The 62,136-nt window shown below is 37.4% G+C and overlaps 5 protein-coding genes across 6 annotated transcripts in view; all 5 read left to right on the forward strand.

Annotated features, from left to right (window-relative positions):
• The window catches only part of LOC100712309 (solute carrier family 12 member 3-like), a 16,427-nt gene extending 6,417 nt beyond the window's left edge, over window positions 1-10,010 (forward strand). The window contains exons 10-28 of the mRNA XM_025905640.1: window positions 812-942; window positions 1,031-1,115; window positions 1,274-1,431; window positions 2,266-2,373; window positions 2,701-2,824; window positions 3,024-3,125; window positions 4,091-4,246; window positions 4,388-4,487; window positions 4,662-4,773; window positions 4,956-5,090; window positions 5,478-5,584; window positions 5,743-5,825; window positions 5,970-6,038; window positions 6,772-6,876; window positions 7,272-7,383; window positions 7,712-7,798; window positions 8,077-8,212; window positions 8,305-8,372; window positions 9,586-10,010. Coding sequence (XP_025761425.1) covers window positions 812-942; window positions 1,031-1,115; window positions 1,274-1,431; window positions 2,266-2,373; window positions 2,701-2,824; window positions 3,024-3,125; window positions 4,091-4,246; window positions 4,388-4,487; window positions 4,662-4,773; window positions 4,956-5,090; window positions 5,478-5,584; window positions 5,743-5,825; window positions 5,970-6,038; window positions 6,772-6,876; window positions 7,272-7,383; window positions 7,712-7,798; window positions 8,077-8,212; window positions 8,305-8,372; window positions 9,586-9,724 — 2,117 coding nt within the window. The 3' untranslated portion in view covers window positions 9,725-10,010. The remainder of the gene's footprint in view (window positions 1-811; window positions 943-1,030; window positions 1,116-1,273; window positions 1,432-2,265; window positions 2,374-2,700; window positions 2,825-3,023; window positions 3,126-4,090; window positions 4,247-4,387; window positions 4,488-4,661; window positions 4,774-4,955; window positions 5,091-5,477; window positions 5,585-5,742; window positions 5,826-5,969; window positions 6,039-6,771; window positions 6,877-7,271; window positions 7,384-7,711; window positions 7,799-8,076; window positions 8,213-8,304; window positions 8,373-9,585) is intronic.
• Window positions 10,011-20,358: 10,348 nt separating this feature from the next.
• Window positions 20,359-25,227, forward strand: LOC100712041 (C-type mannose receptor 2). 2 transcript variants are annotated; one of them, XM_019354155.1, is made up of 5 exons: window positions 20,359-20,412; window positions 23,151-23,265; window positions 23,468-23,839; window positions 23,959-24,315; window positions 24,861-25,227. In XM_019354155.1, the coding sequence occupies exons 2-5, from the start codon at window positions 23,232-23,234 to the stop codon at window positions 25,205-25,207; spliced, it is 1,110 nt and encodes a 369-aa protein (XP_019209700.1). In that variant the 5' UTR covers window positions 20,359-20,412; window positions 23,151-23,231; the 3' UTR covers window positions 25,208-25,227. The 2 variants fall into 2 exon arrangements, with proteins under 2 accessions (XP_019209700.1, XP_019209701.1); XM_019354156.1 differs by lacking the exon at window positions 20,359-20,412 and having other exon boundaries at window positions 23,017-23,265.
• Window positions 25,228-31,906: 6,679 nt separating this feature from the next.
• LOC100711776 (lymphocyte antigen 75) lies at window positions 31,907-35,264 on the forward strand. Its single transcript, XM_025905666.1, has 5 exons — window positions 31,907-32,989; window positions 33,405-33,445; window positions 33,548-33,919; window positions 34,062-34,418; window positions 34,867-35,264. Coding segments are annotated over exons 1-5 (1,119 nt in total). The 5' UTR covers window positions 31,907-32,987; the 3' UTR covers window positions 35,214-35,264.
• Window positions 35,265-37,639: 2,375 nt separating this feature from the next.
• On the forward strand, window positions 37,640-47,675 carry LOC109198762 (secretory phospholipase A2 receptor-like). The gene is made up of 5 exons (XM_019354112.2): window positions 37,640-37,784; window positions 45,543-45,583; window positions 46,059-46,430; window positions 46,569-46,931; window positions 47,235-47,675. The coding sequence occupies exons 1-5, from the start codon at window positions 37,672-37,674 to the stop codon at window positions 47,588-47,590; spliced, it is 1,245 nt and encodes a 414-aa protein (XP_019209657.2). The 5' UTR covers window positions 37,640-37,671; the 3' UTR covers window positions 47,591-47,675.
• Window positions 47,676-59,180: 11,505 nt separating this feature from the next.
• LOC112845358 (snaclec agglucetin subunit beta-1-like) lies at window positions 59,181-60,149 on the forward strand. Its single transcript, XM_025904775.1, has 2 exons — window positions 59,181-59,400; window positions 59,699-60,149. Exons 1-2 carry the CDS (start codon window positions 59,181-59,183, stop codon window positions 60,052-60,054), a joined length of 576 nt encoding a protein of 191 aa, XP_025760560.1. The 3' UTR covers window positions 60,055-60,149.
• Window positions 60,150-62,136: the final 1,987 nt, after the last annotated feature.

Below are 62,136 nucleotides of genomic sequence, written 5' to 3' on the forward strand. Positions count from 1 at the left end.
TTTAGAATATTCAATGTTTTTGATGCAGTCCTTCATCTTAGGGCAACAGAATGGTGATGACAGTTGGCCTCCTAGGGGTGTTTCAGTCCTTCGTTAGCCCAGAGATAAGACACATAATTTGGATTAAGGAAGGCAATTGCAGTCTGTGGTGTACAAATCTCCTGATGTTCCAGTAAATGTCTTCAAACACACTGGGGTGGCACTGCATACTATGTAAGCCTGTTTCCGCCACTAAAAACAAGAAAAAAGGATCTTTAACTCGAAATTTCGAGAAAGATAACTTTTTTTGAGGCGGAAATGGACTTCCATACCATACTGCAACAAAATAATCATTTCAAACATACTGCGAAGGTAAAACAAATTTCTCCAAGCTAAAACAAACAACCAAAAATGTGTCAGTGGCTTGTATGCATTCCATATGCAAATAAGATACCTAAAGTGAAGCAGGAGCTGAAGGTCAGATACTCAGAACCCAGTGTTCAGTGTTCACCCTGAACACTACAAGCAGTCATTGTGTGCAAGGGAGATGCAACAACGTTGTATTGTACTTGTACCAGTATTGTACTTACCATAGCTTTGTCTAAAACCTATGGTGACCCAAAATAACAAATGATGTATACATTGAACTGAAATGTAAATTACTTTTAACAAAAGTCTAAATTGTGCATTTGATTCACATTTGAATTGTTGAATTTCAAATAACTTAAAGACAAAATGTGTCTTTGCCCTAAACATCATTGAGGCCACTGTATGTGTTTTTTCATTTGTCAAGTCTAATAATACTTTAACTAATATCTGGCATGTTTTACAGGTGACATATTTATAGAAAACCTGACACCAAACTGGAGAGGTCCTACTGGCAGTTTTTTCGCTCAGTTTTCAATTTTCTTCCCTGCTGTCACCGGGATCCTGTATGGAGCCAACATCACTGGAGATCTCAAAGTAGACAAACACAAACAAGACAAATACTTCTTTCATCAAAGTCACTAACAAGGGATATTTGACTGATTAAAATGACTTCCTGTTGCAGGACCCTTCTTCTGCTATCCCCAAAGGTACTCTCATGGCCATTTTTTGGACTACTCTCAGCTACATTATGGTTGCTGTTACTTCTGGTAAATAGTTTTTGTTTTCTTCTTTGCTTCTGATATGTCTGGAATTTGATGTAGACAGAATAAATGGACTTTTTTCAAAGTAAAAGTATATTTCATGTGAGAAAAAGGTTAGACAGAAAGAATTTTTAACTCTGCTCTGAAAATAACATTGGCTGCAGGTGCATGTGTAGTGCGGGATGCTTCTGGAAATACAAGTGACATAATGACAGGAAACAGCACTGATGGCTGTGTGGGACTGGCATGTAAATATGGCTGGAACTTCACACAGTGCACTGAGTCACAGTCTTGTCAATATGGTCTGGCAAACAATGTACAGGTACTGGTTAATTAATACACTAATGTTATTTATTTTCATTGCAATATGAAGATATGTAATGTGTCCCAGCTTCCACTAGTCCGCATTATCCAGAGATACATCATTTCATTCCACTGCTTTGCTGAATACACTTAGTTCTGTGTCTATGTGCAATCCATTGTTTCACGCAACTTTTCCAAATTTTGCATAATCTCTAAAAGTCATTAAACTATCACTCTTGTGCATTTGTATAAGTAAAATCAGATTTAAGTCTGTAGGTTTGAATACCAATCTCACCTTTAAGAAATACATAAACAATGTTACCTAGAATTTGTACTACAATATTTGGAATACTGCAAGGATCCTTTTCAAAACTGAATTTTCACAAGGTGAACATATAACAGCAGTTTCAGGCCCTAGAATATATGCTGGAACAGCTTTTCCTCTACCAACCAGTGGAGATATTCACCTCACACTTAAAGACAATAGGCAATTTACAGATTTATGTTAATTATTTACTACAATTTGAAATAACATTATATCGTTTTCTAATTTGGCGCCTACTCTAATTCAATTTTCAATTCAGTTCTATTTTATTTATATAGCGCCAAATCGCAAGAGTTACCTCAAGGTGCTTTATATTGTAAGGTAGATCCTACAATAATACACGAATTGTTTTGCATTTTAATTCCCCCATAGTTTGTTTTTTTCCTTTGGGAGTCACACTGGAAGACTGGTTTTACAACACGTTGTAAAACCAGTCTTTTATTACAGCTTTTTTGTCTGATAATATTTTGTGCTGGTATTAAATATGTTAAGTTGAATGCACAATTTAATTTTGAGTATTCTCAACAGGTTATGGCCGAGCTTTCTGGTTTCTACTACCTCATCACTGCTGGTGTTTTTGCAGCCAGCTTGTCTTCTGCTCTCGGATATCTTGTTTCTGCCCCTAAGATTTTTCAGGTGAGAACCACCAGATACATCTTGCTACTTTTCTGATCATCTCAGTTGTCCTTTTATATTGCTACAAAATATAAATCACTTATTTATATAAAAAAGCCAAGTTCATGTACCAGATAGAAACTGCCACATTTTGTATTTATATTGCATTTCTAGACAGATAGTCTTAACTAGTTATTAAGATTTTTTGGGTTATGAACAATGACAAACCAATTACCAAGTAAAAATTTCTACATCTTAACGAAAATAAACAGCAAAACAATGCATGTGATGGATGCATATCTAAATGTGAAGTCTAAAATTATGTTTATATTTTGTCTCATCTGACAGTGTCTGTGCAAAGACAATATATACCCTTACATTGGAGTCTTTGCAAAGGGTTATGGCAAAAACGATGAACCACTCAGGGCCTATCTACTCACCTACTTCATTGCTATTGCCTTCATTCTAATTGGTGGGTGTGACCCAGTACTGTCTCCTACTTGAAACATTGATTCAAATTTTACTATACAAAATTCACAACTTTACAAAAGTGTTATAATTATTATTATTATTATTGTTGTTGTTGTTATTGTTATTGTTGTTGTTATTATTCATTTTTTGGGTAATGCATTTTGTTTTAATTTATTTTTTCTTCTTCTTTATATTTACAGCTGAGCTAAATACTATTTCAGCCATTATCTCCAACTTCTTCCTATGTTCCTTTGGTCTTATCAACATAAGCTGCTTTCATGCTGCAATCACCAACTCCCCTGGTAAGTTATATACTCAACCACTGGACTGCATAAGAGTAGGCACAAGTTCCAAGTTGGAATTTGAATCTAGAATCTGAACTCAGATTTCTCACTCAGAAATTTGGAGCAGCTCCAACAACCTGGAGTTAGCAACCCGAGATGGCAGCATGATCATAAACGTGTATTTGTGACTCACTAAATAAGCCACATGCCCATTGACCAAGCTCTATCCATGAATCTGTTCCAGTGAAGCTTTATTGCCTGATGTGGTAGAACCCAGCCTCTATCAGTCTTGCTTATAATTTGTTCCTGTCCTGTAATTATTTTTTCAGTCCATCCAGTTCAGCCATTGGTAGGATTTTTCAATATCAGCCTTTTCTGTCAGTGGTAGTGCAGGGGCCTGTCCTTCCATGATGGTTCTGCTTTTACTCCTCTTTGTCTTTTGGGGGTTTCTGCTGCCTGAGGAATTAACTTAGCACATGATTAGTTATGGCCAATGTGTGTGCGTCATATTTCATAAGCTATTTTTGTGTTTCCAAAGACAAACAGGCACTGAAAAAATAGAGTTAAAATACTTATCAATATCACACCTGTCAAGGGACAAAAGATTCAGAGGGATTAAAATCAGGCAAGGGTAAATTAATGTTTAAAAGAACGTAAACATGGTGGCCTTTTGTTGCATATAAAAATCTGGTAACTCTCTCGCAACCCCCGGATCTATGCCTAAATTCATAAAGCACTAGCACAGGGAGGACGATGCATCAGATGTAAAATGTTGCTTGGTCAATTTCTTTAGTGTTGTATCAGTAATAAACATGTTTTAAAGTCATAAAGGTAATGTCTAATGATATGTGCTATTGGTGTTTAGGACTGGGCCGATATTTTAAATTAGATGTCATACTGAACAGAGCTGTAGCCATCTAAGATCAGAACTTCTGTATTATGCTCGCCTATAACTGTTCTTTTCTTCTTGTGACCTCTTACAGGATGGAGGCCATCATTCCCTTACTATAACAAATGGATAGCTTTGTATGGAGCAGTGGTATGTGTAGTACTGATGTTCTTTTTTACCTGGTGGACTGCTTTAATCACCTTTGGTGTCATCGCCGTCCTGTTTGGTTACATTATCTACAAGAAACCAAGTGAGTCAATATCAAACATGAATTGGAAGTTAATATTGCTTTGATTAGAATCGTGTCTTAGGTTGGCAAGTGAAATAAACCAGAAATTGTATTCAACTTTTTTTTTCTATTTGCATATTGTTTTTTTTATTACATAAACAGAAATAAACTGGGGCTCTTCAGTACAGGCAAGTTCATACAACGTGGCTTTGTCATACTCTATGTCTCTTACTGGAGTGGAGGACCATGTCAAGAATTTTAGGTGAGGAGCTAAAACACCATCGTGTACAATTTTGTCTGAATTCTGTACAAGAACAACATGTCCTAGTCAATGTGTTGCCCTTCCTTAAAAACAAACAAACAAACAAAAAACCTTGCACATATGTCAAAACACGTGAAAATGCTTCTGTCAGCTTTGAAACTGTCCTTTTATTAGACCACAGTGCCTTGTCATGACTGGACCCCCAAATCAGCGACCTGCACTGGTGGATTTTGTTGGTGCCTTTACTAAGAATGCAAGCCTTATGATCTGTGGAGACATTATGATGGTAAGTCAACCAGCTAGCATGTTTCATTAAGTTAAATAAGTGAAATGATTAATATCTTTTATTTATATATTTATATCCAATCCTCAAAAGTTCTTAGGCTGCCTTTTTGTCAGACTTTTGTTTCTCTTTGTTTGTACTGGTTTGTTTTTTCCTGGCAATATTGATTTCCATATTTTTTTCAGGAACCAGACAGGCAGACCCAGCATCAGGATGCTACAGATCAGTCGGTTAAATGGCTGAACAAGAGGAAGGCATGCTCATTTTATACTCAGTTTACTGCTAACACCCTCAGAGAAGGAGTTCGATACTTGCTGCAGGTACAGCCTCCTTTTGAGAAAAAATTGGTGCTTGCTAGTTAAAAGAAACTGTAAATTAATATATGGCTTTTGACTCACAAATGATACTGTGCCATCCTTACATTTTTTGATAATGCTAAATAGCTTAGACTCACTGTGTGAGGGGTCCCTCATTTAACTCTAGGAGAAGACACAATTCACTTTGGAGATGCACCGAGGATGGCATATGATTTCAAACTCTACTTTTAGTTTTTTCTAGCACCATGTACTTTTTTTGTGTGTTTTATGTTTTAAGTATGAAGTGTTTCATATTTTTGTTCTAAGGGTGTTTTCAAACAGTCTAGGAATGTTTTAGAATTCTATTATCTAACAGAATTTTAATTTTTTTTTTTCCTTAATTAATCCAAGGCTTCTGGTCTTGGCAAGTTGAAGCCCAACACACTGGTCCTTGGTTTCAAGTCAAATTGGAGGGAAAGTTCTCCTGAAAGCATTGGAGATTATATCCACACAATATAGTAAGCATTATTGATGGAATACTTTAAACAGAGAAAAATAAGAAGAAAAATTAATACCTGTGCTCATTATTTATAATATAGGTGAATTACTAAAATTAGCATTACTTAGCAAAAACAAGCTTTTGGGGACTTACCCATTCTCTCTTATTGTTCTCCAGCGATACATTTGACTCCAAATTCTGTTTGTGTATCCTGAGGATGATGGATGGGCTGGACGTCTCTGATGAGTCTGATTTTAAAGGTCTGCTTAGAATTTTCTAACCGTGTCTTCCCATGTCAACATGTCACATTGAAAAAAAATAGTATACATATATATATATATATATATATATATAAATATGTGTGTGTAGTCTTAAGGACATTTTTTATTTATTTTTTCCTTTAGTGAACCAGGGATTTGAGCCTGATGAGTCAGTTGAATGTGATGACCATCAGCTTCCTGAGAGTGAGTCAGGTAAGCACTGCGAGTGCAAACACACAGACTGACTGAATTCATGAAATCACAAGTCAAAATCTGGAAATATTAAGCACTTTAGGGTCAACTGAATGAAAACAAAAACAAACTGAACATAATATGACATTTTTGTTTTGTCCCTATTCAAACAAGGAGTTAATTCTGTCATTCCACATCTGACCCCTACACATATTAAAATGTTCTATTGTCTTCCCTTGAAATTACACACACACACACACACACACACACACAGAGAGAGAGAGAGAGAGAGAGAGAGAGAGGGAGAGAGAGAGAGAGTTGACTAGAAAAACTTGATTAGTTCAGCCATATTGGTTCTTGCAACATGGACAAAATATTTACTTTATGCCCATTTAACCAAATGTAACCATAAATCATTCTGAGATTTTTGTCACTTCTCTCAGTGGAAACATGCAGTTTCATTGAAGATAAATATGATGATATTGATAATCTGTACAGTATGGGACTTTAGACTGTATAGGATCAAATAATTTTTTATTACTTCACAGATATTTAGAAGAATATGAAAAGGTAAAAACAGTGCACAACTGCTTTTGAAGTGCTCCTATGTAGAAGCTTGAGATTGCATTGCGATGCTGCTTGCTAACACCATGGTGATCCTTTGTCTGTATAAAGCACATGGGATTGCACCATTGCTTCTTAAGTACTCATGCATTGCAACTATAATAATTATAATGACTACACCTTTTTGCAGCTGATGGCATTTCTGATAACAGCCACAGGGATCAAATCAAGACAGTGTTTCAGACTGCCCAAGGAAAGAAGACCATTGATGTCTACTGGATAGCTGACGATGGAGGTGAGCCTAAAAAGGAAGTGATACCTGACCAAACAAACATTGGCAAGTGTGCAATATTAAATTGATATAAAAGCATGTGGACTGAGCATCTGGTCAGAATCCTGAGCCAGCAGTTGAACTACTTTGCTCATCTGAGTAATGGTAGATGATTCCAGTTAAGACACAGGATACCGTGGAGAGACAACGTAGGTCAGCTGATCTAGGAACAGTCATCACCCAAGGATCCATTTAGCTAATAGGATGCATGACTGGATGGATGTGTGGGATAAAAGTTGCAATTTTAGAAGTGTCAGTTTTGGTTTTAGTTGAAAAAGAATATTCAATTATTACATTTTCAATAAAATCTAAAGCGATTTAACTGCTTTCCATTGCGATCTTGCCCTTCTTCTGTCTAGGACTGACTTTACTGGTGCCCTACCTGCTCACCAGGAGAAAACGCTGGCACAGCTGTAAGATCAGGGTTTTTATTGTGGAAAACGAACAAGACATAGAGGAACGCCGTAATGAGTAGGTTGTTTAACCTCTGTAATATTATTGTCTTTGAAATCCTTCATTTGTTCTTTTTTCATCTAATCTTCATTGTTGAAAGAAATACTGATCAAATTAACCTAATTTTCCTTTATAATACAATTTAATTAAGTAAAACTCTATATTTTAGATGTACAACATACATTCACATTTAAAATGATTTCTATGACAGAAAAAGTGCATTATCCCGCATGCTGTTCAGACTGGAGTGAAATCTTTCACGAATGATTTAGGATACATAACAAGATGTTTGATTTTCAGAAACTGAAGTGCTTTAAAGTTTTTGCTTTTTTTGTTTTACTTTCAGAATGATCAACCTGATGAAGAGATTTCGTATCAAAGTTAATGATGTTATTGTCATGACAGACAGCGAGAAGAGTCCTCAAACGAAAAAGTATGCTAGGACAGCTTTACATCATTTAATTATAAGACACAACATACACTAACAAAATCCTTAGAGTCCATCCAAAGCATTTAACTATTTCATATAGACACACACACACACACAGACACACACACACACACACACACACAGACACACAGACACACATATATATGTATATATATATATATATATATATATATATATACATATATAAAGTTGTGTGTGTATATGGGTGTGCTTTTCTTTCTTTAACATCAAGCTGACATGTATCTTGTCCTGCTTTGCAGTATGGATAGGTTTTTGGACAGTGTCGCCCCCTTTAGACTACACGATGAACAACAGGAAGGTGTTTCTGTTCAGGAGCTAAGACAGAAAGACCCATGGAAAATATCAGACAAAGAGTTTGAGGCCTTGAGACTTAAGGTGTGTGTATTTGTCAGTTACGACTGAAATACAAACAAATGAAATGCTTTTGATCATCCACCAACTAATTTTTTTAATCCTTTTATTTACAGTCTGAGAGAAAAGTAAGACTGAATGAAATCATCCGGAAGAATTCACAACATACCGCTCTTGTGCTTGTGTAAGTCTGTTTATATTACCGGTTAAGTTCAAAGCATTTTTGGGTATTTTCATGAGGCTTTTGCTTTTTTGATGCAACTTTGTTAAAATAGTCCCTTAATATAAAATTCAGTTTGAATAACAGTGTAATGTAATGCATAATATAAAGTAGCAAAACACAGATATGGGTAAATCAAAGCAGGTAGCAAGGTAACACACACACACGTATAATTTCAAGGCAAGACAATAAAATTTAGCACTGTTAAAGCACAGCAAAAAGTTTAGTAAATTCAGTCTTCTATGATGAAATGGTACCTGAATGTAATCATCTGTAGTTCTGGTACCCTTAATTCAATTAAGGTATTTGGCAATTAGACTCCAATTGTCCCTCAAAGTGGAAAGAAATCCTAGTAGTGATAGGGATTAGGTCAGGACACGCAGAGTCTAGATGCTGTTAAAGAGAGAGGCATGAATAACAAAGGAGAAGTGGAGATAGGGAGGAGATGGATTGCTCAATGGTGTCTGAAAGGGAGAATGAGAGCTGAGCAGTGAGATCTAAAGTATGCAAAGGGAGGGAGATTGGCCTAAAGAAGGCAGAGAGAAAGACAGGAGTAGACCAGTGATGTTGAGCCAGAGAGCGTGGGAAAGTGGAAGAAATGTAAAGCTCACATTAGCCACCAAAAACATGGGAAACAGACAGATATGTGACTACAGATCTTCCTCATTCCTTATTCTTACTCATAACCTTTATTACAATACTGAATGTGTTGCTAGTATTAGTTTATGCATTATAAGAATTTTCCATTAAATTATGTCAGAGTGCTGATTTTCAATTGACATCACATTACACATCTAAACCAGAAGATGGTGCCAGAGCTTCTGTATCATCAGTTTTCCTTCTTTATGTTCAGACTTTTATTTCTGTTTGACCTAAATTTCCTAGGTTATCATTAGACCTACTTCATTATTTTGATGTGACACATAAAACGCCAACTAGGCCATATTTCAATTAAAATGTGATTCACTAAAAAGAAAAAAAAAGAGGGGAGAAGGAAGAAGTCTCTCAAACCATGTCCATGACTTCTGTACAGGCACAATAGTTTTTATTTTCTTTTTTTTAATATGTATATATATATATATATATATATATATATATATATATATATATATATATATATATATATATATACGATGGCATAATTTTTAATCTTTTTTTTTAAACTTATTTCCAATAGGAGTCTCCCTGTGCCACACAGCGACTGCCCCAGTGCTCTGTACATGGCTTGGCTGGACACACTGACCTGTGGCCTTCACTGCCCTGTAGTGCTCATACGAGGAAACCAGGAGAATGTCCTCACTTTCTACCTCCAGTAAATCCTGTCTTTTTGTAATGTATGAGTCCTGACAGGAAAAAGAATAAATCACACAAGATTAATAAGTAAACAATAAAAATTGTGTAAACCATGTGCAGTTGTTAGCAATAGAGGGTTGACAAATCTAAAGAATAAGAAAGAGTTATAAAGAATTTAGAATCAAGAATCTTCACACATTGAAGACAATATCAGTGTGGTTATTTACTAGGGGTGCAACCATACACAAAATTCACGGTTCGGTTCGGTTCAATACTTTGGTGTCACGGTTTGATATTTTTTCGCTAAAAAAAAATGTTCATGCCTTTTTAATTTGTCATTTATTAAAATTATAAATATATATTTTAACTCAAAAGTACAGTTTTTAAATTTAATGTTGCTGAAACAACAAAATAATAATAATAAAAAAATCTATCTGATCGAGAAATCGCTCATCTTTGGAAAAGAGAGTTTATTACAGAGAAATGGCTCTTTCCAAAATAAAAGCTATACTATACCCTTCTTCTGGGGTATACTCTCAGCAGCATATTAAACATATCAGGTCCCCATAAGGAGAATCATGTGCTAACGGCTGTCTAAATGACTCGGGTAAAGTTTGTAGCATGCGTGCTTGTTGTTTTTGTCTGCTTCCACTTGTCTTTGCACTAGGATGATGTCGGCGTAAATGTGCAGTAATATTCGTTGTGTTCCCACTAGTGCTGTCAGCGTTAATCTCGTTAAAATGACATTAACGCCATAACGTGGCAAATCTCCGTTAACGAGTTACAGCGGATCGCCCGTGCGTGGGGCTGGACGGTGTCAACACGTTAACAAGCTAACTCCGCTAACGCACTAGTTCCCACCAATTGAGCATTTCGTGGCACATCCAACATACTGTTTTACTTTTGTCCATGACGTTACCATCAGGGTCATACTTCACATGAAAACCAAAATAGTTCCAAACGCCAGATCTGAATGAGGGTGGGGGAGGTTCAATTTCGGGTAGCATTGAGGCAGTTGCCATGTTGCAACGAGCTTAACTTCTGTCTTGCTAGCTTGCGCTGCGCTCAGTGGATCTGCACTGGACAGTGCAGCCTAGGCGGAGTAGTCGAACACAGATCCACTGAGCGCTCAACACAGACAGCATCGTCAGAAGAAAAGTTGATAAAATAAATAACAAAATTTGTATTGTTCAATAAATATGCGTACCGAACCGAAAGCACTGTATAGAAAGGTTCAATATCAATACGAGTATTGTTGCACCCCAAATATTTACATTATTCTGATGAGTCACAAATTATTCTGCGCGACATTCAACCATCAAAACTCCTTTTTTTGTTCAGGAATGCAAATGTGACATCTTAATCATAAAATGCTTTACTTTACTGCATTGCTTTTTTCTGTTTTCATAAAACAGTAAATTTCATAGATAACAAGACTCCAAGACTGTGCACACTCTGACAATTTTTTTCTTAAAATGGTATTTGGATGTTTGTTTTCTTTTAACTTATTATTCTCAAAATGATTCATGTAATCATTATTAAATACAAATAAACAAACAAAAAACATATATTTGTGTACCCTCTTTTTTGTTATTGAATACACTGCTGGTTTTATCAGAAGTCTTTACAGTTACACAAAGATTACCAGTTTGAAAACATTGCTATCCCAGCTGAGACAATCATCAGGTTGAGTGTTCCTAATACTTTACATTTTGTACATGAACTGTATTAAAGACACAAACTGTAATATAAAGTGCAATACCAATCAGAATATGGTTCTTAAATGTACCACCAGATAATGCCAGAGTAAAAAATATTTTCACTTGCAAGCTCTAATAAATGCTGCACTGTGGATAAGGATATGTCATATGTGGATATGTCATTTACATGACAGGGTATAAGGTAATCAGTTTCTTTTCCTCATAATTTAGAAATAAATATAAGTGATGCCAAATATTGAGTATCAAACATTCACAAATGTATCACTCACATTACTTTTGGATCCGTAATTGTCATTAGCAAAGTGCCTGTAGCCTGCATGATGCTAAACAATCACACAATCTAAGATTTTATTTAAAGATAAAGATAAAGATAGACAAGAGGGAGAACAAATGATGAAACTTATGATCCAACCACATGACTAGCCATCAGAAAAACATTTTTAAAATGTAATTCTAAGATCCCTGCCCAGAAGAGAAAAAAGAAAGCTTATAGCATTGCATTTCTCTTCTTACCTGCATAACTAACAGCTGACTGTCCAAAGCTTATGACCTATTCTGAGAAAAGGATACTAGGAAATCGACAACATGCTTCATGCTAGAGATAAGCGAGATAAAAGAATTTTGTTGTACAATAGTAAAACAAAACTGGAAACTGGAAATATATATATAACTTAAAAAAAAGTTTAAATTTTAGTTAAATTTTAGTAAAAATTACATTTTAGTATAAAATGTATACACACACAGATGGTTTTATATATATATATATATATATATATATATATATATATATATATATATATATATATATATATGTAGGGCTTAGCTGAAGATAGTTTTTTAAAAGGAGCATATTTCTAAACATTTTTCCTGCGATGGTCGACAGGAATGATGACATGACAGTCACACTCAAAGACTCATATGTCTTTTCTGCTGTGTACACAATGAAGTGTCAATGATGTTATTATCACAAATCTGCAAACAAAAGTCCTTATATCCTTCAATCACTAAGAGTATTCACCTGCTAGCTATTAGATACACCAGTAATGTTGTAGTCTTTAATTAAAGGTGGTCTGTATCTCTTTGTCGAATAAGACTCCACATAGTCACCTACCTTGCTGATACTCTGCCAGCATGTGTGTGCAATTACAAGTGACTTACCAGAGCACGGTAACTTTATGAGAATGAAGGGTGCAAAACTGTTGTTATGCAGAGTCACATGAATTGTAATACAAAATATCCCCCCAAAATGTATTACATTTATTCATTATATATCACTAACAAGGAAATATTATTCAAATATGCTAAACAGCAAAACCTCAATCACCTGTTTATTGCTGCTCTTTCTAGTGTTATGATTAAAAAGCAATATGCGTACTTCATAATGTATGAGCTGATTTTCATAGTATTTCATCAGTTTATATTGACACAAGACTAATTTGTCATAGCTTAGTTTCTCATAGGTCACACAATGTTTGGTATCTTTAGAAAGACAAGTTTTGTGGAATGACCTTGTTTTTGGTTGGGTTTTTGTGTGTGTGCATTTCAAATGGTGCTCGATAAAGTTCTCATTAAATGAAATTAATCAGAACAGAACAGATCAGGCGAGGGGGGTCTGGTACTATTTTTAGTATTGTCATTGTGAAAACAGAGGAGATTCTTCCTGAACATTATTGATGCTGAAAACATTGTTCGCTCATGAACAGTGAACAATTCTGATTAAACAATGTGTGCTGAGTCACAGTCAGCTGTTAAAAGAATGGGATTACGCAATTATAGAGTGACCAGTATTTTTTTCTTTACCTGGGAAATGTTTGATGGACGTTCATATTTTTTTAATGTTAAAGACAGGCATACTAACGTATTATTGTTCTCTTTTATTGCACTTTTTTTCATTGGTTTTTTGGGCACTTTTAAATAAAAAAGCTCTGTAAAACAATCACTTTGAACTTTTCTAAATCTGTTCAGTTAATGGTGGTTTCCAGTGCACCCACATATCATTCTGCTTTCTCCAAACTTTGCTGCCACCTATAACATGCCTCACAGTTACTGTGTTGTGCAAGAGAGCTTTATTTTCTCAGAGAACAGCTACCAGATAACAAAAAATGGACTTTAGAGAGGGAAAAATGCAAAGCAAACAGTCTACCTTCTAAGTATAAAGTTAGAATGTAATAATATATTATCACAGGTATGTTTCATTTAATTACTGATTTCAAAGTGCACAACAAAGAGTTTTTTTTAATGACACTCTCTGCAGTGTGTGTGTGTGGTTGAGGGTGATGCAATAAAGGGGAGGGGATGTCTACCATACCTGATTCATTGACAGTATAAATTCCAAGTTATGAAAGGAACACAGAGAGATTTTTTTTTAAATTTCTAGTTCATTCACCAGGAAAATAGACAAACAACTGTAAGTTAACTGTATGTTTATTTGCATTATATTATTATATTATAAGGTTTTAGATGCCAGTGGTTTACGGATAACAGTTTTTATTATGCCTATGTCTGCTGATGATATACCTCTTGTAACATCTAATTGAACGGAACTTAAAGTATATATAAATATATTTAAGATTAAGAAAATTTATTAATTAATTAATTAAATAATTAAGAAAAATAATTTTTTAAATATATCCAGTTTATTATATTGTAATAGGGCTACAACTACAAAAAACAAACAAAGTTTTTTTAGTTGAAAATAGCTAAATGTAAAGTGAAAGTAAATCTGTAAACAGATTACTTTGTGTGAGAAGATGATTTTTGTAAGTGTGTAAGCATAGTTAGAACTAGTGATGGCCCGCTTGAAGCTGACGCTCCGGTGCGCTTGTCAAAAAATCAACACTGCTTCAGAAGCACTGTGTCAAAGCTTGATTCGTTTGGCCAGAGTCACGTGATCAGTGACGTCCGAAGCTTCGTTTAGAACCTAACTGCTTCGGTATCTGATTCACTGGTTTATAAGGAAGTGAATCATTCGCGGGATCTGTGGAGTTTTTTGATGGTGACAGATAGCAAACCACTGATATTTCTACTGAGAGATATAGAGCCAGAGAGGAACAGAGGAGGTTCTGTTGTGTGGGAGTATTTTGAGTTGATTTTGGTCAATCCGGTGGGTTTTCCAGATTAGTGTTCTGGCTGTTTGCTTTTGTTTTGTGCGTGTTTATTTGATCTGACAACGGGGGAAACTTAAAATGTCAAAAATCTGCTTTTCATAATATAAATATCATTAAATAACTTTGGAAACACTTCCATTTGAGTCTTTACATTTAATGTTATAAAAAATAATTATAAACTGTTAGTCTGCAAAATGTGCAGCAATTTAATTTATTTATTCTCTTTAGCTGATAGCTTGTAGGGGACTGTATAACTGCATCTCTACCAGTTTCTGTGCACTCCAGCCTCTTCTGTTCCATGTGAAGGGATTTTCATTAAGGCAGGAGAAATTATCTCTACGAAAAGAAACAGGTTCGGCCATCGCACAATGGAACACATTTTAATCTTAAAGAAAAATGAAAAAGGGTTACTTTAAATGCATCGTGTTTTTAATTTACAAGTTCATAAGCATTTTCCCTTTCCAGTTCACAATCAATTCTGCCCCCAGGTAAAAAATATCTATACGAAAATGTCCCTAATATAATATTATTTATAAATATACCCGTCCGGCGATTAACTGCATAAGTGCATGGAGGCAGGACCTCACAGCAGAAGCATACTTCATAATGTGTTGTACATTATTATATGTTTATTATATGTAACGTGGTATTTTTCAATTATTGTATTTACCAACATCAATAAGTCACCAGTAAAGAAAGACCACACCATGGTGCATGTTTAAACAGGGAAAGTTTACTTATTAAAGAAATAAACAACATTCTTTTCACCCCTCCAAAATGCACGTTTAAAGCAACACAACGGTGGGCGGTGGCCCAATATCAGACAGAATTCCCCTCTGTAGAGTGGGCAGTCATAATGAAGCGGTTCGTTTTATTTTGTGGATTCAAGCTGCTCCTCATATTTTTGGCCACCAGATGTCACCAGAGAGGACTGTGTTGAAAAGCTGCGAGTAATGAACCGTTTTTCAATACAAGCTTCAGTGCTTTAGAAAGCTTCATTTGGCCATCACTAGTTAGAGCGTTATTGTGCAAACTGATTTCAATTCTGTGAGCAATCAGAAATCGGCTTTTTGCACTTTCTAGTGAAGAGCCTCCCAGGCAATGTTCCCTCTAAGCTGCGCACGTGCGCAATTGCGCACTGTTGGCACGGTCTCTGCGCAGAGAAAATCTGCGTTGCGCACACAAAAAAAATTCTAACCTGAATTGAAATTAAAGTAAATATGTGCCAACACCGGTGTTTTAGCTAGCAAAGCGTCGTGGCTGATGTGGAGTGAAGCCACGTTAATGACAACGTGTACAACCATTGGAGATGTGAGCAGGACAGATGAAGAATTGACGGAAAAAGTGTGGACTTTATACCAGTTTTTAAATTGTGTTGATAGGCCACGTAAAACCAGAGTTATGATATAAAAAAAATGCAATGTTTGGTTTTCTTCCTGAATACTATCATTGTTCATATTTACTGTGGGAAGAAACGGTAAAAACAGGGTTTTATACGGAAAACGCTGGAAAGCACTCTCCGCCTGTGAGCAAAGACGAAACCAAAACACTCCACCCTTTCCCATTGGTCGAAAAATGTACCATGTCGACCAATCAAAACACGGCATTTAGTTGTTAAGAAACGGGAGGAAGTTTTAGGAGTGACGATGGTGTTTTGAGACGTGAAAGATTTGCAACGTTTAGCGCAAATCTTGTGTAGTTAGTGTGTAGTGTAGTCAGTAGTTTTGTTGTGTGTGTCAGAACAATGAGGCGACTGCTGAATGTTACAGATGTTACAGGAGTGATACATCTCCTGTTGTCAGGTCTGCAGGTATCAGGCTGTTGTTCTCCTTTATCTCATAGTGGACAGAAATTATTTTTTGGAGTGGCATCAGATTTGATGCAGAACAGCTGATTGTTCTGTAAATATTTTGAAATGTTTGTTTAAAAAAACCCGCCTTGGCTGCATTTTTAGGTAAAGAGCTGCAAAAAACTTTGTTGTCAGAGTTTTTTGGGGGTTTTTTGTTTTTTTTTTAATAGAAAGAAAGTTGTGTTTTCAAAATTGGAGTTCAAGTTATTTTTACTTCCAATAGTGTTAACATACTACACAGTTCATGAACAAGATTTTTTTTTTTTTTTTAATTTTCATTGTAAGTGGGCTAAAGCAGTTAATTAAAAATAGTCTAACAGAAATGTAAATGCTGCAATTTTATTATTTTAATAAACATGTAACTTGGATGGATTTGACGCTGGCGTGACCACAGTGGACACGTCTGATGTCGCTCACAGTGGTCCACGAGATCGCTCAGGGAGTTTGTGTGTTCGCTCAGACACATGAAAAATTAGAGGGAACATTGCTCCCAGGTACTCTTTAAATCATTTTGATGCCAACATAGGACAAGATGGTAGCCTCCAAATTCATCAAGTTATCACCATCTCAGGCGAATGTTCAGGGTTTGTGAACCTGCCAATTTTTTCTTCCACTTTTAAATTGAGGTTTTAAACTTTTCCCCCTCTCTTTAAGTTGTTAAATCCCTGATTATACTTCCAACTGGCTAATATAAAACCTGTTAACAATAAACAAAGTAGATAAATACATGAATAGGGAGACAAAGAAGATGTCAGTTGCATCTAGCAGCCATTAGAGGAATTAGAAACTTCTACTAGATTAGTTATTGACCATAATATTTTTCGCTGGAACTGGAACAATACATAAGACTGGAGTGACTCCAAGATGGATCAGCAGATATCTTCCTTCTATAGCACCATAGACCTGGTGCCACAGATGCAGCATTATGCTGGTATGCTTCCCTGCCAGCAGGCAAGGAGCCGACCTTCTGTGGAGGCTCTCCGCAAAGCGTTTGAGGTGAGTTTTTCATCTCTGGGAAAAACACTTTGGCATCTTTTACCTTTACAGTCTGTCAGTATTCCAAAACCTTGGACTTTATGCTAAGTTTTAAAATATTAAATAAAAATAAAGAAATTACATTTCACATATTAAGTTCCTCAATAAACTGATTCGCAAGGCCAGTAATGTTGTGGGGATGGAGCTGGACTCCCTTAAGGTGGTGTCGGAGAGGTGGATGTTGTCCAAGATAAGGGCAATCATGGATAATACCTCCCACCCACTCCATAACGTGTTGGCTAGTCACAGGAGTACATTCAGTGAGAGACTGAGATTACCAAAAAGCACCAAGGAACGACACAGGAAGTCATTCCTGCCCGTTGTCATCTCCCTGTACATAAATCCCTCAGTCAGAACGTAGTCATCGTTGTCTAAGGAGCTTGGAAAGAAAAGCGTCTGGACTTCTTTAAGTTGCTTGACCTCTCGGATGAGAGGTGAAACGTCTTCAAGCAACTTAAAGTCCAGATGTTTTTCTTTCCAAGCTCCTTAGACAACATAATAAAACAAATCAAAACATTGGGTCACTGACCCAGGACCGTGACAAAATCTATATTCATCATACTTCCCTGTTACCCAACTTACTTATGGGGATGTTGTGTTTTTCTAATTTCATGTTTTTCATATTTCCTACGATACTACAGTCACATGTCATATTGTTTAAAGTTTAAATACAGTGTTTGTCAAACAGAGAGATGGTGAAATTGTTGGTTTATTGGTCAATAAAATCCTGGCATGTTACAAGTGACTTGCAAAGTGACTACTGCCATCATCTGTTCAGGTTCTGATGGCTCCTCTCAGGAGGGAGAAAACTACAGGTCTTCCCTGTAGTAAATGAATTGGTTCTTATGTAACACTTTTTTACTCTATCTCAGCACTCAAAGTGTTTTATGCAACTTGACTCATTCACACATTTCTAGCAAGGTGGTTTCTATCCAAGATTAACACACATCTATACTCGGATGGATGAATTGGAGAGCAACTTGGGGTTAGTGTCTTGTTCAAGGATATTTGGCATGTTCTGAGTTTGTGGTGTTTATCCATTTCTGAATTATTGTTATACATTTGTTCTAGTTCCTCATTGTTTAGTCTGCTAGTTTAGTTTATTCTTGTTTCAGGTTTTAGTCTTTGGTCTTAATTTCCCTTTGTGCCCTGTTCATCTTAGTCTTGTCTCTGTGTGTGCCTTACCCTCTTTATGCGGTCTGTCTCCATATTTACCTTTTCTCTGTCAGTTTGTTTCTCAGTTTCTGTCTGTGTTTATGCTTGCTGTTTTATTTTGTTCCTTGTGGGCTATTTTGAGTTTTACTTCCTTTCTCTCATTTCTGTTATGTTCTCCCCAGCTGTCTCCACTTCTCCTAATTATCCTCCTGTGCATATATTGTCTTTCCAGTTCGAGCCCCGACTTGGACAGTCGTTGTGTCGTTGTGACCTTGGGCAAGACACTTCACCCGTTGCCTACTGGTGGTGGTCAGAGGGCCCGGTGGCGCCATTGTCCGGCAGCCTCACCTCTGTCAGTGCGCCCCAGGGTGGCTGTGGCTACAATGTAGCTTGCCATCACCAGTGTGTGAATGGGTGGATGAGTGGATGTGTAAAGCACTTTAGGGTCCTTAGGGACTAGTAAAGCACTATACAAATACAGTCCATTTACAATTTTTTACCATTTACATCTGGTAGCCAAAAATATAAAGAGCAACTTGAATCTACAAATCAAAATGAACTGTTTCATTGTTATTCTCTCCAGAGAGCTGTTCAGGTGTGGGGACCTGCCCACCCCCAGTAGTTTTCATATGTACCTATTTTCAGTGATATCAACTTTAATAGCAGATAGAAATATAATTCATTCCTTCCTCTCATTTTTGCCACATAGTAACCTGTGTTTGACAACAGCATAACAAAACTCAAAATGCTGTTTTTGGTGTGCTGCTCCAATATTTTTAGTGGCCCCCATATGACCTATGAAAAAAGTCTGGAGGCAGCCCCAGAGTTTTTGCCAGCATAAGTTTAATATCATGTGACAGGTCTGTGTGATATTGAGCTACAGTTGTGATGCATATACTACGTTGTTTAGTTTGTTTTTGGGACTCTCCATCAATTGGTCTTAGAACTGAAGAAGCTTCTCGGGTGAGAGCGGAAACGTCTTCAAGAAACTCAAAGACGTCCAGTTGATTTTCTTTCCAAATTCCTTTGACCATGACCTGATAACTGAAAGCCTTCACAGACACCCCTGGGCATACATTTTCGATGGGCACTAGCCAATTTGTTTTTTGGAGATAAGGCTATTTTTTTTCCCTCTTCAGGAATCAGACATATCTTAATAAAAAAAAAAGGTAACCTCTAAAATATCGTTAATTAAAAGGAAAATGAAGCTACCAGAATTTTCTTGCGTTATTTAGGATTAAAAGAATAATGTTTATTCGAGGTTTTCCTGGTGATTTCCTCATCTTTTTTCCTTCTTTCAGCACCTCTCAGAGTACCATGGTGCCACCCTCAGATGGGTGTTGAAAAAATAACAGAGCCCTGAGAGGTTTTATAAGGAAGTTCTTTTGGGATGTGTCCAGTTAGAAAATGAATGATTTTTTCATTTGTCAAAAACAAAAAATAAAAAAATAAAAATAAATAAAACAATAATGCAGGTAAAACTGAACTACTTACTTGTTTCAGTGGTTGTGAGGTGCAGCAGGCCCCAGAGGAAAAACTGGCTCCTCTATTTAGATTCAATCAGACTTTTAGTTTAGAAAACCCATTGTGATTGTGAGCTGCTAACCTTTTTTTTCCCATCATGCCTGTTTCATTCATTTTGGAAGTACCAGTGTTATGGATTATTGACTTTTCCATATCATGCAGATTCCTCCCATCACTGGATGACGCTGTCAATGACATGGAAAACTATTTTAATATTCAAAACCTGACCTTATCGAAAACAGTTCATTTTTTCAGTCTGTATTATTGGTTCCTTGAGAGTCACCAGGTAGAGAATGAACTGCAGACAGATGTAACCAGGTGTAAGTTTTAACACTTCTAATGTTACTTCATGTTATTTCATGTTTGTGTGTGTGTGTGTGTGTGTGTGTGTGTGTGTATTTCTTGTTTAAAAATGTATTTTAATTTTGATTTTTCAGGTGAACAAAAATCAAACTGATGATGTCAACATCTGCTGTATCAAATGTGATATACTAGGCATTAAGGAGTCTAGTAGATAATTATCTCTTGAAATAGTTGTAATCACATTGCTCAATTATTTTTTTTTATTATTTATCATTTATTTAAAAAATTTCCAGACTTAACACAAAAAGTGATTGTTGGCAAAACTGATGTTTTTTTTTTCTAGCATTGAAAGATGACACAAAATATCAGAGCAATTCACACAAACTTAAAACTGAAATTCTAATATTAAGATAAAACACCACCTTTTATATCAGGGGTTGGCAACCCTGGGCACGTGTGCCACAGCTGGCACGCGAAGGGTTAACTCATGGCACGACCATAGCTGGTCTGGCAATCGGGCATACCGGGCATTTGCCTGGTGGGTCAATGGTGATTTTTCGTTTCTATAGGCTGATGGTTTTTGTTGTTTTGTTGTTGTTTTTATTGTTGTTGTTGTTTTTATAACGGCATTAACAATGAAAGGTGGTAGATTGGCCAGATGCTGGCCAATGTATAAAAATAACTCAGTTGTTTGGTGGTGGCTATGGCGGAGCTTCCACAAAGTCCAGCAGGTGGATGATGGAAGGGGAGGCAGGAGGAGGTGAGGCCTGAGGCAGCCGCTGGTCCGAGTGTCAGGTGAACTGAACTTCAGGTAAGAAGTTATGACCTGCAGTCTATCTGGGTCAGATATAAGCTAAGTTTAGGTGGAGTTTAAAACTCATACTGCGTACTAGCTAGCATGGCGGAGTTTCTATACAGCTGGGTGGGTGCTGTGATGTTACTGATAGTGAACTTTATTTTATTCATAAGGTTAATTATTAGAGTTGCCAGCCGTCCCGTAAAAAACGGAATCGTTGCGTATTCAGAGAAAATATCATGCGTTTCATATTGAGCCGAAAAGGAACACAGTTTGTCCCGTACTTCAGCTAGAATGGGAAAAGACACAAAGCTGGAGTTATTCTGTGTCTTTGCTGCACAGCTGCCTCTTCTTCTCTCATTCTCTCCCCTCCCTCTCCTGTTGCTACTTCAATCATGAAACTGATCAATGATCAGCTGATCGGCTTTTCTGACGCAAGTCCATCTGTTTGTCCGTCTCCCACTTTGCGCCAGAAAGAGGAAACTAGCGGATGTCATGCTAAACAACAGCAGCACGTTTAAGCTTGATCAGCTGTTGTTAATAATAATAATAATTAATTTCTAGTATCAGCTGATGTTTGCTGGAGCCATAGCTGTAAAAGCTGGGCCGATTTTTTGTCCCAGTCCAGCCCTGGGCATGACACGCAGTGAGTTAATCTGAGAGGGTGCATTAAAAAATTAATGGCCGGGCCAGCGGTGCACATCGCAAATTAGCTCACATAGACACATTAGTTGTGCTGCTTCTTAATTAAAGTATCTTTGCTAACATTCGCAACTATCAGATTCAAGTTGTAATTGGCCAAAAATAACTTACCGGTGAGAGAGACGTTGCTAGCTGGCAGTTTTTTGAAGCGATGTTGAAATTTCAACATTATGACACTTCAAATGCTTCAGGAGCTGTCCGCTCAGCGCAGCATCAGCACCGCAGAAATACATCAATACATCAATACATCCGTAGACTGAAGACAGAATTCACAATGGGTTTTTGAGACTTTCAGGTGTATGGACCAATGTTTTCTTTTCTGATCAAACCAGAAAGCTTTAATGAGTGACTGGGTTTGTTGGATTAACTGGACACAGAGAACATCGAAATTCAGCTGATTTAAATGAAAACTCTGTGGGGGTCAAAGTTTGCAGAACTACGAACGCAGCTGGAATCCACAGCTGTGCGTGTTCATGGAGCTTGCATCGTCCCCTGCTGGACATCACTACCTGACAGGTTTAACTGTCTTCAGAACATTGCAGAGGCCTTATTGACAGTATTTGGCTCTACATATCTGTGTGAGCAGATTTTGTCTCACATGAAGAGTGTCCTCAGGTAGCCGTCTGAATGCTGGACACTCGGAGACCTGTGTCTCTGAGTGGGAGACCAGAGATCACATTAACATGTGTGTCTCTGTATTAACAAACATGCTATATTGGCCCAGTTTATTTTTCTTATGATTGTTGTGAGGAGACCATAAATAGCATTTGCATTTTCTGTTGTACAGTTCATTTGCTGTTCTTGTTATGGATAAAAAGTGTCTTTTTTTTGTTTCAAAATAGCTGATAACTATTCGCTGATAACTGCCAACATCTGCAAACAAATATAATTCTATAAAGTTATTCTATATAGTGTGTAACTGTAAACATAGAGTGTTATTAAATGCTAATGCAACCATATGGCACATTGACTTCTGAGGAAATTTTAGATGGCACTCATCAGAAAGGTTTCTGACCCTTGTTCTATAGGGTCACAGAGCCAATCTCCTGAACTGTTCAATGCTTCATTATAAAAGGCTATGTTTTTACCAATCATGGTAACTCTTACTGATAACATTAAATTGAAGTTTAAGTTATTCCGCATTTCATGGACATCATGAATGAAATGCGGAATAACTTAAACTTCAATTTGGCATGAATTATAACCTGCTTTATTTCTCAATATTTGTTTGACACATTTCCAACCATCTTAACACAGACATACAATGTGCACTGAAGTGCTGTTGAAGTCATTGTTCCATGGTGAAATTTAGTATCTGCCTCACCAGACAGATTAAAAATGCAGCGGAGTCTGTTTCTGCTTGTTCTGTTGGGTAAGTGAACCAGGTTTACTTGTTGTTTTCATCCAAAAATCCTATAGTTTAACATGGATTCAAAAATTATTGAAAAAAACAATAACAAAATCATTTATGTTTTCATTTTGTAAACTTAAATATTTTTTATGTGACAATTAGATTATTGCTTTTATGGACAGGTATTATTTCTAAAGTATTATTTCTTTTTCTCTTTTTTTAGGTCAGAGTTTCTTCTTCACATGCTATCTGTATGAGTACAGATTTATCACTGAAAACAAGACCTGGCATGAAGCACAGAAATACTGCAGAGAGAATTATACAGACCTGGCCAAAGTGTTTAATATGACAGACATGGAGAGCCTCTATAACCTCACAAAGAATCAAAGAGAAGCCTGGATTGGACTGTACAACAACACAGATGGAAAAATGTCATGGCACTGGTCGCTGCCAGGAGTGGAATACATTGAAAATAATAGCAACTGGAATCTGTCTGAAATACACAGTAATGAAGGCCAGGGGAACTGTGGGAGAGACAGGGACAAGTGGGGAAATGCTTCATGTGCCCATGGGATGTGGTTCATTTGTTATGATGGTGAGAAAATGCAGATAGTAATAACACTACCAGAGAAAGAATGACATAAATTTCTTGATAAGGTCTATATTTTGATATTTCTTTTTATTATATATCATTTATTTCTGTTTTATTCACAGAAAAAAAGAAAGGTAATAAAACCTTATATTTGATTAAGGATAAGGCAAACTGGACTCGGGCTCAGAACTACTGCAGATATAATCACACTGACTTGGCCAGTGGAACTGATCAGGTAGATGGCAATGAAATGAAGGACCTGAAAATATCCCACGGTGAACGGATGAGTGTGTGGATCGGTCTGTTCAGAGACAGCTGGAGGTGGTCAGATGGGAGTGATTTCTCTTTCAGATACTGGGATATGCAGTTATTCAATGATACACAAAGCAACAAGACATGTGCTATGACTCTGTTAAACAGATCAGGAAAATGGAGCTCTGATGAATGTGGCAAAGAAAAACCCTTCTTCTGTTATGATGGTGAGTTTTTATCACAAAATGTCTCTTCTGCTGTAGCACAGAAATCACTGGGATGATTAGATTCGAATATTATATATAGGGAGAGAGAGAGAGAGAGAGAGAGTTTAAGTGCGCATGCTTTTATTTTTTCTTTGAGAGGTGAATATTTTAAGTTGAAAGGTTGATCAATTTAAATAGCTGTGCTACAAATATGGAAGCCTCAACAAGTTCAGAATCATTCCTCTGCAGTCATAGACAAAAATCACAGATGCTTAATTGTTTAAAGAAAATTTAAAAATTCAAGAATGGTGACAATGAAACAAATCAACCAGTTAAACAGATATTGAATGAGGTAACGCACTGCATTCCCTTCCTCCAGTGAGGTCTACGGGTGAATCTGCTGTATGATATGATTGATTCTAAACTCTTTTTTTGTAAATGCTGGAACTGGAAAAACAATCTCACACAACCGAAACAATGACATTCACACCCCTCCTCGTCTTTGTATCAGTATTTATCTTGTTTATGTGTCCAATGATCTTCTTATTTATTTGTTTGCTTAAAAGATAAAGTGATCCTGGTCAAAGAAAACAAGACCTGGGAGGAGGCCTTGTACTATTGCAGAGACAAATATCTTGACCTTCTTTCCATCACCAACCTTGAAGACCAGCAGTGGGTCCAGGAAAAGGCCAAGAATGCTTCAACTCCTTTTGTCTGGCTGGGGCTGCGCTACACCTGCACTCTGGGTTTCTGGTTCTGGGTCACTGATGAGGTGGTTGAATATAAAAACTGGGACTCTGATGGAACGACCGATGGCTGTGACATGTCTGCAGCCATGGAGAGTCGAGGAAAACATAAATGGTTCAGTAAACTTGATAATAATCTGTTTAACTTCTTCTGTTATAAAAATTAAAAGCACTCTGCTCAGTGGTAACTGGCTTGTTGTTCATTTACTGCTGTTTACTGTTATTCTTTTCATTTCCCGCTTTTTAATTATTTACTCAACTTGTTTTTGGTGTGCAGTGAAATTTTGATTCATAAAAGGATTCTGGGAAATATAATCCACTGTGAAATGCTCCTCACAGTGGATTTTTGTACTTTGGCTGTACTTTGTATTTTATTTACTGTATTTTCTCCCATTACACCAGTAAGGTGGTAATTTTCCATATGTGATGTCAAAATGTGGTGATGGTTCTATAATGTATCAAATTATGTATGATGTTTTGTAGAATCAAATTAACAAATTCTCAGTTGAATAAACTGTTAAACCACAAGATTATTTATCTGGTTATTTATTGCTTTTCTCATGATTGTCTGGAAACAATATCGTAGGATCAACCACACCAAATGAACCCTGTATGCCTTTGGGTTATATAACAAACAGTTACAATAAACATTAAAAATTGGTCAGTTTGCAGAATTTAATTACTAACATAGTTACAATAGTCAATTACATCAATCAAATTAACTGGATTAAAGTAGGAGCCTTGAGGCAGCAATGAGGTAAAGAAAAACCAGGTGTTTAGTCAACAAAATTGAAAAATACACAAAACAAAATAAAATGATGTTGTCCAAATGTGAGATGTAGTTCCACCAACAGCCTCTGATGTTAACTGGCAGTCTTTTATATACTGCTGCTAACTGACCATGCTACATTGTATACGGTCACATACACAACTAAATGGAAAAAAAGAGATCTAAAGGACTCTCGATAGTCAAAAATTGTAAAAGATCTTTCAGAGGTATGCAGCACTTTTGAAATTGCTAAGATATTGTGGCGTGACAACAGAACCATGAAACGTTTTGTTGCAAATAGCAAACAGGGTCACTAGAAACGTATTGAGAAAAAAAAAAGATGCAAATTAACTGCCAAAGATTTGAGAAGAATCAAAAGTGAAGCTACCAGGAACCCATTATCCTCCAGTGCTGCCATATTCCAGAAATGCAACCTACCCAGTGTCCAGAAGTACAACGTGTTCAGTACTTAGAGACATGGCCAGGATAAGGAGGGCTGAAACCACCACTGAACAAAACACAGTTGGAATTTCAAGACTGGGCCAAGAAGTATCTGAAGACAGATTTTTTAAAAAGGTTGGATGCCGATGTTCACATTTTATCAAAAAGATGAAGACAGAGAGGATGAAAGAGGAGCTGTCCGCTCTGAATGACCATCACAGGTAGGGGATTATGATACCAGCTATCAGCCACCGCTTAAGACTCTCTTAAGACTACCATGACCTCAGTGACTAAGAACCTACACAAACAGGTGATGATAATGTCCACAATGAAACTTTATTTTCTTTATTATTTATGTGATAACTAAATAAAAAAGGAATAAACAAATTAACAAAACATCAGTAGCCTTAGATATAACACAAAATTGGAATAAAGTATTCAGGATAAACTTAAGTCATACTTGTATAGAGCTCAGTGGGGGTTGAATGTGAAACTTTTTCTGTATTTCTCCATGAATATGACTCAAGCCATCTTCCAAGTTCCACACAAGGTTTAAAGAAAGATAAAAAGAAGCCAGTTAAATGGCAAAAAGCATCCTACCATCCAAAACATTTCAGAATGAGACTCTCTTGTATTGCTCACTGGACACTAAACTGTGAACTGTTTTCTTTCCTGTTTCTTTTATGTTAAGCAAATTACCTCTCTCAAACTTGATGGTGGAGCTCAGTGGACCTCTGTGGCAGTGGCAGATGACTACAGTCTCTCAATTTTATTTAAATCCTGACTTGTGCAACATTTTTGCTTGTTTGTTGTTTTGTTTTTTAAAGAGCAGTCTTCATAAACATTTTGGTGAGTGATAGAATGAACAATGCTCTGCCCGATCTAAAATGTGTTGCATGTTTAAGATAAGATCAACTGCTTTTCATGATATACATAATGGGCTTGATGCAAGAGTCAAGGCGAGCCCACAAGGTATTAAATTGCAGCTGGTCAGTTCATGAGGTTAGACCTCTCCAATCTGACCAGTTATAGAATATGTATAATTAACTGAAAATGGCAGCCTTACAAAAACACAATCTGATTTAAATGACTTACTGGTGAGCTGCTCAGCCAGTTGGAAATATCAATTTCATAAACAGATGTAGATTATTAAGGATTAAGACCTTTTACTAGTGAAAGTATAAATGTGATTTTACATGTAAGTGATGTACATAATGTTTACTTGTCTACTGAAAAAACAGCAATTATAAACATTACTTATTATTACCAAAAAACTACAAAGTGGCATTTTTTTCTGTGATTTGTAGTTATCTGTAAACTTGTGTCTGTGGGCTGAAACAAATATTTGTGAAATAGCAGCAGTGTGTTACTAATTACATGAATTGAGACGTTGTATTGTAGAGAGCAGAATCATAACTGAAGTTAATGTGATGGAATTTTCCGTTAATAAACTCTGCAGCGCGATCAGCTGTGGCCAAGCTTTTTGTTATTTTTTTAATTACTTCTTGCAGGAGAGCTAACACACATCAAGCATCACAGTTCTACAGTCATCAGAGCTTTGTCCTTGGGACACCCCAGCTCCTCTTTTATACCTTCACACACACACAACTCCTGTACCTTACAGTTTCTTTCCCACCTGCGCTGTTGCTGGGCAGAGAGCGATTCCCATTAGCCTCCCTGGGAGTTTCATACAGTCAGCAGATAACATAACTGAGCAGGTCATATTGACACATGCGTCCTTCACCTAAGAAATAAAAGGATATGCGAAACTCTACAGTGAATTTCTAACCACCTAAATCTAAATGTGAGAATAAACTAGAATTTTTCTTCATCACATTAATTAATTAAATGAATAAGTAAATTAATTAGTAAAAAGTATATTTGTAAATTAAATCATATCTAAATGACAGAAAAGACTGTGACACAGTGTCATACATACAAAATACGGTCCTGTGGAGGCAAGTCGAGTAACTGAAAGTGAGATGGGGTTTTTTTGGGCTGAAGGCAGGTATTGTCTGTTTGTTTGTTCATTTATTTCAAACACGTAAATAATATACAGGTACATTTAGTAAAGAAAATATATAGAGAAAAAAATACTATACAAAATAAAGTCAATAAATTTCAATATTGCTTCTGTTTTGATTCATTTACATGTCAAAAGGCAGTGGGAAGAAGTATACACTTATTGTCTTATCTGTGTGTTTATTCACCACTCTGCTTTCAGTCATGAGTTATTATTCATCTCTGGCTCTCTTCCACAGTTTGTTTTTTTTGTCCGCACTTCCTCCCATCATTCCTCTCTGTGAGAACTGTACGTTAGCAATATACAGGGAGTGCAGAATAATTAGGCAAATGAGTATTTTGTCCACATCATCCTCTTCATGCATGTTGTCTTACTCCAAGCTGTATAGGCTCGAAAGCCTACTACCAATTAAGCATATTAGGTGATGTGCATCTCTGTAATGAGAAGGGGTGTGGTCTAATGACATCAACACCCTATATCAGGTGTGCATAATTATTAGGCAACTTCCTTTCCTTTGGCAAAATGGGTCAAAAGAAGGACTTGACAGGCTCAGAAAAGTCAAAAATAGTGAGATATCTTGCAGAGGGATGCAGCAGTCTTAAAATTGCAAAGCTTCTGAAGCGTGATCATCGAACAATCAAGCGTTTCATTCAAAATAGTCAACAGGGTCGCAAGAAACGTGTGGAAAAACCAAGGCACAAAATAACTGCCCATGAACTGAGAAAAGTCAAGCGTGCAGCTGCCAAGATGCCACTTGCCACCAGTTTGGCCATATTTCAGAGCTGCAACATCACTGGAGTGCCCAAAAGCACAAGGTGTGCAATACTCAGAGACATGGCCAAGGTAAGAAAGGCTGAAAGACGACCACCACTGAACAAGACACACAAGCTGAAACGTCAAGACTGGGCCAAGAAATATCTCAAGACTGATTTTTCTAAGGTTTTATGGACTGATGAAATGAGAGTGAGTCTTGATGGGCCAGATGGATGGGCCCGTGGCTGGATTGGTAAAGGGCAGAGAGCTCCAGTCCCACTCAGACGCCAGCAAGGTGGAGGTGGAGTACTGGTTTGGGCTGGTATCATCAAAGATGAGCTTGTGGGGCCTTTTCGGGTTGAGGATGGAGTCAAGCTCAACTCCCAGTCCTACTGCCAGTTTCTGGAAGACACCTTCTTCAAGCAGTGGTACAGGAAGAAGTCTGTATCCTTCAAGAAAAACATGATTTTCATGCAGGACAATGCTCCATCACACGCGTCCAAGTACTCCACAGCGTGGCTGGCAAGAAAGGGTATAAAAGAAGAAAAACTAATGACATGGCCTCCTTGTTCACCTGATCTGAACCCCATTGAGAACCTGTGGTCCATCATCAAATGTGAGATTTACAAGGAGGGAAAACAGTACACCTCTCTGAACAGTGTCTGGGAGGCTGTGGTTGCTGCTGCACGCAATGTTGATGGTGAACAGATCAAAACACTGACAGGATCCATGGATGGCAGGCTTTTGAGTGTCCTTGCAAAGAAAGGTGGCTATATTGGTCGCTGATTTGTTTTTGTTTTGTTTTTGAATGTCAGAAATGTATATTTGTGAATGTGGAGATGTTATATTGGTTTCACTGGTGAAAATAAATAATTGAAATGGGTATATATTTGTATATTTGTTAAGTTGCCTAATAATTATGCACAGTAATAGTCACCTGCACACACAGATATCCCCCTAAAATAGCTAAAACTAAAAACAAACTTAAAACTACTTCCAAAAACATTCAGCTTTGATATTAATGTGTTTTTTGGGTTCATTGAGAACATGGTTGTTGTTCAATAATAAAATTATTCCTCAAAAATACAACTTGCCTAATAATTCTGCACTCCCTGTAGACATTTTTAAACTGTTTTTTCTTGGAGTTCTCTGTGTATTTCTGTAGGGTCTTTACCTCACAATATGAAGTGTCTTGAGGTCATTGTTGTTGTTATTTGGCCTTAGATTTTTTAAAAAAGCACACATAAAAAACTGCATTGAAGTGATGAGCCAAATCTGGTAGAAGGGAGCAGTGGGACTTAAATAGATCATACCCAACTATCTGCAATGAACTGTGTATTAAGTTACCTGAGAAAATTACATACTTTATCTTTAATGTTTGACTGGTGGACCAAAGTCGCTTTCAGCATCCACATACTTTTCATTTCTCAGTTAATGGCTGATGTATTAATGTAAACCAGGCAGAGTGACTAGCAACTTCACTTCTGCTTTCAATAAACAAACACATGACACAGTCTGCTTCTGTTTGCCCTCCTCCTCCTCCTACCAAAGCATTATTCATACTGACTTTGACCTTGAAAATAATTCACTGCAAGAATATAATATAATAATAATAATAACAAATCTTATTTCTTTTCAAAGTGTTGCATAATTAATGTAATCTAAAGAAAACAAATAGATGACTGTCATTATTTTGGAAAGTTACACTTTATTTGGATACCTTTAAAAACAAAAATCTATACTTTTATCTACTAAAAACCTTAAATACGACCTTTAATACAAGACAACAAACCTGGCATGAAGCCCAGACCAGAGAAAGATATACAGATCTAATGAACGTGTTTGTTTTTCTTGTGTCCTATTTTAAACCCTTGCATTAGGTAAATGACCTAATGTTCTGTCATTGTGGAAATAAGAGAACAAGGGAAAAAATATTGAGTTGATAATACAGAAGTTCTCATGCTTACAGCATACACACCATAATCAAGATTAAATGACCGACTTTCAACAATGCTGTCTTTATTTGGACTATGGTTTGCATATTTCCTACCACATACCATTCACTTTTGATGCACGTTTTATTTGTTGATTGTTCATGTGCAGTGGTGACATGGTGGTTAGCACTGTTGCCGCACAGCGAAAAAGACCTGAGTTCAATTCCCCCACTAGGCTGCGGTCTTTCAAATAGTAGATATACATGGTAGCATTTTAAAGTGAAAACTTGTGATTTTAAAAGTCAGTTTTTTCCTTCTGCCAACATAAACACTGAACAAATTTAATTATATACTATACTCAAGAGAATAAAATGAGATACTGCAGGAATCAGCATGGCCAAAGTGTTGACATAAAAACAGTTAACAGTTATTACAAGTGCATGAAAATGACACATTCTGCTCTCGGTAACTCGGTGGTTCATTTTTGTTTTTTTCCCCATTGCATTATATAATTTACCTCTAAACTATCTAAATGATTATCACATTTTCATACAAGTAAAAACAAAAAAGGTCAATTACAGATTGTGAGAAACACAACACTCAACTCAACCTGCACATTTCAGAATGACACTTCATGGTTTTTTCTCTGGGTAATCATCTTCTTTTTTTCCTATTTCCACTGCATCATGTAAATGAGTGTAACATAACCTTTACAGAAAATCTCTCCATCTGTGCATCACCATGGGAGTAAGAGATATTTGAAATGTCTGTATTTTAATATTCAAATTCTGACCTGAGCAAAAAGACGTCTCTGTGTTAGTATAAGAAGCAATATTTGTGACAGTCCTCCTGAGTGCATCCAGAAGACATATCAAAGTGAAAGAAGAAGAGAAGAATTAACCACATGTAAGTATAAAATCTTTCACGCCATTACATGCTCATGATTGAATGCAGAGGTGCAATTTAAAGATGTATTTATAGCACGTTTATTATCATTTTCATCATTACAGGAAATCAAAGGTGGGTAAAAATGATTTTTGGCTAACCGTAACATTATGAGTGACATGCCAGCACCCGAAAACTTTAGATACTTTATGAGCTGACTTTACAGTGTTTAAAAGATGTCCACAATGCAGAAATGTACTTTTCTTGGGGAAATGATATCTAACAGTAACAGAGACTCCATCTTACTTACCTGGATGATTGAGCATGCATCACGACAGTAACAGAGACTAATAACAGGGTGTTAGTTCATTATTTGTAAAACATGTTTTTCTCAGTGTTACAGAAACACACAGAGTTTATCGTCAGCGTTTTTCACTCTCTGATTTCCTTGCAGAACATAAAGATGTGCAGCATTGCTGCAAACTGACATTCCTTGTTTGCAGCAGATAAAAAGCTGAGGGTATCTTTTAGATTTGTGCTGGACTGTGCACAGCATGTTGGCTCATGAAGTAGATCAGCTTCTACTCACATCAGCAAAGCTAATGTTGAGACAGCTGAGGACTGGGGAAATGAATCCTGGTCTAATAAATGAATGAACTTCAAAATAAAATATTAGATTAAGTTTTGAACTGGATGAATTAATGGACACAGTTTTGTTAGCACACTGTTGTGTAGATGGTTTTCATGATTTGAATACCACAGGATATTTGAATAGGGCATCCTTTTATTTTTTAGAACACCTCTGGGATCATGTAGAAGAATAAATTATGTAACATAGAAGTAATGCAAATATTTTATTTCCCCATAAAAGAAGGATTTTTGAGATGTCTTTAGGCAGCAGGAGAACCAGAGACAGACAATTACACACAGCAAAAGCATTGGTAACCCTGTTAACATTATTATATTTTATTCTTGGCACCAATGCATGTAGTTATGGATCTGCAGCTGATCTCTAATGTCACGTTTAATATTGAAATTCTGATTTTAATGAGGTAATCAAGGCTTACATTACAGCATAATACAGGAGAAGGAAAAGAAGGGCGAGACAAGAGTGAGCAGAGCAAACAGTCAACTGGAAAACCATGTAAGTTCTTATATGTGCCCTAAATATGGTGGAGTTTCCTCCACAATGTTAGGAACCCCTCCTTCCACAGATGGAGACATTACTGTCAGCTGAATGTCTCACTCATCTAGTTTGTGCTGTAGTGACAGTCTGTGCATTCTGTAGGAAGAACAAACCTGGAAACATTTACTGAACACACTTAAAATATTTTAAAATCTGAAACTGGAGATTTATTTCAAATGATGTGTCAGGGTATACATCACCTGTGTGTCGAGACACTGATACAAAGACCGTGTTTAGATGGTGTGGTTGATTTAGTTTGCATGTTCCTAACATGTTCTAAATGTCTCCATGAACAGAGAAGAATTGTGACATACATGCATTAGTCCAGCACACAAAATCTGTTGGAATCTTTATTTTCATTTTCATCTGACAGGGATAAGATGCACTGGATATTATTTCTGCATATTCTGATGGGTAAGTGGATAATTTTACCAGTGCTGTCGAGTTCGAGTTTGCTTATTGAATGCTTTCTTCTAACAGAACATATATTATGTCTATCATATTTCTGTATTTCAGGTCAGTGTTGCTTCTTTACATGCCGCCTGTATGAGTACCACTTTATTGCAGAAAACAAGAGCTGGTATGAAGCACAGAGATACTGCAGAGAGAAATATACAGACCTGGCCAAAGTGTTTGACATGACAGACATGAGCAGACTCCGTAACTCCACACCGAATCAAGGAGAAGCCTGGATTGGACTGAACAACAACACAGGTGGAAACAGGACGTGGCATTGGTCTCTGCCAGGAGTGAAATACATTCAAAATGACAGCAGCTGGAATCTGAATGGAAGAACTGTTAATGAGCTGCCTGGGAACTGTGGGAGGAAAAGAGACAAGCTGGTAGATGTTTCATGTGACAGTACTATGTGGTTCATCTGCTATAGTGGTGAGGAGATGTGAATATGAAATATTAACATAAAAAAAAAGTATGGATTGTAATGTTATCACATGTGATTACAAAAAGGGGAGAGTTTCAGAAGATAAATTATTGAGGGATGTCTTTGTGTGTTTTTCTTTTGGTTTCATAGAAATGAAGAAAGATAAGAAAACATTGCATTTGATACCAAAACTTATGAACTGGACAGAGGCTCAGAGCTACTGCAGATCCAATCACACTGACTTGGCCAGTGGACTCAATCAGGTAGATGGAAAAGAAATTGAGGCCCTTATGAAGTCTAAAAATTCTTCTTTTAGAGCATGGATCGGTCTGTTCAGAGACAGCTGGAGGTGGTCAGATGGGAGTGATTTCTCTTTCAGATACTGGGATATGCAGTTATTCAATGATACACAAAGCAACAAGAAATGTGCTATGACTCTGTTAAACAGATCAGGAAAATGGAGCTCTGATGAATGTGACAAAGAAAAACCCTTCTTCTGTTATGATGGTGAGTTTTTATCAACATGTGTCTGACTGGTTTTCTCTGAAAGGAGGATCACTGGAATCACTGACAAGATCCAGCTGAACATGTTGTATATTTTTCAACAACCTATTTATAGATGATGTATGATTTTCTTTTACAAATGAATTTCTAAGTCATGAATGTATTTATGAATTTATGAATTCAACTAAATCACTTTAATTATCTGTGGGATAACTGACAGCAACTGTTGAACCACTTTCTCTGTTGTCTGTAAAGAAATTGAATATTTGAGGATCTTGTTGACTTGAGTGCAGATTGTTACTATTATCACACTTTGTTCTGCTGTGGGTAGAGAAACACACAAACTTCCCATAGTTTTTGTTTTTTTAGAACAAAATAAACATTATATAGAATTTCTCAATTATACAGTTCAATAGATTCAATTGAACCTGTTATTTTGTTTTTATGGCAGATAAATTGATCCTGATCAAAGAAAACAAGACCTGGGAGGAGGCCTTGGATTACTGCAGAAAGTCTCACAGGGGACCGGTCTCCATCACTAACCATTACCAACAGAGATGGGTGGAGGTGAGAGCCAAGAATGCCTCGAGTCCTTTTGTCTGGCTCGGCCTGCGCTACTCCTGCACTCTGGATCTGTGGTTCTGGGTCAATGACCAGCTGGTCTGCTATGAGAAGTGGAGCAAAAACCGAAAGACTGAGGAGTGTGGCAGGGCTGTGGGCATGCAGAGAGGAGGACAGCATGAGTGGGTCAGTCAGAGAGACAATGAGAAATACAATTTTATTTGTTCTGTCAAATAAGATTTAATCATAACTTAAATATTTCACTCTGAGCTAAACTTCTTTGATTGTTTAGTTTCGTGTTTTTTAGACTTTTCATGTTCTTCATTAAATTTGGTTTCCTTCGTTTCTTCTTGACTGTCTGATTCAGTGATATTATACTTACTTACTTCAATATTGCTGCATTATTCAGTTTTTACACTTTTGTTGTTAGATGTTTTGTTTGTTATATTTGCTGTTATCTTTTGAGTAAATAAATAGCAATCAAGTAAATATAAATAAACTATTTTAATGTTTTTAATCTTTAATGTTTACTATATGATAGAAATCAATCTCACTGAGAATTCAGGACGATTCATGCCACAAAAGACTTAAAACTACTCTTTTTTTCATAATGATATATTTGAAGTGACATGTTGTAAACTGATCATCTGTGTCTGTGAAGACAAATAAACTGAGTTGCAGCTGTAACAGTCTACACTACTAACAGTAGTTCTCTGAGCACCTATTTCTACACAGATTAACATATTAATATTTATTTTAAATCATTAGGAAACCAAATGCACTGTGTTTTCAAATAACATTTAAAATTCGCCAACACACAGAATGAACTAAGACTTCATGACAACATTTTTTTCTAGTGTTTTATGACGTTTTCCACCAATAGAAACCTTCGACTTGTGGGTCATTCATGGCAAGCTTTCACCTGGGGTGAGAGTTGAATATTTCAGCAGTGAAGCTTCACCATTTAAAAGCATCACATTTAAAACAAAAAAAAGGAGTTGAAAAAGCAAGCATCAACCACAGACCTCTCTAAAGACAAATAAGAGCTATGAAAAAGAAAGCCCTCATTTAAATCAATGTATTTAATTGTTATTTCACTGGAGTGTAGTTTAGAAACCAAAACAAATTCGAGAGTGTTCACATAGACTATGACAGCCAAACACCACCATCTAATGGCTATACAGGTTAGCAGCAGAGTAAACATGTATTACATTTCTAATGTGTCTACAGATGTGACTGTTACACTTTATCCACAGCATAAAGGTGGACTGTGGGATGTGGGAGAGATTAGTAGGTTGCAGTTTTGGAAGTTGTTGTGTGTGTAAAAGATTGGCCAGTAAACTAATGTTGTTCTCTGTTCAGAGTGATGTCTGCTGTTTTTCACACCACACCTCTCTGCGTAACAGTGGTGTCAAAATTAGGATTATTTACACCTGCGAATTAAAGAGGAAAACACACTAAATGAGAGCAGTAGGATGCAGAAAAATATGTGGGACATGGAAAAGCCCCCTTGCTGACAGGGAAGAAAGAAAAAGTGAAAAACAATTGAGCCAGATGGCTGATGAGGATGATTTTGAACCAGTGGTACGACCAAAGCAAATAACAGTTGGGGTTGTGAGTAAAGAACTTTCTGAACCTGATATCTTTGATGAAATTATAGAATTTACATGATGACCCAAAACAACAGAAATAATACTGTTTAAACAGATGAAACAGCTGAGTGATAATACACCAAAGCTGCAACATGATGTATGTTCTGAACTTCATCAGCCTTCTGTCCAGAGGGACGTTTCTACAACAGACGTTTTCCCAAAGCGAGAGACTGAGCAACTGCCTCATCTATCAGCTGTGCAGCTACCTCATGGAGCCGCTGAGCGCCAAACTGAGCCTCCTTCTCCATCTCAACCACTCCATGCACAGCCTCAGCCTCATGTTGTACAAACTGCTCTGGTACAGAGAGCAGAAATGGTCTATGTAGGTGAACCAAGAATACCTGACTTCAAAGAAGGTGAGGATCTTAAAAGTTTCTTTGTACGATTAGACAGCAAAGCTAAAACCCAGCATAGGTGAGATTGAGAAGGACTTAGTGCTGAAGCTGGAGTTGATCCCACATGATGTGGGGTGAGAGGCAGAGTGCAGCATATCTGAATGCTGATGCTGGCAAGCTGCATCCTGTTGTCTCCATAATTTTGATTACTTATTAAAAATGTATTTTCATGGACATTTTCATGGGTTTGGTCTTCTTTTTATGTTTATTGATTTATTTTAGAGTTTTTTATCTGTCCTTGATGTCTCTGCATTTCATTGTGAACCAGTCCTATATTTCATTTTTGAATCTCTGATTTCTGTGCTCAAACGGAGAGTTAGTTTTATGTGTTTGGTTTACAGTTTTCAGGTCAGTCATGTTTAATATTTACTCTTCTTACCTTCATTGTGTCCTCGTGTCTCAGCAATTAACAGACAACTCTAACAGTAACTGAACATTGTATGATGAAGTTAACCTGGAACACTTTGTAGCAACTATAAATGGGAAAGATTTATTTATAGTTTTACATTTTTTTCCTGTTCCTGCTTTTGCTCATTCGATGTTCAGCAGTGCAGCGGTTTATTTCTGTTTCCACAGCATTACATAAAATCCCTGTTTCATCCCTGATATATACACTGGATCATTCTGGTGGAATATTTTAATATTCAGATGTTGACCTTTGGCAAACAAGATCTCTGTGTTAGTGTAGCAAACAACCTTCTTTTGACAGCAGTCTTTATGAACACACTGAGGAGAGACATCAAGGAGAGAACCAACCAGATGTAAGTTTGAACTTACTTATGTCATTTAATCTATGTGCATATGCACAGGTCGAGTGTAGATGATGTAATTAGTCAGTATTTCTGATAATATTTCCATTTTTCTGATTTTTATATTCTTTGACCAAATATGAAACTTAAAATATTTTACATAAGTAATTTTTCAGTACAATCAAGCTCTGAAATTTTTCCACAACACTGATCTATTATGAAAGTTATCCAGGCTACAAAAGCTAAAATGTGGGACTGATTGTGGCTAAAGTTTCACTCATGATTAGCACAAAAACACAGGATCAGACCGAATCACAAAATAAGTCTGCACTTCTTTAACCAAACAAAATTTGTCTTGAAAACCTTAAAAGTCACTGAAATATATCACACAATATAAGACGCATACAAGTTTATTAAGTGGACATGAACTTGTGTTTTTGAATGACCTGGCAATTTAGCATTAATTTACAATCATTTAGCTGCACATCTTTATTCTTTCCCTCTGTCCTCCTACTGCCTTTATTCCTCTTTGTTACTCTGGGTGACTTATTTACTGTAATGTGTGGAGACAGTTTAAAGTATTTCAGTTATTTTCATATTACCTCTATAATAAATGCCTGATTTAAAAAAAGTACTAGATTTGGAAGATACATGATTGTGGTTTACATACTCTGTTCATGCAGCACATAAGAGTTGTTGCCAAACTGTCTGTTACGTTCCCCTAAAAAGGTCCAGGCAAATAGGGAAAGTAACAAAAGGTGTCCAGGTAAGAAAAAAGGAGACAGGGAGGCAAAAGGGTTAAATTAAAGAAGTTATTAAAGTTTCTATTACAAGCTGCTATCACCATTTAAAGAAACAAAACAAAACTTAAGCATTGGTCAGTAAACTGAAAAGTAAGTCAAAAAGAGATTAGTGACCAAACACACTCCTCTCCACCCAGGAGGAGCAAACAATCACAAAATACAGCTCACTAGCTGCAACCACCAACATGACTCTCTGGCACCAAAGCTGTGTCCTGCTAAAAAACCTGAACACTCTTGGAGACGAAATCTTATGAATTACATGCTTTATGGCAGCTCCACTCTTGATTGTGGCACTTGCAAGAGGCCCCAAGGGGCCGTTACTTCAAAAGGCTGGAGCAACCTGTAAGAGCCATTTATACTGACACTAATTAATACTCAGATTTTTTTCCTTTTACTGCAAAAGTAGAATCAAAGTATTAATCAAATCACATTAATTATGTTTGTGTAATTGACTTACTCGATTTGCAGGGCCCTAGCCCCTATACAGGAACACTGGATAGGGGTCATGTATAGGGGAACAGACCCAGAACACCTCCAGGTGTCCCAATTTATGCTCTGTCAGGTGCCCACTCGTCTCCACCGCTCTTCCTTTGGAGATCCAATCTCTGTGTTTACATAAAATCCAGTGTTATCCGGCCATGCCCTATAATCCTCTCCATTTCTTACCATTTAGCCATTTTTTAACTAAAGCAAAGGTTTTTTCATGTCTTCATTTTACACCATTTTACTTCAATTAGATTTGTCTTTAACACGTTCTCAAAAGAAAATTCATTTTAGCACAATGCCCTTTTAACCAGTTACACAGAATATTTTTTCTTCAAAATTGTTTGTCAATCTTTCTTCACTTAATAAACAATCCCATTTTTACTGAATCCTATAGCTTTAACGTCAGAGATTCAGAGATCAGTATATCCTGTGGGTAACCTCATTCACCCACAAACCCCCTCATACATTTGGGGCACTGCTTGCAAAGTGAAACATGCTGAAATTAACGGCAACATATTTCCACATTTAGCTCAAAACCTTACAAAACATGTTGTAAACAATGACTTGAAAAAACATTTAATAAAATATTTGTAACTTTTTATATTCAAAACACAATTTTAAATGTTAAATCTAAATGTCAAATGTTAAATCTAAATATTATATTTAAATCTAAATGTTAAATATTAAATGTAAATGTTACAGGTCCAGCACACCAGCAGTTTCCAATCCAGTCTTTTATCACAGCAAAATCAACCAGGATAGGTTAAAACTATTTTCCTTTGAAATGTCTTTTTCTCTCACTGGAGAGTGCCATGGTCCAGGTGAGCATCCAATGTTTTTCCCACCTTCTTCCAGTGTCCAGTATCTGCCCTGCAGTGGAGGCCTCGTTACCTCACCTAATCAGCCCACCTGATCCAGATCCACAGCATTCAGCTAGATTAAGACCAGCGTCGCCATTTCTGCTCTCCCAATTTTTTGCTAACAGGCCTTACTGTCTCCTTGTTTACCTTGTTTGCCTTGTGTTTCTTCTAAACTTCTCAACCCATCATGCAACTCACCTGTAGATTGAATTCTCAGGATGTTGGTCTCAGCGGAAAGACTCACTAATTTTTGTAACTTTGATTTAATCTCTTCACCTGCCCATTTTCCTTTCACTGTCTCCTGTTACTTATTCAAATATTGAGGAAGAGTACAAAACAATGATAGTCCAGAAGGGTTGGGTCAAACAATGATTTTATTTGAACACACGCGCGGGGAGATAATTACTGCACACAATCAGCATGGATCTCCGCCCAAAATACACTTCAGATTGCTTTTATAACATCAGGGTATTATAATGCCCCCTCTTGCGTTTACAAGCACATAATTTGCATCTTAAGAACATTATTTGCCTCTTTTACAGACAATGATCAATTTTAAGAGATAAATGCAGACACAGAAGTTCCCCTTTCTGGCATCTTCTTCCAAATAAGGCGATGGTCTCAGGCCTTTGAGGTCCCCATGGACTGGTCCTCTCCTTCTGTCACCTGTTGTCAAGTAAACTCTAGTGCCACATGTTGCTGAATACATTCAGGCCTCTGCTCAGGCCTGTTTCTAGGTTATATGTGGTATATATGTGTTTTGTAAGCATGTGTGCAATTTTTCTTCAGCTCTAAACCACTTATCCAATGGATCGTCCGGACCTCACGCCGAACGAAGCTTTTGACCTTTAATTACCTGGGCGAGCTTCAACTCTTTTATAAGCACAGAACTGCAATGTGTGTATAAAGATATAACAATATAAAAATGGTTATAACTGCACCTGTAATAAAGATTAATATGGTGTCAGTATGTTTAAATGTCTCAATGCCGTCTTAAAGCTATATGTGATATTATTAATGCAATGTTAATGCTGCAGATTATATTGTAACAGTAAAACAATTTCTTTAATTCCACACTCCCTTGGATCTCAAGAAAAGCAAGTTCAGAACCTTCTTACCACTTACTTAACACTTTAGATGCTTAAAAACTAGTTCATGCATTTATTACTTCCAGGCTGGACTACTGTAATTCATTATTATCAGGAAGTCCTAAAAACTCCCTGAAAAGCCTTCAATTTATCCAAAGTGCTGCAGCAAGAGTACTGACAGGGACTAGAAAGAGAGAGCAGATTTCTCCTGTTTTGGCTTCCCTTCATTGGCTTCCTGTTAAATCCAGAATTGAATTCAAAATCCTGCTCCTCACATACAAGGTCTTAAATAATCAGGCCCCATCTTATCTTAATGACCTTGTAGTACCATATCACCCTATTAGAGTACTTCGTTCTCGCTCTGCAGGCCTACTTGTTGTTCCTAGAGTATTTAAAAGTAGAATGGGAGGGAGAGCCTTCAGTTTTCAGGCCCCTCTTCTGTGGAACCAGCTTCCAGTTTGGATTCGGGAGACAGACACTATCTCTACTTTCAAGATTAGGCTTAAAACTTTCCTCTTGCTAAAGCATATAGTTAGGGCTGGATCAGGTGACCCTGAATCCTCTCTTAGTTGTGCTGTAATAGACATAGGCTGCCGGGGATTCCCATGATGCATTGACTTTTTCCTTTCCAGTCACCTTTCTCACTCATTATATGTTAATAGACCTCTCTGCATTGAATCATATCTGTTTTTAATCTCTGTCTCTCTTCCACAGCATGTCTTTATCCTGTCTTCCTTATCTCACCCCAACCGGTCGCAGCAGATGGCCCCGCCCCTCCCTGAGTCTGGTTCTGCCGGAGGTTTCTTCCTGTTAAAAGCGAGTTTTTCCTTCCCACTGTCGCCCAAGTGCTTGCTCATAGGGGGTCATATGATTGTTGGGTTTTCTCTGTATGCATTATTGTAGGGTCTACCTTACAATATAAAGCACCTTGAGGCGACTGTTGTTGTGATTAATGCTATATAAATAAAATTGAATTGAATTGAATTCCTGCTTTATTGTGAAAGTCCCTGTCCTGTGTGCAGTGTGTCTAGTTTTGCTTCCCTTGTCTCATAAGGTGTGATTTGTCCTAGCTGTGTTCCAACCTTTTCCCCATCCCCTTATTATCTGTCTGTGAACTTAAGTCCTCTGTCCTCCTTTGTTCAGTGTCAGGTTCTCTGTTGTCTTTTGCGCCATGTCTCCATGTTCCATTTATCTTTGCATCCACGTCAAGTTTCATGTTTTGGGTTTTCTTTTAATGTTTATCTTTAGTTTTCCCATCTTCGGTTATTGTTTATTCTCGCCTTTGTTTGCCTTATGCATTACTTTGTATTTCTTCATCTGACACATTAAACGCCTCGCCTTTTGTTAATACTTGAGTTTTGGTTCCACATTCATTTTGAAAACAGAGACTTTTAATGTGTATAAGTATAAATGTAAATAAACGTAACCAGCCTCTCACACAAAGTAACAACCTCTGAGTCAAACCCAGAGTTATTATTGTTATATATATAATTGTTATTATATATATAAAAGCCAGTAAAAAAAAAAAAAGTAAAATGACGTCTACAGATTGTCAATGCTGTACAGCCAACAGTGTGTGTTATACTCATTTGTTGGAGCTGAATATAAATCTAAGAGGATATGCCGGCTTTTACACATACATGAGAGACACAAGAGATCTTCTTTACTGGTGTTTACTGTGCTTCTCTTAACGTACACAGGTACACCGTAAAACTGGTGAATACAAATGTACAAGAAAATTCTATTTCAGCATTAAAACATATTGCAATATAAAATTCACAAAATATAAACAAACATACTACTTTGGCCTGCAAGTGGACAAACCGGTTTATTTGACTTTGATGAAACAAGTTTAACTGTGAGGCCAATCAGACCAAACTTACTATACTGAACTAAAACAAAAATCTGAACCTAGAAAAAAAAAAACTTTTAAAAAATAGTTAAGTAAAATGAAAAAAAAAACTTTTAAAAAATAGTTAAGTAAAATGAAAAAAAAAACTTTTAAAAAATAGTTAAGTAAAATGAAAAAAAAAAAACTAGACTTTTGAAAAAATCAAATCAAATTTAGTAAAACATTTTATTCGATTAGGAATGCTAAAATAAAACACAGTTGTCGAAGAAATTTCCAAAAATTTAGTGTTGTTTGGAAAACATTTTGTTACAACTTGTCTGATGAGGCAGTGAAAGCACCTGCACTGATTTTGCCTCTGCGTGCCCTCCATACAAACTCATTACAGAGACTAAAATTAAGGCTGACACTCATGAAAGTTAAACTAAAACTAAACATTTTCAAACCCTAAAAGGTCAACCAAAACAAAAAAATCCACCCTGGAAAATCGTTTATAAAACTAATCAGACAAAACACAAGTATAATAACAGAGTCACTGACAGTTGTACGGTATTTTTATGTACAACTCTAGTCTCACTGTGACGAGTTGCATTTATTATCAACAATGAATGGAAAACATATGTTTACATTTTCTTTCTACTTCCTGCTCTTGTTCATTCAACGGTCAAAGTACAGTGTTATATTTGTGTTTTCCACAGTATCACATAAAATCCCTTTGTCATATCTGACATACACATTGGATCATTCTGGTGAAGTATTTTAATATTCAAATGTTGACCTTTGGCAAACAAGATCTCTGTGGTGGTGTAGCATACATTTATTTGACAGCAGTCTTTATGAACACACTGAGCAGAGACATCAAGGAGAGAACTAACCAGATGTAAGTTTATGGTTGTTTTTTTTAATGTCATTTAATCTTTATTTAAATGCACAAGTCAAGTGTAGATGACGTCATTACTCGGTAATTAATTGAATTAATCAATTTATATTTTGTGACCAAATATAACAACTAAAATATTTTACATTAGTAATTTTTGAGTACAGTCAAGCACTGAAAAGTTTCCATTACACTCATCTAGTATGGAAGGTGTGCAGACAAAAGCTAAAATCTTGGACTGATTGTGCATAAATATTCACTCATGGTTAGCACAAATCACAGGATCAGATCAAATCACAAGACGAGTCTGCGCTTCTTTAACTACGAAATTATCTTTATATTTATTGATTATGTGTAAGTATTAAAGTATTGAAAACTTCACAGTCACTGAAATATATCACACAATAAATCTGTTCTGATCTGTTTGATTGTGGTTTACATATTTCAGCCTGACATACGCTGTTCATGCAGCACAGAACAGAATTGTTTGCAAAGTCACAGTTCACTGAGCATGATATTTGTTTCCCACTCACGGCACAGAATTTGTTTACAACTAAAAGCCGAAGTAGAGTTAGAATCTCAGTCTAATTTGCATCAATACACAAATTTATTAAAGTTACTCAAGTTTTTAAACCTTTTTATGTATAAAAATGTGTGTGGAATTAAATGTAACCAGCCTCTCACACAAACGGATGGTCTACAAGTCTGAGTTGGATAAGCGGTTAAGAGGATGGATGTTAACAGTATATATTATAATCACTTTATGTTTATGTTTTTTATTCAATAATCTTCATTTAGTTGATCGTCTGTAGCTGAGTAACTGAAAAGTGGTCAAACCTAGAGTTAGAGTTATTGTTATAAACACCTGCTTCAGATCATATTATGTCATCGGGGTCATCTCTATGGGGCTGATAACATCCAGAGTGTGTGTATATAAACCATTATTGTACATAGACAGACTTTTTTGCTCAGTAAAAACTTACTTTTAGGTGGAGTTTGGATTAAAAGTGAGTAGATATTTGACCAGCTGCAGCTGAAGCTGTGATATATTCTCATTATTGAGTAGATCAAGTTCTCCCTGTGCCTCACACCCAGTTTTACATAATGGATGAAGTTATTAAACAACACAAATAAGGATGACATGTTTATATGTTCTTGCTTGTTGAACAGTTAGCAGTGCAGTGTTTTCTGCCACTGTTTTCTTAATAATCATAAACATTTTTAAATTGGATTTGTAAATGACCCCTTCCAATTCAATTCAGATCGATTTTTTTTTTTTTTTTAAATCCCTCTCATCAGTCGATCATTCTTTCAGGGAAAATAGTCACACGCTTGTACTTTAATATTCAAATGCTGACCAGGACAAAGGGAGCTCTCTTAGAGAATAGATTATAACATGTGAGTTTAAAACCTGTAATATGATTTCATGTTTGTGGTACACAGGTGATGTGATTGAGAATATCTGACATAAATTTCTCTTTGTATTCAGAAAAAATTTTTACGCAACTCTTATTGAAAAGATGAACAGGCTTTAAATGACAAGAGCTTTCAAATTGAGTAACATTAATGATTTAATAAGCTTTTTAATGAGCTGCTCAGTTATTAAAAATGAATTAATTTTTATTCTGGTTTATAATGATTAGCATTATTTTTTCTTTCCCAAGCTTGCTCTTTTTTGTGTATATTTCATATTTCCTACCATCTTGAATGAATCCATCTTTTCTTTCCTGACATAAAGTTTGCATCAAAGAAGTTCTGTTCAAATCTTTGTTTCCTTGAGCAATAAAACATCACTTTCATCTGTCAGATCAAAGATGCAGTGGAGTCTGTATCTGCTTATTCTGATGGGTAAGTGGATTGTTTTACCAAATACACTTTGTGTTTTTAATCTGAAATGAATGTTGATTAATGCTGATTAATTAAAGATTTGCAATATTTCTACCAATACATTCACTGAATATAGATCCATCGTCATCAAGCGTAGCTTTTACCCATCATCTAAACTTCATATGATTCGTTTCTTGTACCAGCACGCTTTTTTTTTTTGCTGTTTTTAGGTCAGTCTCTCTTCTTGACATGTCAGCCGTATAATTATCATTTTACTGAAGAAGCTCCTGGATAGAAATACAACATTTCAAATAACTCGGGAAAAATCTTTGACTGATTGTTTTTTTTAATTTAGAGTCTCATTTGTGTGACAGTTTCAACCTGTAACATGATTTGCAAATCAGATTTTTATGTTTATCATATTTCTTGTTTTTAATAATTTATTGTTAAAATACTTTCTTTTTTTATTTTTGTTTATCATATTTCTGTATTTCAGGTCAGTGTTGCTTCTTTACATGCCGCCTGTATGAGTACCACTTTATTGCAGAAAACAAGAGCTGGTATGAAGCACAGAGATACTGCAGAGAGAAATATACAGACCTGGCCAAAGTGTTTGACATGACAGACATGAGCAGACTCCGTAACTCCACACAGAATCAAGGAGAAGCCTGGATTGGACTGAACAACAACACAGGTGGAAACAGGATGTGGCATTGGTCTCTGCCAGGAGTGGAATACATTCAAAATGACAGCAGCTGGAATCTGAGTGGAAGAGCATACTGGGAATATCCTGGGAACTGTGTGAGGAAAAGAGACAAGCTGGCAGATGTTTCATGTAACACTATGACGTGGTTCATCTGTTATGATGGTGAGGAGATGTGAATAATATTAAATATTATTATATTATTATAAAATAAATAGATCATGTTTGTCATTTTGGAAAATGTCTGAATTGAATTTTAGGAGACAAATTATTGAGGGATGTCTTTGTGTGTTTTTTTTAAAGTTGGTTTCACAGAAATGAAGAAAGACAATAAAACATTGTATTTGATAACAACACCTATGAACTGGACACAGGCTCAGACCTACTGCAGATATAATCACACTGACTTGGCCAGTGGACTCGATCAGGTAGATGGAGAAGAAATGAAGGCTCTGTTTGCTGGCCGTGTCATGAGTGTGTGGATCGGTCTGTTCAGAGACAGCTGGAGGTGGTCAGATGGGAGTGATTTCTCTTTCAGATACTGGGATATGCAGTTATTCAATGATGAACAAAGCAACAAGACATGTGCTATGACTCTGTTAAACAGATCAGGAAAATGGAGCTCTGATGAATGTGACAAAGAAAAACCCTTCTTCTGTTATGATGGTGAGTTTGCACAAAAGTTTTTTTTTTCATTTTCCCCAAAATGCAATACCACTGTCATTACTGAGAAGATTCATTATAACATATTTGTATACTTTGTATACTCATTATAATATAGCTATTTCTTCATTCAAGATGGATTTATTTTAAAAGACCAATTTTAATACCTGGTAGCAAATTCTCAGGAAGATGTTTATAAGTGCAAACTTGGTTGTCTACAATTTTCTTCTGCAGTTAACATTTGTAATCTTAATTTTGAAAAGAAAAGGAATAGAACTGAAAGTAAACTTAAATTTCTCTTTTTAGTTATAACAGATAAAATGATCCTGATCAAAGAAAACAAGACCTGGGAAGAAGCCTTGAATTACTGTGAAAACAACTACAAGGGGCTGGTTTCTATCACCAACCCTGAGGTGCAGGGACGGGTCCAGGAAACAGCCAAGAATGCTGACAGTCCCTATGTTTGGATCGGACTGAGCTACAAATGCACTCTGGGATTATGGTTATGGGTCAATGACTACGTAGCCTGCTATGAGAAGTGGGCCACAGAGGGGAAGACTGAAGGGTGTGACATGTCTGTAGGCGTGGACAGAGGAGGACAGCATGAGTGGTTCAGTCGCAGGAATAATGAGACGTATAATTTTATTTGTTCTAAACAGTAAGTTTAAAACTTACTTACTGCTGGGTTAACCTGAATCTTACTACTACTGGATTGCCGCAGCAATCCCTAAATTTAATCATGAGAAATTATCTCATGTTATTATGTCAAGTTAAAATCAAGAATGTACTCTGCTTTATAACCTGGTAAAAGAAATATATTGTATATGTATACAGTGCTTTTTTTAAAATGTTGTAACTACAACAATACTGACAGTTTTTTTTATGTGCAAAAACATTTACTCAGTCATTTGATGGACAAAATGTCTCCACGCTGTTTAATTTTTGTTTTTGTAAATTAAAATTTTCCCTGTGGTTCAATGAAACCTAGTGGACATTTAAAGACACAGAATAGTGTGTTTCAGATGAATGAAATGTAGATAAATATACTGCAAACCAAAATAGCATAAAAGCAGAATGTTTATTGAAATACTCAGAAATGTAAATACCGCTAAATTAAAAGGAAAATATAAATTAACAAAAGAGGAAATGATGTGGACGTGAAGACAGACATCATTAGGTGGAAAGGTCTGTCATGGTCCCCGAGTCTTGGACTGTTTTTAGATTTTCTCTAAAGAGTTTCTCTATTGTTGCTGAACTTTGGATTATGGTTGCGTTTTCTGGGTTTTTGATATTTAGTTTCCTGTTATTTCTTCTTTATTTTCTTTATAAATGATACAAATGTCTTTGAGATGTTTTCATGTCTTTAATTCTGAGCTTCTGTTCCAAAGATCTTTAGATTCATTCTGTGTTTTGTGGATTTATGACTTCCTCGTGGTTTTAGGTTTGTTGATCTCCTTTTGTGCTCCATTCTGTTCCTTCAGTCTCATGTTTGTCTTCTGTCTCTGTAAAGTAACGATGGGAAGTTTGGCTCTTTTCAGAGAGCCGGCTCTTGTCGCACGGCTCCCAATGAAGAATCGGCTCTTTTGGCTCCCAAATGGCTCTTAATTTATTATCATCTGTAGCCTCATATTCTAGCCTTAATTGACAAATATGAATGCTTTGTGTGTTGATAAACCCCTTTGCATTTAGTGTTTTTATGAGAAGCCTTATAATAGCTTAATTTTGTCTATTTCTTCTGTTACAAAAGCAGGCATTCTTACTTTTGTTCAATATTTTAATCAAACTTTTAATTTAAATTTAACACAAAACCAAAACACTGCAAACAAATCCAGAGAACAGAAACAGAACCAAACTCCGTAAGCAAACAGTATGTCCTCAGTGCAGGTTGACATTCAGAAAAATCAAATCCTTCAGTTCAGATGGGCTGATGCAATTTCTCCTCTTAGTATCTGCTTCTTCTTTAAACTGCAGGCAGATGCGTGCAAGTGTCAGTCATATTCTTGTGTTTTTGCAACGCACCCACGCTTTCCTCCTCACCATCTCACTCACTGACTGAGGGGTAGTGATGTGCAGAGCGATCCTGAGATATTAATACTTCCAATACCAGCATTTCATGTTGCAGGATCAATTCACATATAAAAATATCAATTTGATTATCTAATTTGATTAATCTTTTTTTTAATTTTTTTAAATTTTTATTTCTAAATATGACATACAGAAAAAGGTAAACTCAGCAATTAGCGGGATAGTCGGAACTACAATCACCTTCTGCTTCTCACTCATATGAGAGGACCGCAAGTGTGTGAGTCAATGAGAAACCTGAGGCACAAAACATTAGACCACAAAACACGCAATCTTGACATTGTTCACAGATCATAACTGCATTTAAGCTCAGCATAGAAACTATGCTGTGTGCGATGTATGTGGGAATACAGTTAAACACTGTGGCAACACAACAAACTCCTCGATGGGAGTCTCCTCTTCTGATACTCTACAAAGCATCGGCTCTTTCAGCCAACTCAATACTGTCCAGTTTATATCTTTGAGTCTTGGTCTCAGTGTTTGTTATTTCCTGTTTCATGTTCTGTTGTCACTCGTTTTTTGTGTTTAGTTCTCCTTCCCCTGTCTCATCCTCTGTCATTAGTTTCAGCTGTCATGACCTGTTTCCTCTCCCCTCATCATCTGCTGTGTATTTTGTCTCAGTCTCTCCTTGTCCTTTGTTGCTTGCTCTCTCATAAATGTGTTCCTCCTTCTGTGTTTTTTTCTGGAAGAGTTATTGTTTTGGATTCTTTATGGCTGATCTGCATTGGTTTTGTATCTTATAAAAGTTCATCATTAAAGATGCCTAAGTTTATGCCAGTCTCCTGAGTCCTACATTTGTGTCCACATCCTGGTTCTTGTCACAGAATCCAGTATACTGCTGATTGATGTACATCTGCATTGCATTAAATACCAGCCTGTAGGTGGCAGCAAGTAGTAACGTTGATGACGATTTACCACTTATGGCATAAATGCTCAAATAGTGCATTTACAATGTGTTTTCTGTATTTGTTGAATAATTGTCAGTGTATAAAATAAGTTGATAAGTAAAATGTTAAATAAGCTGCTAGAGTGTAAAAAAAAGTCTGCTCTGATGATGACCAGGCTGCAAATGAAATGATCAGTAAAGCAAAACAGATCTGTGGTTTTGTATTAACTGTGAGGTCTGAATGTAATAATGTGAGACTGCACAGCATATCTCAAAACTATTGGTGACAAAGTGAATTTTACTTATTTAGACAAGAACTTTTGGGTAGAGCAGGACAAAGAACGAGTAAGAAGGCTCCTCACATCCCAGACATGAATTGCTCATACCTGCTCTGTCAGGTTCCCACTCATCTTTAGATATTCAATCTGTGTTTACATAAAATCCATGTTAGCCAGGCCCAATAATCCTCTCCCTCTCCAACCATTGTCTTGATCTCCTTTGTATCTGCCCCTGGGCAGGGCCGTCAGATCTTCAATAGCTCCACTTACCTGGAGCTGATTTGAGGCAATCAGGCTGGAGAGATTCAAGCCGTATGCTGACGTTCCTTCTCCACCAGTTTGTCAACTACTTTATGTTGGTAGCCGGTTCTAATGTTCTACGATCTCTTTGAAAAGTGCTTTACTTACCTTGTTTTCTTCTCCGGACCCTCCTACCGCTCATCTCTTGAACCTTGGATAATCTACCTTTTTGCTGGAAATCTCTCCATGCCTCACCTGCCTGCCCTCCTTCCATCACATTCACTCGGAGCCTACAGAACTCAAGTCAGCCAACTCACACTGTCTAACTCACCTGGATTCACACCGCCTCTCCCTCCAAGCGTCTTTCACTCTGCCTGCAAGTAAGCTAGATCTACAGCTGTGCTCAGCTTCACAGCAAAATCACCAGTGTGAAATTGACACTGTGTTTAATTGAACACTAGAAAAGTGTCCATATGTGTTCACTCTTTTGAGTGTTAAATTAACACTTTTCAAAGTGTTATTTTTATAAATGAGCTAGTGTTATTTTAACACAGTGCAGAGTTAAAAATTAACACTGACTAACAATATTGTGTCAACAATATTCTACACTTGTATTAATTGTTAGAAAATTAGCATCGAATAGTGTTGGTAGTATTTTACACTAGCCCTGGCGTTTAAAAATGTAACACTTAATAGTGTTGATTTTCTAACACTAGTGTCAGACAAATCTGTGATATCTCTACTGCTACAATTAATTAGAATGTATTCACAACTACAGACACTCTACTCATTACAAGAAAATACAAGACATTAACGTTCCAAAATACTTTGTATTCAAATACAAAAAAGTAAACGCATAAAGTTATAAAAAACTACAACATGGGACAATGTGCATTTGGTCATCAGTGTCATTCAAAAATTGCCAATTGTAAGGTCTATAATAGACCACATCATCAACACAGATTAGTGCAAAGGCATCCAATATATCCTCAATAACAAGTGCATTTTATTCCTGCATGTAACCAGAGTACGTGCAAAAGATAAATGAACATCCAGGCTCCACAGGTCAAACGTAAAAACTTCCCGGGTACAAACTATGCTGGAACTTCAAATGTCTAAATAACACTGAGCAACTTGTTTGGTGTATCCCGCAAATGAACATTTCCGGGCAAAGTGCTGTATGGTCTTTGTCTTTAGACTGCAATTGTTACAGGCCCCACTATGATGGGCGCGTAGCCAGATTATGATCCTGTAAAACAGGAGAGAAAGTGAACACAGGAGACACGCTGCCGTTCGCCTGGTCAGTCTTGCCAGAATTTATTCATACAACACGAGCATATCTGCTCCACTCTTTTGGCAACTCAATTGCACTATAACTCCTCATTCCCTCACATGGCTTGTTTTCCACCAGTACATTTCAATATTAATCCACACCACTGGCATAAAACAAAGGGTTTAAATGAATGAAACAAATGAAAACTACACCTCTTTTCCCATAAAACAGATAAACAAAATAATTCACATCATCATGGTAGTGTCTTATCATAGAAAGGAAACTCTACTTTCAACATTACTGCACTACTGTCCTTGCCAGCATTTTTGTTGGCCGTACTCTTATTAGCTCTCTCGCTTCATATGTCTTTTTCAGACCAGTTAGATTCTAACACTGAAACAGCAAGTTTACACATGACTTCAGGCGGGCTCAGAACACTTTACAGACACGTTATACAAAACATTTGCCATGAACACAAAGCTACAAGTTTATCAGGAACTGTAAACCCAACCGGGTTGGTGCTTCTTATTATTATATGGAGCAGGGGTCGGCAACCCTAGGCACGCGTGCCACCGTTGGCACGCGAAGGGTTAACTGATGGCACGCACAACCATAGCTGGACTGGCCATCGGGCATAAGGGCATTTGCTCGGTGGCCCGATTATTTTTTATTTTTTTTTATTTTTTTGGTGATGGACTGGCCAGACGCTGGTCGGTGTGTAAAAATAACTCAGTTGTTTGGTGGTGGCTATGGCAGAGCTTCCACAGATTCAGTAAAATTAACAAGTGGTGGAGGCCAGCAGGTGGATGAGGGAAGGGGAGGCAGGAGGAGACACCCGAGGCAGCCGGCGGTCGGAGCGTCAGGTGAACTGAACTTCAGGTAAGAAGTTATGACCTGCAGTCTATCGGAGTCAGATATAAACCAAGTTTAGGTGGAGTTTATTTTCGGTATGCTGACTTTTTACAGTCAGTTACAATAACTCGTACTGCGTACTAGCTAGCATGACGGAGTTTATATACTGCTGGGCGGGTGCTATGATTTTATTGATAGTGAACTTTATTTTATTCATAAGGTTAGTTAGTAGAGTTTCCAACCGTCCCGTACAAAAGGAATCGTCCCGCATTCAGAGAAATTATTACGCGTTTCGTGTTGAGCTGAGAAAGAACACAGTTTGTCCCGGACTTCAGCCAGGATGGAAAAAGACACAAAGCTGGAGTTATTCTGTGTCTTTGCTGCACAGCTGCATCGTCTTCTCCTCTCATTCTCCCCCTCTCTCTCCTGTTGCTACTTCAATCATGAAACTGATCAATGATCAGCTGATCAGCTTTTCTCTCTTGTTTATTTATCGCTCACTTTGCGCCAGAAAGAGGAAACCGCCGGATGTCGCGCTAAACAACAGCAGCACGTTTAAGCTTGGTCAGCTGTTGTTAGAATGTATTTAATATTAATTTCTAGTATCAGCTGATGTTTGCTGGAGCCACAGCTGTAAAGCTGCTGGTCATGATATTGGTTTGTATATCTGGTGAGAGGAAAACATGCAGATGAAACCAGGAGATGTCCTTACTGAATCATCAGAGCTGAACAGGTGATGGAGAAACAGGTTTACCTTTTAGGTGACATGAATGAGTTGAAGGGAAGTTATGAACTGTTTCTGAGAGACAAATAACACCAGCATCCTTTTCTAAGTAGCTGACAGCTGGTAACTGTGCAGGGGCGGGTCTAGCAAAGTTTTGCCAGGGGGCCAGGTAGGGCATTAACAGGGAAAGGGGGGCACAAAGAAATACTTTCTTATTCTCATTTAAAATGTCTGGCTGTTATTAAATAATTATCTGAAGCTTACAACCAAAGTTTTTATCTGACGTAAAATGAATAGAAATCATACATTTACCAACAAGACTGTGTTCATCACTGTCACAACAGCGTTTGTTTTCATTCAAAGGCTTTATGGCTTTAATATCTGGGGGGCCGGTCTTTAGTCAAAATGCATCCATAGACTCGAGACACAATGCATTTTTGGGACTTTCAGGTGTATGGACCAATGTTTTATTTTCTGATCAAACCAGAAATCTTTAATGAGCAGCTAGATTTGTCTCGCATTAACTGGCTGAGTTAATGCCAGTTAATGCGACATCGAAGCAGCTGGAATCTACAGCTGTGCGTGTTCATGGAGCTCGCATTTTCACCTGCTGGACATCACTAACTGACAAGTTTAACTGTCTTCAGAACATTGCAGAGGCCTTATTGACAGTATTTGGCTCTACATATCTGTGTGAGCAGATTTTCTCTCACATGAGTGTCCTCAGGTAGCCGTCTGAATGCTGGACACTCGGAGACCTGCGTCTCTGAGTGGGAGACCAGGGATCACATTAACATGTGTGTCTCTGTATTAACAAACATACCATATTGGCCCAGTTTATTTTTCTTATCATTGTTGTGAGGAGACCATAAATAGCATTTGTATTTTCTGTTGTACAGTTCATTTGCTGTTATGGAGTTCTTGTTATGGATAAAAAGTGTCTTTTTTTTGTTTCAAAATAGCTGATAACTATTCGCTGATAGCTGCCAACATTTGCAAACAAATATAATTCTATAAAGTGGTTCTATATAATGTGTAACTGTTAATATAGAGCGTTATTAAATTTATTGCTAATGCAATCATATGGCACACTTACTTCTGAGGAAATTTTAAATGGCACTCGCCATCAAGAAGGTTGCCTACCCCTGATATGGAGTATTATACGCAGTTGCAACAGCTTGCCAGCGTTACCCAGGCATACAGCCTAGCTATAACATCCTACAGAGCTTAAGTAGCTCACATAGCGACAGTGTAATACATCACATATCACAGACCCGTCTTATGTCATGAAAGTCTAAGTATCACAGTGTCCAGCTGTGTATTTCTTTATGTTTTTGACCACACTACTGACCTGTAAAACAGGAGAGAAAGTGAACACAGGAGACACGCTGCCGTTCGCCTGGTCAGTCTTGCCAGAATGGAAAACTTACGGCAGCTATGCACCCGACTCAGTTCCCAAAGCACGCTGCTGCCCCCTACTGTCCAAAGTGTTATACACTCTCCTGGCAACAGGGAACTTACATAACATTGTGGATTTAAATTACACCAATAAACCAGCAAAATAAAACATGCATAATAATCTCCATATATCACGACACTTAACTCACAATTGTGACCACATATCTGTGTGGTTCACACAATGAAGAACTCTTGCTCTGATTTCCCTAACCTGAGGACTCTCCTTCACATTGCCAACATCAATGCCATACTCCTTGAAAAGCTCATCAAAACCTGCAACTCCCGTCTGCATCACACAGGGAACGACCTTTTGATCTAGGACAATGTAGAAACTTTGGATGAAGTTCTTTCTTTCTCCAACACACAGGAGGAATGGCTGAGTGGGGCCATACTTAAGAAAAGTCTCCATGTGACCTCCCACCTGAGGGAGAGAAAGAAATCAAGTGATTCACATTAAACACAATTGGTAATCTGATGTTGAGTGGTAGCATTGCTGCCTAAAATTAAGACAATATTTAAATGTTTCACTCCGGGTGCCCAATTATTTTTGTTCCAATGTGTACATGTAGTTTTAATAGAAACAATGATGTGTCAGTGCTGCAACACCAAGCCTGTCTGGGATAGATACATCTGCTGCACATTGGATCCATTTGCCATCTTAAAACATCAGCCCTTGATAATCTGCATCTGTTCTCATTAAAAGAAAATATACGTTAACACAATTCAAATAATCATACCTTCATGAATTTCATTAGGTGGTGAGCAGCATCTGATGTGCTAATCTTTGAAGACTTCCTTCCCTTGAATGTTGGAGGCAACAAGTGAAGCAGCAAAAGCATGGCAGCCACCTCGCAGTCCCATACTACAGAATAAGAATTAAGATAATCGCAATTACTGTCATTTAAAGGAACACAGCAGTCATTTTTTCCATGCTATATAACACCATGATGACATTTTAGATAACTGACAATTATGAAAAATATGATATAATAATTGTGATAGCTGCATGCAACCACACAACTGAAATACTTGGGTAATATTCATGTTTACCCTTGTCTTATTTTTACATTGTGCTCAAAGGTTCTGTGATCATTAGTAAACCAATTTAAAACTGAGTTTCTCTGTAATGCACGACAATACTAAGCTACAGTCCAAACATAATCTGTTTGCATTGTTTGTTATTTTTATATTGGTATATTCAATTCAATTCAATTTTATTTATATAGCACAAAATCACAACAAAAGTTGCCTCAAGGCGCTTTATATTGTACAGTAGATACAGAGAAAAACCCAACAATCATATGACCCCCTATGAGCAGCACTTTGGCAACAGTGGGAAGGAAAAACTCCCTTTTAACAGGAAGAAACCTCCGGCAGAACCAGGGTCAGGGAGGGGCGGGGCCATCTGCTGCGACCGGTTGGGGTGCGAGAAGGAAAACAGGATAAAGACATGCTGTGGAAGAGAGACAGCGATTAATAACAGATATGATTCAATGCAGAGAGGTCTATTAACACATAGTGAGTGAGAAAGGTGACTGGAAAGGAAAAACTCAATGCATCATGGGAATCCCCGGCAGCCTACGTCTATTGCAGCATAACTAAGGGAGGATTCAGGGTCACCTGGTCCAGCCCTAACTATATGCTTTAGCAAAAAGGAAAGTTTTAAGCATAATCTTGAAAGTAGAGATAGTGTCTGTCTCCCGAATCCAAACTGGAAGCTGGTTCCACAGAAGAGGGGCCTGAAAACTGAAGGCTCTGCCTCCCATTCTACTTTTAAATACTATAGGAACAGCAAGTAGGCCTGCAGAGCGAGAGCGAAGTGCTCTAATAGGGTGATATGGTACCACAAGGTCATTAAGATAAGATGGGGCCTGATTATTTAAGACCTTGTATGTGAGGAGCAGGATTTTGAATTCAATTCTGGATTTAACAGCAAGCCAATGAAGGGAAGCCAATACTGGAGAAATATGCTCTCTCTTTCTAGTCCCTGTCAGTACTCTTGCTGCAGCATTTTGGATCAGCTGAAGACTTTTCAGTGAAGTTTTAGGACATCCTGATAATAGTGAATTACTGTAGTCCAGCCTGGAAGTAATAAGTGCATGAACTAGTTTTTCAGCGTCACTCTGAGACAGGATATTTCTAATGAAACTGCCTAAGGGAAGTATGTACAGGGAGTGCAGAATTATTAGGCAAGTTGTATTTTTGAGGAATAATTTTATTATTGAACAACAACCATGTTCTCAATGAACCCAAAAAACTCATTAATATCAAAGCTGAATGTTTTTGGAAGTAGTTTTTAGTTTTAGCTATTTTAGGGGGATATCTGTGTGTGCAGGTGACTATTACTGTGCATAATTATTAGGCAACTTAACAAAAAACAAATATATACCCATTTCAATTATTTATTTTTACCAGTGAAACCAATATAACATCTCCACATTCACAAATATACATTTCTGACATTCAAAAACAAAACAAAAACAAATCAGCGACCAATATAGCCACCTTTCTTTGCAAGGACACTCAAAAGCCTGCCATCCATGGATTCTGTCAGTGTTTTGATCTGTTCACCATCAACATTGCGTGCAGCAGCAACCACAGCCTCCCAGACACTGTTCAGAGAGGTGTACTGTTTTCCCTCCATGTAAATCTCACATTTGATGATGGACCACAGGTTCTCAATGGGGTTCAGATCAGGTGAACAAGGAGGCCATGTCATTAGTTTTTCTTCTTTTATACCCTTTCTTGCCAGCCACGCTGTGGAGTACTTGGACGCGTGTGATGGAGCATTGTCCTGCATGAAAATCATGTTTTTCTTGAAGGATGCAGACTTCTTCCTGTACCACTGCTTGAAGAAGGTGTCTTCCAGAAACTGGCAGTAGGACTGGGAGTTGAGCTTGACTCCATCCTCAACCCGAAAAGGCCCCACAAGCTCATCTTTGATGATACCAGCCCAAACCAGTACTCCACCTCCACCTTGCTGGCGTCTGAGTCGGACTGGAGCTCTCTGCCCTTTACCAATCCAGCCACGGGCCCATCCATCTGGCCCATCAAGACTCACTCTCATTTCATCAGTCCATAAAACCTTAGAAAAATCAGTCTTGAGATATTTCTTGGCCCAGTCTTGACGTTTCAGCTTGTGTGTCTTGTTCAGTGGTGGTCGTCTTTCAGCCTTTCTTACCTTGGCCATGTCTCTGAGTATTGCACACCTTGTGCTTTTGGGCACTCCAGTGATGTTGCAGCTCTGAAATATGGCCAAACTGGTGGCAAGTGGCATCTTGGCAGCTGCACGCTTGACTTTTCTCAGTTCATGGGCAGTTATTTTGCGCCTTGGTTTTTCCACACACTTCTTGCGACCCTGTTGACTATTTTGAATGAAACGCTTGATTGTTCGATGATCACGCTTCAGAAGCTTTGCAATTTTGAGACTGCTGCATCCTTCTGCAAGATATCTCACTATTTTTGACTTTTCTGAGCCTGTCAAGTCCTTCTTTTGACCCATTTTGCCAAAGGAAAGGAAGTTGCCTAATAATTATGCACACCTGATATAGGGTGTTGATGTCATTAGACCACACCCCTTCTCATTACAGAGATGCACATCACCTAATATGCTTAATTGGTAGTAGGCTTTCGAGCCTATACAGCTTGGAGTAAGACAACATGCATGAAGAGGATGATGTGGACAAAATACTCATTTGCCTAATAATTCTGCACTCCCTGTATAATGTAAACAGAATTGGTCCTAGCACTGAACCCTGTGGAAACCATAAAGCAAAGAACTTTCTAAACCTGATGTATTTGATGAAATTGGGGAATTTATGTGACCTGTCTTTGATGTCTCTGCATTTCATTGTGAACCATTGCTATATTTTATTGTTGAATCTATGATTTCTGTGCTCAAAGGGAGAGTTAGTTTTATGTGTTTTGTTTTCAGTTTTCAGGTCAGTCATGTTTAATATTGACTCTTCTTACCTTCATTGTGTCCTCGTGTCTCAGCAATTAACAGAAAACTCTAACAATCACTGAACATTGTACGATGAAGTTAACCTGGAACATTTTGTAGCAACTATAGATGGGAAAGATTTATTTATAGTTTTACATTTTTTTTCCTCTTCCTGCTTTTGCTCATTCAATGTGCAACAGTGCACTGTTATATCTGTGAAGGTTCTCAGTCATCCAGGTCATCGTAGTCAAACGAGTTTGCAAAGAAAAGCGTCTGGACTTCTCTAAGTTGCTTGAAGACGTTTCACCTCTCATCCGAGAAGCTTCTTCAGTTCTAAGGTCAAATGGCCGAGAGTCCCAGATTTAAACCCAGTGGGAGAATCCCCCCCCTTTGTCCCTCCTTGGGGGGATTCTCCCACTGGGTTTAAATCTGGGACTCTCGGCTCAGAGCTACTGCAGATCCTATTACACTGACTTGGCCAGTGGACTCGATCAGATAGATGGAGAAGAACTCACGATGATGAAGAAAAAGAGAGACCTGAGTAAAGCATGGATCGGTCTGTTCAGAGACAGCTGGAGGTGGTCAGATGGGAGTGATTTCTCTTTCAGATACTGGGATATGGAGTTATTCAATGATACACAAAGCAACAAGACATGTGCTATGACTCTGTTAAACAGATCAGGAAAATGGAGCTCTGATGAATGTGACAAAGAAAAACCCTTCTTCTGTTATGATGGTGAGTTTGTACAAACGTGTTTCTCAGGTTTCCAGAAATTAAATACTACTGTCATTACTGAGAAGATTCATTATGGATTTGTGTTGTCATTATTGTGTAGTTATTTCTGCATTCATGCAGAATTTATTTTAAAAGACCAATTTTAATATCTGGTAGGAAATTTTAAGGAAGATCTGTATAAGTGTAAACCTGGTCATCTATAATTTTCTTCTGCAGTTAACTTTTCTAATTTTAATTTTGGAACAAATTGAAAAGAAAAGGAAAATAACTGAAACTGAACTTAAATTTCGCTTTTTAGCTATAACAGATAAAACGATCCTGATCAAAGAAAACAAGACCTGGGAAGAAGCCTTGAATTACTGTGAAAACAACTACAAGGGGCTGGTTTCAATCACCAACCCTGAGGTGCAGGGATGGGTCCAGGAAACAGCCAAGAATGCTGACAGTCCCTATGTTTGGATCGGACTGAGCTACAAATGCACTCTGGGATTATGGTTATGGGTCAGTGACTACGTAGTCTGCTATGAGAAGTGGGCCACAGAGGGGAAGACTGAAGGGTGTGACATGTCTGTAGGCGTGGACAGAGGAGGACAGCATGAGTGGATCAGTCGCAGGAATAATGAGACGTATAATTTCATTTGTTCTACACAGTAAGTTTTAAACTCACTTACTGCTGGGTTAACCTGAATCTTACTGCTACTGGGTTGCCAAAGTAATCCCTGCATTTAATTAAGGGAAATTATCTTACGTTACTATGTCCAGTTAATAATGGATTGGATTGTTTTTTTATATAGCGCACTGGTGGAGGCAAGCTACAGTTGCAGCCACAGCTGGGGCAGACTGACAGAAGCGAGGTTGCCATATCGCGCCATCGGCGCCTCTGGCCAACAGTAGACGGTAAAGTGTCTTGCCCAAGGACACAACGACCAGGACAGAGAGCCCGGGGATCGAACCAGCGACCTTCCGGTTACAGCTGCTCTTCCCAAACCCCTGAGCCACGGTTAAAATCAAAAACATGCTTATAAAGTGGTCAAACAAATATATTGTACATGTATACAGTGTTTTTTTTTTTATTCCAGAATGAAGCTGGCTTGTCCAAATGTTCTTTAGCATACCTCAAGCGGCTCTGTTTGTGCTGTGGGCGGAGAAAAGGCTTCCTTTGCATCACTCTCGCATGCAGCATCTCCTTGTGTAAAGTGCGCCGAATGGTTGAACGATGCACAGTGACTCCATCTGCTGCAAGATGATGTTGTAGGTCTTTGGTGCTGGTCTGTGGGTTGACTCTGACTGTTCTCACCATTCGTCGCTTCTGTCTGTCTGAGATTTTTCTTAGTCTGCCACTTCGAGCCTTAACTTGAACTGAGCCTGTGGTCTTCCATTTTCTCAATATGTTCCTAACTGTGGAAACAGACAGCTTAAATCTCTGAGACAGCTTTCTGTATCCTTCCGCTAAACCATGATGGTGAACAATCTTTGTCTTCAGGTCATTTGAGAGTTGTTTTGAGACCCCCGTGTTGCTACTCTTTAGAGAAAATTAAAAGAGGAGGGAAACTTACAATTGACCCCCTTAAATACTCTTTCTCATTATTGGATTCACCTGTGTATGTAGGTCAGGGGTCACTGAGCTTACCAAGCCAATTTGAGTTCCAATAATTAGTTCTAAAGGTTTTGGAATCAATAAAATGACAACAGTGCCCAAATTTATGCACCTGCCTGATTTTGTTTAAACAATTATTGCACACTTTCTGTAAATCCAATAAACTTCATTTCACTTCTCAAATATCACTGTGTGTGTCTCCTATATGATATAATTAACTGACTTTTTTTTTGTAACAACCAACAATTTATACAGGAAAATAATGACTATTAACAAGTTTGCCCAAACTTTTGCATCCCACTGTATATTTCAATTACTTGCCTGCAGGTGGCAGCAAGGAGTGACTTTGATGACTGTCAAGGTCTTACAGCATGAAATAGTGCATTTATAATGTGTTTTCTGTAATTTGTTAAATAATTGTGTGAGTCCTAAAGGTGAGCACCAGACTGGATGAGGCTGAGGAAAGGATTGAGAAAGCGGAAGAGAGGATTTAGAACACCGAGGATGCCATGATTGAAATAATAAAGCTACAGATGAAGCTGGATGATAAACTAACAGACCTAGAGAGCTGTGAAAGAGATAACATATGTATTTACAGTGTACCCGAGACAGCAGAGTGGGATTCTACAAAGATGAGTGAGTTTGCTGAGAAGTAGCTGCCAGATGACCTGGGGCTGTCCCAAGATGAAGTTGAGGGCGCATCGTTCCTTAGGCCCGGCACACCCAGGTGATGCGCTGCCGTGATCAATTATTGTGAAATTCTTCAGCTTCAAAACAAAAGAACTTCTGCTTCGTAGGGCATGGCAGAACTGAAGATTTACCCTCAACAGCAGACAAGTGAGTTTGGATCATGATTATCCCCCCCAATTCTAAAAATACAAATAGAATACGCAGACGTGCACACGATTCTGAAAGAGCAGCAGATCCCCTTCCAGACCCTCTTCCCAGCTCGGCTTAATAAAATTTACAATATGGCGGCTCAAGTCCCTGAAGACATGTCCAGTAGAGGCTATGCTGTGAAGGTCGTTAAATCAGCAGAAACAGCTCTGGAGCAACTGAAGCAGCTAACCTGGAGCAAGGTGGGCAGAGAACCAGCGAGTGCAGCAGTGAACAAGAAGCAACATCCTGGGTACAAAGAA

The sequence above is a fragment of the Oreochromis niloticus genome, linkage group LG3 (genome assembly GCF_001858045.2).
Source record: "Oreochromis niloticus isolate F11D_XX linkage group LG3, O_niloticus_UMD_NMBU, whole genome shotgun sequence".
In the NCBI taxonomy this organism is placed as follows: domain Eukaryota; kingdom Metazoa; phylum Chordata; class Actinopteri; order Cichliformes; family Cichlidae; genus Oreochromis; species Oreochromis niloticus.

Excerpts from the sequence above, each read along its gene's own strand:
- LOC100712041 (XM_019354155.1), top strand. The coding sequence starts at position 23,232 with ATGCAGCGGAGTCTGTTTCTGCTTGTTCTGTTGG. Across the intron at positions 23,266-23,467 it reads GTTTCTGCTTGTTCTGTTGG|GTCAGAGTTTCTTCTTCACA; the intron begins GTAAGTGAACCA and ends CTCTTTTTTTAG. Across the intron at positions 23,840-23,958 it reads GTGGTTCATTTGTTATGATG|AAAAAAAGAAAGGTAATAAA; the intron begins GTGAGAAAATGC and ends TTTTATTCACAG.
- LOC100711776 (XM_025905666.1), top strand. Across the intron at positions 33,920-34,061 it reads GTGGTTCATCTGCTATAGTG|AAATGAAGAAAGATAAGAAA; the intron begins GTGAGGAGATGT and ends TTGGTTTCATAG. Across the intron at positions 34,419-34,866 it reads ACCCTTCTTCTGTTATGATG|ATAAATTGATCCTGATCAAA; the intron begins GTGAGTTTTTAT and ends TTTTTATGGCAG.
- LOC109198762 (XM_019354112.2), top strand. The coding sequence starts at position 37,672 with ATGTTGACCTTTGGCAAACAAGATCTCTGTGTTAGTGTAGCAAACAAC. Across the intron at positions 45,584-46,058 it reads GTATCTGCTTATTCTGATGG|GTCAGTGTTGCTTCTTTACA; the intron begins GTAAGTGGATTG and ends TCTGTATTTCAG. Across the intron at positions 46,932-47,234 it reads ACCCTTCTTCTGTTATGATG|TTATAACAGATAAAATGATC; the intron begins GTGAGTTTGCAC and ends TTCTCTTTTTAG.
- LOC112845358 (XM_025904775.1), top strand. The coding sequence starts at position 59,181 with ATGATGAAGAAAAAGAGAGACCTGAGTAAAGCATGGATCGGTCTGTTC. Across the intron at positions 59,401-59,698 it reads ACCCTTCTTCTGTTATGATG|CTATAACAGATAAAACGATC; the intron begins GTGAGTTTGTAC and ends TTCGCTTTTTAG.